The sequence below is a fragment of the Crocodylus siamensis genome, chromosome 4 (assembly GCF_052110815.1).
Source record: "Crocodylus siamensis isolate JL-2025a chromosome 4, ASM5211081v1, whole genome shotgun sequence".
NCBI lineage: Eukaryota > Metazoa > Chordata > Crocodylia > Crocodylidae > Crocodylus > Crocodylus siamensis.
In genome coordinates, this window is record NC_143398.1 from 53,156,594 (window position 1) to 53,228,682 (window position 72,089).

General features: G+C 44.6%; 1 pseudogene; it reads left to right on the forward strand.

The window, feature by feature from the left end:
- The first annotated feature begins 6,149 nt into the window (after positions 1-6,149).
- Positions 6,150-49,063, forward strand: LOC149865726 (uncharacterized; annotated as a pseudogene).
- The last annotated feature ends 23,026 nt before the right edge of the window (positions 49,064-72,089 follow it).

Consider the following 72,089-nt stretch of genomic DNA (forward strand, 5'->3'; position numbering starts at 1 on the left):
TTAAAAACTACCCTTGCCTGGAACACAACAGTAAAATAAGTGCACAACCAGTAGTCAGTGTGGTAGAGGTGGTATCTTTTATTAAACCAACTAGACAGTTGCAAACATAATTTTCTTTATTTGCAAGCTTTCGGGCACATTCACCCTTACTCAGGCACAGGAGAATAAAATGATTGTAAAATTTCTCCCTAGAAGAAATGAAAATTCATATTGTACAGGAGAGCAGGAGGGTGGTATAAGTTCTCCGAGCTGGAAAAGTTCATACTGTGTAAATTAGGCTTGGATAAAAGTTGGAGCAGTCTATTTACCTCAAAGGTGTCTGATGGCAAACCGGATGTTGAATTATGAATAAGCAGTATTCATTCAAGCTTACAATATAAATTGTTATGAACTAAGTTCCTATTGGAGAAGAAATAATGTTCTTCTACTTTAATTCTATTGTTATTTATTCCTTTTCAGATATGAAGAATTGTCCAAAACATACTCATTTTAATTGAAGTGTTTGCAAATGTCACCATTCACTAAGGGTATACCATGAGCTAAAGGTGAATGCATGGCAGATGAGCTAATATAAAAGGTATTTAATTTCATGTCAAACTACATCAGAAAGTTTGGATAAGTTTCTTCCACCCACTTACCACCATCTCTGAACTTACAGCACTGATGGTTTAAAAGTCTATTTCCCTATTCAAAAAATGTGACTACCCACCTTAACCTCTTCTTCCTATGTATACCTCTCATTTTAAATATTCACTAACCTCCAAACTGACATACTATGTCAAGATCTTCTCATGAGTCAAAAGATGTTAAAAAATGGAAAGCATTCATCCATGTTAGAAGCAAGCTAATTTATTTGAGCTTTATTGCAGGCAACAAAGAAAGCTTATTCTATACCAAGTTAACAAGTATAACCTCTGAGTATTTTCCTCAGAATCCTGTGTACTTAATCTGCAAATAGTGTGACAGTAAAAACCAGTAATAATTTAACCAGATACCTTGGTACTTGAAATAGTCAACTAGTTACTAAACAAAAATGATGGGGGAGGAGGGGAAGGAGACATGCCTATATTAATAGAAAAACCATGGAAGATATTCAAGCAGTTTCACTAATATTAAATATTATCAGAAAGGTTTACAGTTTTCAAAGAGTAATATACTGTACTTCACAAAATATTGCATTCTATTGTTCACAGGCAGCCTGTTTATTTTTTCCTGAAAATTATCCACAGCATTTCTGCAATGATTTTTCATCTATATCTCTATTATACTTTTTCATATTCCAATAGTATCTTAAGTTACCAGTTAAAGCTGGACAGAAATTTTCTGCTCTTAGAGCATCTTCACCATTTCATTTCTGGGTCTACAAGTAGAAGCAAATGGGTATAAGAGCACCGCAGACACTGTGTACCTGAGAAAGAAAGACCTTAAGGTTTTATAGACTGAAGTATGCCTCCTGTATACCTTCTTTCCCTGCCAGAGGAAAAGGATTAAAATGTGAAAAAAGTTCCAGAGTTTAAGTTAAAATTTTTGATTATTTGGAAAAAGGCCATTCACATTACACTACAGCCAAGTGAATACCTGTTTTTTTTTGGAGGGGAAAGCATTGGCTTCCCTACCTCAATCAGCAACATTAAGTCCAACCCTGAATTTGTTTCATTGATCTGAACATAGTGTTTAACTCTAAGAATTTCATTTCTTTATTATTTGTAAATTTATAACCTTAACATTGCAGCCACAGGTTTATGCTGAGTTTTGGGGTTTTTTTACATTTAATATATGTATGAAGCAAGTTAAGCATTACTGACTGTGTCTACATGAGACACTTTACTGTGCAGTAGATTAATTAATTAATTGAGTTGATTAGTCTACTGCACAGTAAAGCATCACCATATACATGTGCACTATTTTTTGCCCAGTAAATTAGCCTACTGTGTAGTTAGCTAACTACCTGTAAATACAGGTAGTAAACTAACTGCATAGTAGATACTGCACAGTAACAATAGATACTGCACAGTGTAGACACTGACGAGGAGCAAATTTGGGCAGGAGGGGGCTGCGGGGGATAGGGAGCATTCTGTCTCCTATTCTGACTCTGCTTAGCTCCCTGGATCCCCCCAGGGGCAGGGAGCCGATCAGCGCCAGGACTGGGAAGCTCTCTGCCTCCAGTTTCAGGTCCTGGCATGGATTTGGCAGCTCTGAAGGGTGAGCAGGGGCTAGGGATCCAGCCCCTACCTCTCACTTGGAGCAGCTCCACATGGCATGGAGCTGACTGCTCCAGGGAGCAGGTGGGGACTGGGAATCCAGCTCTCACCTGTCTCCTGGAGCGGCTCCACACAGTGCATAGCTGGCTGCTCTGGGGAGTGATTGGGTGCTGGAAATCCCATGCCTCCCTGCCCTGAAGGATGCTCACCAGGAGCTGCCACACACCCAGGATAGCTCCCAGAAACCCCCTGCCAAGCAGGAAAGCCCTGACCAGCAGGGCCTTACTGATGTCTGCATGTCCCAATGGGCACAGGGACAGCAGAGCTCTGCCCACTTCAGGGGCAACTCTCTCCTGGCTCCTTACACATCAGGGCCCTTCCCAATGTGTACAGGGCCAGAAGGCAGCTGCCTCTGCAGCTGACAGAAAACTCCTGGCCCTGTGCCCATTGGGACCATCCCCTGCCCCTTCCCAGCCCCTGGGTTAGCAGCCAGGGGGGAGCATGGAGCTTCCCCTGGCTACTACAAGGGGGCAGAACAGAATGGGAGCAGCCCTTTACTGGACTGCTTCCATTGGGAGGGAATCTGCTCCCAGGAGAGATCATGTGTAGATGTGCTCCCAGGAAGGCTTACTGCGCAATAAGCCTACTACAAATTTATAGCATGTATAGACATGCCCAGTCTTGTTTAAATAAGATAACATGGGAACCAATTTATCCTAATATATTTCTGTGGCTCTTCTTTGATGCATTCATTGCAAATATTAAGATTAGTTCAAAGATTTGCCGAATATGAATTTTACATCTAAATTTATTGGTGTGCATTGTGAATAATTATCTAAATCCCCCATTGCTTGCTGATCACTGCTTGCTGCTTGTGATAGCTTTAAAATGAAGTACTATAACATGAGTGGAAAAATATAGTCACTTTTTTATTCATGATTAAGTGCAGCTACCTTTAGGGTGAAAAGCAGCAACAGTTAAGCACTGCAGAACTACTTGATACCAAAAATGACAATTTAGGTCAAAATGTGGAAGGAAAAGCATTGAACACAGTTGACACTGTGGGGAAATTCAGGTAGGTATGTTACCTAAATTGGAATTTGATTAAGGTGCCAGCAGTTCTATTTAAAATCCAACAGAAAATGTCATGGGATTTTAAGTATCATTGGATTAATGTTTTGGCTGTGATGGTCCAGGAAGTATGCTAGAGGCAATGATATTCCAACCATGCAGTCAGTCCAATAGAAAATATCACCACCACAAATATTAGGCAGCTAAAATCACTACATCACATTATCTTTGCAAGAGTAGGCAGATTAAATCAACAAAAACAAACCTAAAAAAAAATCAGGCCAAAATCAAACCAAAGCAAACCAAGCCAAACCCTTCCCACCCCCAAGCAAACAATGGAATGATTTGAGGAGATACTGGAGTTATTTTCTACTTATATATTTTCCTTAATGCAGTACTGAATGAAAAATGTTGAGAAGTCAGTGAAGGTATTCACTTGGTCACAAAATCTTTTAAAACCTGTAGTAGATGTAATGTTTTGCATCTTCAGCAATATCCTTCATGCCTATCTCAATCACATACTCATGCATCTCCTCTTGTAGCTTACAGTTGAAAACATGCATTGATGTACGTAGTTTAAGATAATTTTGAAAGTGTAAATGGAGTGCTTTAAATGCTTAAATTTGCTTCCAGCTCTTTGTGATAGCCTTAAAGATGTGTGGCCTGCTTCTGTCATCTCACTATTGGTCCACTGGACCCTGATTCTATAGCTGTGGTATTTGATGTTTTTCCATGATACCACAGAATTCAAGATATTTGCTGCACAATTCATTGTTTTGTTGCAAACCAGGCACCCAATCTTGTTTTCTGACTTCCTGCCTTCCAGGAATGTGCCTGTTTTTCCTTTTGTCCCTGTAACAGGGAACCCTAGTGCTGTCACTAGGAAGCAGAAAGGAGCAGATGATACCCGCCAGATGATAGCTGGGGTAGCCAATCAACTACCATATTGCATGATCCTACAATGTAACTGGCCAGAATTGTTAACAGAGACAGCCTGAAAGACAGAAAGTTGAATCAGAGAGGCATAACTTAAGAAGGGCAAAAAAGACCAGAGAGTCTCCCTGCTTCAGACTGAGGTGGAAGCCTCCGAAGATGAATCAGAGGCTGGAGAGATATGCAGTGTCGCGGGGCACTCCCGCGCCCCGCTCCTAAGGAGATGCCCCAGGAAGGGGAGAGGTGTAACAGGGCACCAGGGTGCCTGCTACTAGCAGGAGGAATAGGGCTGCTGAAGCACCCTGGAGCAACACAGATGGGGGTTGCTAGGGCAACCAGGCAGGTCATGTGGCCAGGAGGGGGCAGGGCCAGGCCCTTATAAACAGCTAGGCCAAAGCCTGGCTAGCAGTACCCTTCTAGATGCCACAGGAGCAGGAGCTCTGTGGCTGAGCTGAGCAGCCGGAGTCGGGGGTTGCAGCCTTACCTTACTGACCGGCTGCAATGATGCTAGGGACGAGGACACCCTGATAAGAGGTAGGGCTGAGAGCCCGAGAGGGGCTGAGAGTTTGCATTACGAGCGGGTAGGCTCTTTGTTGGTTTTGTTACAGCTGTTCGGGCTTGGCTTGAGTTATGGTTAACCGGAGGACCGGGTGAGGCTGTAGGGGAGCGAGGAGGCCTCAGCGGGGCTCCCCAGCAGCTTGGGGGCTCCGGGTGCCCAGTAGGGGCACAGTGCCAGGGGGGCACAACTGCTTGTGCCGGAGTGGCACGGAGCACGGGGTTGGACCCCGGCCCGTGAGGACGGCACTTTGCCCAGTGGGGCAAAAGACCCAGGAAAGGGTCAAGGGGGCCAGGCACGGCTAAGGCCACCTGAGCCCCAAGCCCAGAGAGGGCGCGGCGCTGAGAGAGCGCGGTACACAGGCCCGAGAGAGGGCGCGGCGCTGAGAGAGCGCGGTACACAGGCCCGAGAGAGGGCGCGGCGCTGAGAGAGCGCGGTACACAGGCCCGAGAGAGGGCGCGGCGCTGAGAGAGCGCGGTACACAGGCCCGAGAGAGGGCGCGGCGCTGAGAGAGCGCGGTACACAGGCCCGAGAGAGGGCGCGGCGCTGAGAGAGCGCGGTACACAGGCCCCAGAGAGGGCGCGGCGCTGAGAGAGCGCGGTACACAGGCCCCAGAGAGGGCGCGGCGCTGAGAGAGCGCGGTACACAGGCCCCAGAGAGGGCGCGGCGCTGAGAGAGCACGGTACACAGGCCCCAGAGAGGGCGAGGCCCCGAGAGAGGGCGCAGCGCCGAGAGCGCGGTACAAGCCCAGAGAGGGCGAGGCCCGGAGAGGGCGCAGAGCAGAAACGACCCAGGAAAGGGTCAAGGGGGCCAGGCACAGCTACGGCCACCTGAGCCCCAAGCACGGGAAACCCGCAAGCGCGGAGGGCGCGGCGGAGACCCCGAGTGGGGCCGCAAGCACGGAGGGCGCGGCGGAGACCCCGGGAGGGGTGAGAGGAGCTAGGGAGACCCAAGGGCAGCAGTAATAGGCCGGTGGGTGAGAGCCTGGCCCAGGGGCGCCAGGCGGGTGATGATGCCAGGGTGCCAGAGGGAGAGCACCAGAGGGGCAGGGGACCAGACAACGTCCCCCGGGACAGCTGCGAGGCTTGGGGCGTGCTAAAGGGGAGGTTTGGAGGCACGCATTTGCCCATAAGGCTGAGGTAAGAGTACCCCCACTTTGGAACGGAGGGGATACCATCAAGGTGCCGTTAGGTGTAAGTAGGCAGCCTCCCATTCTGAACCTCAACAGCAAAGACATGGCGGGCGAGTAGAGGGTGTCAGACCACCCTAATTGGCACAGCAAGGGGGCGCTCGCGAGCTCACGGCCGCTCGCGGGGCCATCCGTGACATGCAGCTAGAGACAAAGAGAGGTAGAAACCCAAAGCTTTGAGCAAATGGGGTCCGGAACTATGCTCCTCCCTATGGTTGAAGAGTTAGCCAGCAGCCCTGACCAGCCTCTGTCAGGGGAGGAGGCAGAGCAGAAGATGGATGTTGGCAACCTTAAGGATGGGCATTTTCCATTAGAGAAGAGCTGGGAGGTAGGATTTTAATATGCATTTCAGGAACAACTAGCTCAGTGTAATGGAGCGGTACTATGACCAGAACTGATGAGGACAACGCTGAGATTTGAGGTCAGGAGTGATCTCTTCTGTAGAGTTGAGCATGGGAGATCTGAAGGAGAAGAGATAGTACAACTGCTTGTACCGTGATGATACAGGAAGGCCTTATTGAGGGTAGCCCATGAACTGCCTACGGACAGCCATTTGGGGAGGGACAAAGTGGAAGCCCACATTCAGGAAAGATTGTTTTTGGCTGGGCTTACTTCAGGAAATACAGCACTACTGTACTTACTTCCCTGTGAGTCTAAAGGTGTCCCCTAGCTGGCCCCCAAGAGCCCCTTTGGTCCCGTTGCCTCTGGTGGAGGTTCCCTTTGAGCAGGCTGCTATGGACATTGTGGGACCATTGCTGAAAAGTAGTGCAGAACATCAATATATTTTGGTCCTACTCGACTATGCAATTAGGTAAGCTAAGGCCATGCCTATGCAGGCCATGTGTGCTCCGAAGGTGGTGAAGGAGCTACTGAAAATATTCTCTTGAGTTGGGCTTCCCAAGGAACTGTTGATGGACCAAGGGACAAATTGTACATCACAGGTCTTTGAGGGAGTGAGTGAAACCTGGGGAATTAAGCACCTAAAGACCTCAGTATATCATTCACAAACTGACAGACTAGTGGAGTGATTTAGAATCATAGAATCAATGAGTTGGAAGGGACCTAGACAGATCATTGAGTCCAACCCCCTGCCATGGGCAGGAAGGAGCACTGGAGGTGGGAGGGGTCATAAGACCCCAGCCAGATGCCTATCCAGTTTCCTCTTGAAAATGTCCAGGGAAGGTGAGAGCACCACCTCTCTGGGTAGCCTATTCCAGGTTCTGGCCACCCTTACCATGAAGTAGTTCTTCCTAATATCTAACCTAAACCTATCCTCCCTCAACTTGTGGCCATTGTTCCTGGTGACTCCAAGGGGGGCCCTGGTGAACAGACTTTCCCTGAGTCCCTGCTGCTGGCCCCTGATAAGGTTGTAGGCAGCCACAAGATCCCCCCCAGTCTCCTCTTGCAGAGACTGAAGAGATTCAGGTCCCTCAGCCTCTTCTCATAGGGCTGGCCATGGAGGCCCCCAACCATATGAGTGGCCCTGCTCTGGACCCTCTTCAGGTTCCCCACGTCCTTCTTGAAGTGCGGCGCCCAGAACTGGACATAGTACTCCAGCTGTGGCCTGATCAGCACCGCGTAGAGGGGGAGCAAGACCTCTCTGGACCTGTTAGTGATGCCCCTGTTGATGCATGACAGGGTGTGGTTGGCTCTGCCTATTGCTTCATTGCATTGACGACTCATATTCATCCTGGAGTCAATCATGACTCCAAGATCTTTCTCTGCCTCTGTGTTGCTGAGAGGGTCAGTCCCTAACCTATAACCATAATGCTGATGAGGGTTTCCCCCCTTTGAACTCTCACATGGACATCAACCACAGGGGATCCTAGATTTGATTTAAGGAAGGTTAGGAGGAACAGCAAAGCAAGGACAATTTAATTCAATATGTGATCCAGCTGAGGGAATGACTAGAGAGTATTTGGAAAGAGGCTTTGGAGATTCTTCGAGTAGCCCAAAGGCAACAAGTAACTCATTACAAGCAAAGTATGTGGAAACTGTATTTAGAGTTGGGAGATTGGGTGTTAGTTTTGCTGCCCAGTAGAAACCAAGTTACTCATTTGATAGCAAGGGCCATACGAGATTATATGCCAAGTGGGGCCTGTTGATTATGAAGTGCACCAGCCAGACAGGAAAAAGAGGAAACAAGTATACTACATGAAAATTTTGAAACTGTAGCAAGTGCAAAAGGGCCTATATCTCCACTTCACCCTGAAGAACCCAAATTGGGACCTTTCCTGGGAGAGGAGGACAAGGAAAGTGACACGGAACTGGCCCCTCAACTATCAGAAAAGCAGTGACAACAAGCAGCAGAGCTGGTGGAGGAGTACAGGGCTGTGTTCTGAGAAATGCCAGGGGAAGCTCAAGGTGTGGTACACCAAATAGAAACACCTCCTAGCCAGGTGATCCATGAGAGTTAGAGGCGGATTCTACAAAGGCTGCAGGGTCAAATTAAAGAAGAAATTGAGATAATATTGCCATGGGGCATAATACAAAAATCTCTCAGCAACTGGTAAAGTCTCATTGTATTAATGCCAAAGACTGATGGGAAGATCTGCCTCTGTACTGATTTTCAAAAAGTGAATACAGTGGCTAAGTTTGATGCTTATCCAATGCCAAGAGTGGATGAGATGGAGGAGAACATCAGGGAAGCTGGCCATATCTCCATGTTGGATCTAATGAAAGGCAGGTCCCATTAGCACTAGAAGACCAAGTGAAGACCCCCATAGGGCTTATTTCAGTTCCAGCACATGCCATTTGGATTACATGGGGCCACTGCTACGTTTCAATGGTTAACAGATAGTCTTGGCCCCTTGCTGTGGCTATGTGGCGGCTTACATTGACGATATTATCGTATACACCTCAGACTGGGACGGACATCTAACAGCACTTCGAGCTGTACTGCAATACCTAAGAACAGTAGGGGTAACAGCCAATCCAAAAAAGTGCACAACTGGGGAGGGGGAAACATGATACCTTGAGTTTCAAGTAGGAAGCGGCAAGGTGCAACCGTTGATGGACAAAGTGGAAGCACTATGAATGTACGAAGCACCTTGAACAAAGAAGCAGGTGAGGGCTTTTGTGGGACTAGCAAATTACTCTAAAAAGTTTGTACCTCACTTTGCAGAATGAGTGGTGCCCTTGACAGAACTAATATGGTCTGGGGCCCCAACCAAGGTGCTTTGGACACCTGAGGCAGAAAAAGCATTTCAGGAGGTGAAAGAAGCACTCTGCTTGCACCCACTGTTATATATACTGGATTTCAATAAGCCCTTCATGGCACAGACAGATGCATTCAAACACAGCTATTGGTGTGGTGGTAGTTCAAAAAGATTGAGATGAACAATGCCTGCTAGCTTATATACGTAGCACCCCATAGAGAAGTGTCTGGCAATCAAATGGGCTGTAGAAGCACTCTTTGTTCTGGTGGAAATTCACCTTGATTACAGATCACTCCCTGCTGTGATGGCTGCAGAGCATGAAGACGGACAATGCCAGGCTAGTGAGAAGGGCTCTCAGCCTTCAACTGTACTGTTTTGCAGTGGAACATCATCCAGGGACCAAAAAGATGAGTGAAGACTTCTTGTGACAATATGAGAAAGAAGAAAGTTTGGAGAGGGAGGAAAAACCCCAGACAAAAGAGAAGAGAGTGGGGTGTGTAACAGGGAACCCTAGCCCTGTTCCCAGGAAGCAGAGTGGCCCTTTTGAGGCCAGAGTTTTCAGAGCATAGCTTGCCAGCAGAGCAGGGCTTAAAGGGTATCCTTGTAGGCCAGTCAGATGACTGGGGCCATCACATGACTGCTTTAAAGCTCAGGTCAGAGCTATATAAACCCTGGGCCGAGCCAGCAGAGGGGGCAGCTCAGGCTGTGGCAGAGTGTGGACTCCTGAAGGCTCCAAGAAACTGTGAAGCTGCCCTGCCACTGAGTGACCCAGAGATGTGGAGCCATGGGTAAGCAGGCTCCTAGCCTCTATTATTTTTGCTTTGTTATAGCCCAGGGGCTTAGTGTTTATGTTATAATTTAATCCGGTGGTTTGTGGATGAGGCTGTAGAGGAGGTAGAGGCCTCATTAGCACCCACAAGGGCATAGCTACAGGGGCCAGAGAGCTGAGCACCACAGGGGGCGCAGCTATACAGGGCCAGGGGCACAGAGCAGATTGAGTGAAGCTAGTGCCTCAAAGCTGGGCCCAATACAGTGGGTCTGAGCTGAACAGCTTAGCTAGATAAAAAGGGGCAGAAGCCGTGTTGACTGGGATCCAGCAGAGTGGATAAAAGATGCAGATAACACTTGTGAGGCATGGGGCACAGTAAAGGGCTGGTATGGAGCTGTGCAAATAGTCCTTAGGGGCAGAAGCACCTCACCTCCAGGTGTTTGAGAGCAAAGATGGGATCTGGGAAGCCCTGGGGGCAGCCTCCCTTTTGAGAACGCAAAGAAACATCAAGACGTTGCAGGAGAGTGAAGGGGAGTCTGTTTCCAGAAGCTACTTCAAATAAAATGGGATTTTGGGGGCTTCCAGGCCTTCATGAATGACTCTGGAGATGGTATCCAGTTACAATCCCCCTCCCATGTTTTTTTTTCAGTAGAGGCAATTAATTGGATTATTGTACATGTTCTTGTCAATTCTTGGCACATCTACCTGTGCAATTAATGCACAGCAATAAACTCCGGCGTATATCGCACCTGAGTTCTTGCTCCCAGGCTCCATGTTTGAACTTGTACCTGGGACCACAGCATGTTGAGCTGGGTTAGAGTAGCCTTGCTTGGCAGGAGGCTCAGTGTGTCAGCCTACCAGCCCAAGGCTGCTCCAGCCTGGCTCAACATCCTGTCGAGGGGCTAGTTGGGGCAAGAGGGTGCTTCAGTGTGGGGCTAGCCAGCAGCAGCCCCCACACCGAATCACCCTCATGTGCCAGCCAGCTGGGTCAGAGTCTACATGTGCAGTGTTGTGGAGTAAAAATTTCCAGAGTAGGATAGTCCTTCTATTTACAAATACCCACCCACTGCAGAGGCAATTAGTTTACTCCATCCTAATGGTATTGCACGTGTAGACGCCGAGACATTTACTGCTGAACAATTAGGCAACCCTGCAGTAAACATCTCATGTAGATGTTCTCACTGAGTAGAATCACACAGAACAGAAAGCCAGTCACTAGCTTTAAACCAGAAACAAGAGAGTAGAGGGGGCTGATGTTCTAGATAGGCTCCCTAGGGATTACACCAGTAACTGAAACCTAGGATGGTTATATACATACATTTTTCTCCCACATGCCAGAGATCTGCTGCTTCAGAGTAGACTCGATTAATTAAGTTTGCTCTGTAAATGAGCTGCACAGAAAATGGTGATGGTGCACTTTTGAACTAAAGCGCCTCCAATGTATTTTAGTTCAAAAGTGCACCGCCGCCATTTTCTCAACACTGATGCTCATTTCACTGCTTACACAACTGCAGGTGTTGCAGCGCCAGGCACTTTTCAAAGCTCCCAGCTCTGTGGTGCTTGCATGTGTAAAAAATGCCCCTAGAAATTAAAGCATTAGTCCACTTAAGTGTTTCAAGCTCCTCCCACTTTCCTACAGTGAATTATGTGGTAGAAAGATGCTGAGTTGGCCTTTCCAAACAAAATGTAATTGCAGGATATAGCCAAGATAGATAGACCATCTTCAGGAAAGAAAAGAAGAAAAAAACGTTGAAAATAATAATTCACAATCTTCTGTTGTTGAGTTGTGTTTTTTTTTTTTTAACAAAGCTGGATGTTCTATTGCCACAAAATTGTGGCCCAGTCCAAGAATATACAGGGACCTGTCTGTAATGGATCTTATTGTAATTCTCTTGTGACTTAAATGCAATATTGAGTTCATTATTTCAGTGAGGCACATGCTGATCCATTTTAAAGTATGTTTATAATGTGGCGTAACCTGGAAAAGCAGTCAGGACTCTGGATCAATCAGGGAGAGGTTTCACATAAGCAAGATAATTTGTGCTAAGACTGCCTTTCTGGACTGCACAAATTTGGCTAAAAGTACCAGAAAGAAAGGAGAATACGGCAGTATCTTCCAAGTTTAAAATAAATAAATCGTATCTACTGACAATTTATACCCCCAAATCCTAAATAATCTACCCAAGGAACTCTGAACTACTAACCTTAATACTGAACCACTCTATAAAAATTAAAGAAAAACTAAAGGACTGCAAGACTGCAGGTGTTGTTCCAAAATTTAAAGAGGATAATAGATTTACCCAGGGAACTATTGTATAGTGTGCTGATGTCTGTTCCAGTGAAAGTGCTGTGGCACATATGCAGAGTGAAAGAATAGCTTAAGAGGTATTTCATATTAATATACAATGTCATATTAATATACAATGTGACAAAACCAGTATTCAGGCATAAACATATTCATTATGAATGCAAATAAAGCTCTAATTTGGTTATTCTGAAATACAGCAAGGTTAACAAAATTATGCTGAACAAATTACTGCTGAAATACAAGTATGAGGCCTTTAACATGTTGCTGTTTTACAGCATTAGCATCAACGACATTCAGACCGTTTTACAACTGAATTCATTTTGCAAGTGTATTCAAAGAAACAGTACACATATAAAATATGTTCTCTTAGATTTCATACATCTGCTTTATGGTTCACTCTAATAACAAACATTTCTATTGTTGATGCATATAATAAATATCATAGACCTCATTCAATAGTTTTTGAGCTCTAAGGAAGAACAGGCCATACATTAACAGGATGGGCTCATCTACACCAGATGATAACTGTGGAGCTGTTTAATTAGATCCATAGTAAAGTCTCCACGTGTGGTCCTATTAGGTTGCAGTAAGTTCCACTGTAAGATAGTACTTAAATACAAGTATTATCCTGTGGCAGAGTTATACTTGTGTTGCTGCACAGTAAGACACTGATGGATCTGGCTGGGGAATAAGGGTGCTTTAGTGTGAGGGCTGCCTGCCAGCTAAGAGCACACTGGAGCACCCTCATGTACCAGCTAGCTGCTCCACAGCATGCTGAGCCAGGTTGAAGCAGCCTCAGGCTGGCATGCTGATCTCTTCTACTGTCTGCCAGCCAGGGCTGTTCCAACCCAGCCTAACATGCTGCAATCCCAGCACACGTTCGAATGCAATGCCCAGGAGCAATAAACTCCAGCATGACGTGTGCTGGAGTTTATTGTTTTGAATTAATTGCACATTTTGATGTGTCCTGTAAGTACTGGTATGTTAAAGATTATTACACCATGGCTCATTTATCTTCAGATATGGCTTTGCTCCTTATGATAATCAACAGATACTTGCTGCAGACAAAACTATTTCTTTATGAACAGAAAATCCAACTTCGTATCTTAGAACTGATCTCTCTTATTCATTGATTCAATATTTTTTTGCCCATGATAAAAAACCCTATTACTGCTTGTGTGTTTGAACACATTTGTTGCCTGTGTTCTGCCTAAAAAACAGCACTGTGAACCTAGTGGCATCTAGAGCAGACTTTTCAAAATTTGGTATCTTAAGGCTAGATTCATAGAGGACTTATACAACCTAAGCCTCTGCCTCACTACCACAGTGGGATCTACAGCTCTATGTCAAGGAGTCAGGCTGCAATTTTGGACCTTAGCAACTTAAACAAAAACAAAACCCAGATATTTTCAGTTTCTGGCTAGCCCTGGAAGTGCCTAAGCTCCATGACTAAATTTCTGTACAAGCCCAGGATTAGGTTTCTGTGGATGCCAGAACTGTCCCAGTCTGAGTAGCCTAGTGATTAGGTCGCTCACATCCTCTCAGTGTGCTAGGCTCAATTCCCACCTTACTCCCCCTGCCTCTCAGACCACAAGACAACTGCCTGAGTCTCCCAGAATGATCTAGAATGGCTGTGTTCATTGTCCTATTGAAGCTGTGCTACTGTACATACAAGGCATTCAAAATTCATTTGGGTCAGAATGCTTCTATAGTCCAATGATTTGGGTACTCGCCTGCAAGAAAGAAGCCTGGTTTCTGATCTTTGTTCCATGGTCTGTTGGCTGTTTAAAGTAAAAACACACTATTTGGTTAAAATGCATATACATGACATAATGCTAGAACCCAGGGTTCCCTCGCACCCTTTTGGACCCTTTATACACTTGACTGATCTATCTATCTATCTATCTATCTATCCATCCAACAAAAACAGTCCCCTTTATTTTCTTTTTGGCTCAATATAGCTTTAGTGCTGGATATGGTGAAATAAGTAAGAAGAACAGAGCTTAAGATGGCAGATATGTTCACCATAAATACAACATTTAGAAAAAAATACCAAGAAGGAACACCTAGTGGCCTAAAAGAACAGGCAGAATGCCTGAAAAGTTTCTGAAAAGAAAGGAAGAGTACAGGAATCAGTAGCTTAGAATGGCATGTTGGACAGGAAATATTGATAGATCACACTGAAATGTACTAAAGAACAAACACTGGCAGGAGATGGGATAAGGAAAACAAGGTAGTCTAATGGCTAAATGTAGGCATCTATCCAAGCAAAGAAAGAGGCAGAAGAAGAGATGAATGCAGTCAGGATGGATACAAAGAGGGGAAGGAAGAGGTTTAAAAAGGGATTAAAGCCAAGAGTGATGTATAAAATGAATACTACAAAAAGCTGGGAAACCAGAAAGAGAAGATCATGTACAAAGTAGGTAAAAACAGAACAAAAGTAAGGGAGGATATCAGGGTGTGTTCAGGGACCAATGCCTCCCCAACCTGTAACAATGTTCTTGGGGTCCACCCCAGTCAGGGCCTCACTTCCATGTTCCCACCTGGCTTACCTACCATAACATGTTGTTTCTTTGATGGTCCTTATCCTTGGGGAGGGCCTTGGTCTTCAGGATCAGGTATACCTTGATCTTTCTAGGCCCATGCAGTCTGAGCTATGTTCCTTCCAGATCTGACCTTTCCATAAACCTATTTGAAGTCTCATACCTCTTTTCTCTCCCTCTGTACTCAGGGCCAAGCCTTCTCTAGCCACAACTCCTCTCTCCTTTTACTGCTAAATTCAATCTCCCCCTTTACATTCCTTCCCGTCTGAGTTATCCCTCCTAGAGGGCCCTTCATCTTTTGATTGTGGCTGGATCCAATGGAGTACAATGGTGCAAGTGCCACAGAGCTGCTCCTGCCAGCCTCAAGATGCAGCTGTGTAAGGTGCCAGGCCTCTTGGTAGTACTTGGTCTCTACCTGCCACTTCCCTATACATGTCCCCCACTGGCTGGGAGTAGGCACTGACAGAAGGAACCTGCGTGCCACCATCACAGCTGTCCCCAGATCCCAGCCACAGGTAAGACCCTGCTACATGTGCAAATTAAAGTTCTATAACAACCAGCTATAAAGTTAGTACACATTTTCAAGGTCTAACTTCATAGCTGGTTGGAGGTTTTATGGCATGTAAACTTTGCATGTGTAGCTGGTTTTAATGTGACTGCACAGTTAATTGCATGGTACCTGTAATGTGTAGAGGCCTTATTGCATGTCTTTTCCAGGTCCACAAAGTGCCATGGCACATTGTGAACTGCTGCCTACAGAGGAACAATGTGACCAGGATACAGCTTTTCCAAGAAATATCCAGAGTAGCCAATATGATTGTTAAATAGCAGTTTGAATGAACAGCTTTTCCCAGAAAAGTAGGACTGCATATGAGATCAGCCCAAAGTCTTCTTGTTCATCATGTGGGACATAACCAGTGAAACAGCATGCAGGAGAACACCATGGAAGCTGCTGTATGGTGATGATCTGGTCATCATGGCAGGGAGACTGAAAAACTCCAACAAGCACAGGCAAGGTAGCAGGAAAGTCTCAGATCTAGATGGCTGAAATAAATACTCAGAAGAAAATGCTGACACTGGGAGATGCTTTACTGCAGAGTAGAATTAATTCCTGCACAGTAAGCATCCATGTCTAGGTGTGCAGACACTTACTGTGCAGTAATTGACTCTAATTGTGTAAATCTGCTACCTGCAAATGCAAGTAGCAAATTTACTCATGATTAGTAACTGCACAGTAGCACACGTGTTGACACCTTACTGAGAGCAAAAGTGCTCCCTATCAGCCAGGCAGCAGGGGAAGTGAGGTTCCAGTGGTGGAGCCTGCCCTAGCAGCAGGCAGCTCCTGGGGGCAGGGAGCAATGTCCCCCTGGCCTGGCAGCAGGGAGCTCCCAGCCCCTACTCCATGGTCATGGGTCTGGGGCTGGGACATCCTTCTCTTTCAGCCCAAGCCCCACTGTCATGGGACCTGGGCTGGAAGATTCTTATCTCCCAACCTAAGTCCCACAGTTGTGGGGCTGGCACTGGGGGGATCCTTATTTCTCAGCATCAGCTACACAGTTGTGGGGCTGGTGCTGGGAAATCCTTCTCTCACAGCCTGAGTCCCATGGTTGTGGGGCTGGGAGATTCTTATCTCCCACCACAAGTTCCATGGTCCTTATCTGCCAACACCAGCTCCACAGTCCTTATCTCCAAGCACCAGGTCTGCAGAGAAAAGGATCTCTCAGCCCCTGCCCCACAGCCATGGGACTTGGGCTGAGATAGGATAGCCTAGCGCCAGCCTCATGACTGCAGAGCTGGTGCTGGGAGAGAAGGATCTCTCAGCCTAAGTCCTACAACTGCAGGATTCAGGCTGGGAGAAAAGGATCTCCCAGCACCAGGCCTGCAACTGTGGAGTAGGGGCTAGGAGCTCACTGCTGCCAGGGCAGGGGGACATATTTCCCACCCGGGCTCTGGTGGTGTAGTCTGTCCTGGCAGCAGGCAACTCCCAGGGGCAGGGAACAATGTCTCAGCCCCACCAGGAGACAGCTATTCCCTGGCCCCTGGGCTAGCACCTAGGGGGATCCTGGCTGCTGCAGGGGCCCATTGCAAGGCCGCAGGGAGTGGGAGCTGTCTGGTGCTAGGAGCAGCAAATCTGTTCCCGCATCCCTGTATGTGTAGACACATACCAGGGAGAGTTTACTTTTGAGTAGTTTACTCAGGAATAAACTGCTCCTGGATTATTTGCGCATGCAGATGTGCCCACTGAGTAATAGGAATAGAAAGGGGTGTTCCAAAGATGGATAGCAGCAACCAACACCTTATGAAAGTATAAAAATTCAAGCACCTGGGTACCCTCATAAACAAAGCAGATGGCTGAAAAGGGCCTATCGGAGAATAACTATGACATGGAAAAAGGGAAGAGCGAGATACTAAGCAGACAAAAAGTCAATTTGTACAAAACCATGGACATAATCCTGGACCATGAGAAAAGTAAAAGAGACTAGAAGGCAGCAGGCAGAGAAGATTGATGTGGATTCTGGATGTCAGCCTAATGGGCAACAAGAAAAGTTACCACAGTAGGAAATCGAAAGTTAAAAATAAAAATAGAGGAGGAACAGTACCACCAGAAGGAATGTGGCCTCGCTCACCCCATCCATGTGCATTTAGGTCTATTTTGAGCACACATGCTGAAAGACACATCACGGATTTAGACATAGGAATGCATAATTTGGGGAACATAGCTGAGTTTAAGAATGACAGGGATATGCTGCTTAGCCCTTTGAAAATGATAGTTTGGGGCATATTAGTCACTTGGGAAATATTACTAAGTTTCCACTCCTAAGGACTTAAGCAGGGGCTTTAAGGAGCATGAACTTTAGTACCAACATTTCACCTGTGTGATACTTTGCAAACCAAAGGTCTTTTTGTGATATGCACCTAAGTCCACATTTAGGAATCTAAATAGGCCAACTGAATTTGACTGTGTTATGCATCTCTCTGGTGTTCAGGTCTGAAAGTTAGACTTCTAGTAGAAAGTCAGGATTTCTTGTTTCCTTCTTAACTAGAACCACTGATTTGCATTGCCCAAGTAATATTTTGGATTTGACCAGGCATTCATAAAGTGTGGAACAGTACAAACAGAAATACATTAAACGCAGCTCTTTAGTTATTTTAAGGTTGGACAGACCCCGCCCCCCCCCAAAAGATCATACAGAGTACTTCAGTTAATTAATTGTTTGTGGCAGAAGGCAGACTTTTTGGCCTAACAAATCTTTTATAGCTCTAATTTCTATTATTGTCTTCACAATAATATATGACTTGCATCATTTTCTGTTTTAAATACTTCTTACTAGCGCTGAAAGTTTATAAATAACCAGAATTATGCATCTTGCTCTAAGAATTAGATTTGAGTTTCCAACACAGTTGCTAAAGTCACAGCTATGTTTTATATTATAGTTGTCTTTGAAAGTTGGGAGGTGTTAATCAACTGAAGAATGCTAGGTTAGCAGAGATTAGATAATAAAAGGACAGGATGATAACCACCATTAGATTAGAACTAATAAAATCTGCTGTGTCTAATTTACCGATAACAGTTAAGGCTGACTGTAATTGGTCTGTCATTTTTTATCACTGCAAAATATACTCCATTCTCATTATAAGACTTGTTGTTACAAGCCAGTTTCTAGCTGCCTTACCTTGATTCATTACTTCACTGAATTCTATTAAAACCATAACCTTCATCTCCAGTAGCAGAAAAACAGAATGGGCCAAATTCATCCCTGGTATTATCTTCTCTGATAATAACAGTTATACCATGGGTGAATGTGCCTTGATGCTTCTTACCTATTGAATGGATTCAGATGACTCAAATGCATCTCATTAAAGTTTAAGATGAATTATTAAATGCTTACATACTGAAGTCACCTACCCATGCTCTAAAACTTGTTTTGGCAGTGTGTGTATGGGTGGGAGAGCATTCTGTACAGACTTTTGATGACATACTAGGATGAAAGAAATATTTTGAGAGCTTTTGTTCCCATTCTTTGGCTATGTTTGAATGTCAGCCACCACTTACTTGAACCACCACCTTCAACTCAATTTTTCTTACACATCCATGCTTTTTGAAACTTGGCTTCTCTTACTTGTAGTCACATGCCAGCTAGAGAGAAGGAAGAACACACAGTTTCACACATCACAAGTGGAGGAAGAAGATTCTCTGGAGGAAGAGCATCAAAATACTCAAACAGAGAAACAAGGTGAATATTCATGTTAACAGCTATGATTTTACCTCAGATAAAAATAAAGACAGCTTTATTATTAGTCAGGCAAGGTTTTTTCGGTCGATGTGATATCTTTTATTAGACCAACTGAGTCATTGAGCAAGTCACATTGTACTAAATATTCAGTGTTGCAGGCAGTTAGAAAATCACCATGTAGTAGGGAAGTCCAGAAATCATTGTAGCACCAATTAAAATAGTGCTAGACATATGCAAGACACAAAACAGATTGCCCTATATTTACATAGTTACATAAACTTTGTAACTGAGGTCTTTGTCATTGTAAAATTCCATGAGGTACACTTAGATTTTGAATTGCTTTTTCATAAGAAAAAGTTGAAAGTCCAAATTATTTTTTGCAAGAATGAATGACAAATAGAGAAGGTAATGGGATGCAGTAGCAGTGTATGGGTAAATATCTCAAACTCTTGTGCTTAAAAGCTTGCACTCTACACCTATATATAGAATCAACTGTTAGCTAATGACTATGTTTTAATTTTGTTAACATTAGAATGAAATGGAAATAAGTCATATTTTGCATGACTTGTTACTACTCAGAAAATAATTAGTTGCCATGAACATTTAGTCATCTTGCTACATGAGAAAGGAGGCAATCATGGGATTCAAGAATATTTGAGGCTTCACTGAATTCATTTACACATTGAATTACACTGTTTTACTTATAAAATGCTTTCTGGTAGTATGGAAAATACGTCTAAAATAGTTGTCAAGACAGTAATTCATAAGCAACGTCTACAAAAACTTACATTAAACATTAGGGTTTTAATTTATCAGTTTAGTCTGAAGCCATCCCAAAATAATATGAGAATTCTTGCTTTGCATAATGGTTGTGAGCAGTTCATTGCAAATATTCAGTATTTAAAGTAACTTTCTAGAATGGCCAAATATAATTATTTTCAGTACAAAACCAATAACAAATGAATGTATTCCCTCCTCTTCCTGTGGAAAGGAAGAAAAAGAAATAAAATAATAGCTCCTTCCTTTTTGCCTCAGTTCATAACAACTAGAAAACTTCTACTGATGGACAGTTAGGACATCCAGACAAGGAATTCCATGTAGGTCTACGGTGAGTTGACTGCCAACTGCTGACGGCCCTTTCCCTTCACATGGCCCGATGTTTCAGACTAAGCCTACCTTAAAATTTGCCTAGGCCTGGTTTAAGTCCAGGCACAGTACAAAAAAAGAGAAACAGTAGCTTAAAATCCCATCCTACGATCCTCAGATAACTGACACAAGCTATGGTAGGGAGCTAGTCCTAAGCGGTTATTAAATTGTACACAGAAATGTATCCAGAAGAATACTCAAAGTCTGCAGGAGATAAGTTTCTGTTTTCCCCAAACAAACACAAAAGCCAGTTGTGTGTACAAAATAAGGTTAGTATGCCAACAGGGCCTTTATGATAAACTTGATAGAAACAGATTGTCAAGAAAAAAAAACTTATTTGCTGTTTTGAACTTGACACCTTCAGTGAACATAAAAGACAGTGTCATTTTGGCTTCAAGCACACGCTAGCACACATTTGATATTAAAACTTCATCACAATATAAACTGAAATAGAATATCATGCGTCGGTACTTCAATCAGAAATGAATTATTCAGTCTGAAATTGATCTAACTGGGAGAAACAGTGATGCACAAAATCACTCGGGAAGCTTTCTATTCAATTATTACATTTTGTGGTTACAAATAGCAATGAAGGATGAGTAGCATTTTTCTCTATGAAATGCTGAGTAAATATATATTACTAACGTAGGAGTAATCACACCTAATGTTACACACTAGAACCACATTAAAAAACATGTTAATGCTGCACAGTCCAGTACTCAATAAATTAGGAAATTCTAAACTAAAGTTTACCTTTGTAACCTTCATTCAGCTCCCCCACCACTATCTTTCCTTGCAAGGACTCATTGAGGTAAAATTTTGCCATTGTGTGATTGCAACATCATAGGTTGTTCACATTCCTTAATTCTGGTGTTTCCTGATACATGACTTCAGGGCCTTAAAAGGCTGTTCCTTTTAACTTGCTATAATGTTTGAGATTTTTCAGATACTTAAAAAAGGAAATCTGAACAGAAATTCTACCAAATGGAAGTGTGTTGATAACCACGTGGATCCTAAGGAAAATTTAAAACTTCAGATGCATAGCATGGACCACTGCTACCTGAAGTACAGGAGGTGCTTATACAGTACTAGGCTGTCATCCTCAATAGCACATCACTTGGAAGGGAGACACTTTGCTAATTAGTTTTATAATCATTTGCTGACAATAGAAGAATGTACAGATTCAAGAAAGGTTGGCTATAATGATTAGACCATGTTGCTCCTGTTTTATTTTTCTGAAGCCTAATGCCTTCTATTACTCCCAGATTTTTTTCCAATCCTACCTATTTATGAAACTTTGTTAATTATCTGAAGTGTATCATGCTTCAATTAAAATGTTGACAAACTGGAAAGAGTCTGGTAGAAAATAAAATGTACCCAGAGGTCTAAAATGACATGACATGTAAGGAAAAATTGGAAGAACTAGGGTTATTTAGCCTGGAGAAGAGGCTGGGTGGAGATTTGACAACAGTTTTCAAATAGGAAAAAGGTTGTTAAGGTAGAGGATGGGGACAGACTATGGCTATAAACAGACATTGTCTTTGGAGCAGGAACACTTGTGCCAGGATGTGTCCTGACAGCCAATCCAGTTTATTGGTGTCTATAAATGTCACTGGGGTCTTTGTCCCGTGAAGTCAGAGCCCTGCCACTCCTGGGGCTTCAGGAGCCTGATCCTATGGAACGACAGCTCCAGGTGCCCATGAGGGATCTCCACTTGCAGACATGTACCCCAAGTCAGGGGAGCTCAGCCACACTATGAAAATCCCCTGCAGGGGGATTCCCATGGCACACAATAAGCAAACAGACATCCTCCCATTTAAGGTGTCACAAACCGTGACTACATCTGGGTGTGGTGAAATTTTGGGGCACCCGGAGTGTGACAAGGGGCTAAGAAATTTGTTTGCTCACAAGTTGTGCCGCCGAGAACATTTTTTAGTCTGCATGAGGGTGACATCTGCTTGTACCCTCTCTGTCCATAGGAGCCAGCATGAGCAGTAATGGTCTTAAACTGCAACATAGGGTTTTAAATTGGATATTGGGAAGAATTTCCTAACTATGAAGGCAGTCGAATACTGGCATAGATTGCTGAGAGAGGTTTTGCAATGTCTACTATTAGAAGTACAACCTATACAAAACACCTGGGTAGGATGGATTAAATGAGAATGCTTCTGCTTTGAACAGGGAGATTAGACTAGATGATCTCCTAAGGTCCCTTCCAGTTTGTTTTCCTTCCAGGCCATTTCCTATGACACTAGGATTGTCTGGATCCCATTTTCTGGTGTATTTTGGCTCTTTTATGTTATGTCAGTCAGCAGCATCTCATCCTAAAAATACTTATCAGCCATGGAAGTATGATCATTTGGCAAAAAGACCTGAGGTGTACATTTTCTACTCATCTTGCAGCTAGCTAGCAGAAAGAAGGTATTTGGGTTTTTTTTTTTTGGTTTTCGGTTTCTGTTAAATAAATCTAACACATACACTAATATCCCAATACTTCCTTCTTAGCATTTGAGCAACACTCAAAGGAAGGGGGGAAAAACCAACCAATTAAACAAAAAAAGAACCCCCCCTCACCTAATTAATTTTATTTTAATTAATCACTTCCTTCAGAATGCAGGGCAGGTGGCACCTTAAAGACTAACTAATTCAGAAATGTGCAAGTTTTCACAGACAGCATCTTACTTCAACAGATGTTATTACTGAAAATGTATCTAGCATTTGATGAAGAAGGTCAGAGGTTCCCAATGCAGTGCCTGCAGGCACCATGCTATCCCCTGAGGTTTATTCAGGTGCCCGGGCACATTTTCATGATCAGTAAAAATAATGATTTTTATAACAAAAAATGCTGTCATACTGGTACCCACTACTTTTTCTTTTAAATTTGACTACGCCCTTCGGCACATAAACGTTGGGAACCCTTGAAGTAGGCTGTTGCCTACAAAAAATTATGCATTTCTGAATAAGTTAATCTCTATGGGCACATTCCCACCAATAGGGAAGTGCATTCCTTGGGGACAACTAGTAGAGGTACATATTTGTGTTGCTGCTAGTTGTCCCCAGGGAATGCCCCTACACTCACACTCTGGCATGCAGCAAGTTACACCAGATGGGGTAGGGGAGACTGTGGCCAGCGCCCTGGCTGGTCCCAGCAGCCTTACCTGGTGTCCTGGGGGCTTCACAGGGCTACAGCGGCAGCAGTCTGGGCACGTGGAGCCTAAGTGGCAGCTGGAATATGACTCTGGCTGGCTAGGCTACAGTTTTGGGCAGAACATGCTCTTGCCACATGTGCTACCCTGCTTTTTTCTGACACAAGTTTTTTTGACACTGGGATCTTCTGGTGTCCAAAGATATGCTTGTCTGGATGCACCCTAAGGTATCACCCTCCCTGCTTTCTGTCTGCCTTCAGGTAAATACAGCTAACTAGCTCTCTTCATTCCCTTAGTTACTGATGTTTATCAATAGCCTGAACTCAATTTTAGGGATTTTGAATAAATAACATGATCCAAACTCTAAATTTTGAGAAAACTTTGAGCATGCCATCTATATAGAATAGATTTTTTCTTCTATAAGTGTTAGATTATAGCCTCAAAAGATAACCATGATTACTAACCTATATTTTCCTCTTCTTCCTAGAATTATTCCAAAAGAGCTGCGAAGCAAAATCTGCAGATTTCTTAGTATTCTTTAGCTTATCCAGTTTTCTCATTAAGAGCTCTGTAGCCCCTGCACTTGTCTTGGCCCTTATGCACCTGTGAACATTTTTTAAGTCAAGTATTTTAAGTATAGCAAGTCATTTCAAAATTAAACATTCAATGTCAAGCATTGCTTCTTGAGTGGAAGTAAGTAGTTGTTGGTTAAAGTTTCCAACATAAGTCACTTTAGAATGCTTTCCTCAAAATGTCCTTCATTTTTTAAAAAAGAAAAAAAACCCTCTTAGATTAACATTTAATTTATTCTTTGAAAAAAAGCGTTCAATTAGCTTGATTTTGGGCCTGACTATTTATCATGCCAAAAAAACTATGTTTCAGGTGAAATTCTTAATTTGAAAAGATTGCTAACTTTGTGGAAGAGAAAGAGTGGCCAGAAGTCCGTCTTTTACGTTAGAATTATTTAATTGTTTGGCTTTTGAAGCTTTTCTGTGCCTTAAATGCTGAAACAATACTGACACAGGGACTTAAGGAAGCTGACAGACGCGTCTTATTGAATTTGTTTATTACAAGTAAATAATAAATTTGAGAAGAAAATATAGGTTTTATTTCCAAAATATTGTGAGACTGCTTTATTTAAAATATGTCAATGGTCTCCAGTTCCAGTAAGCAAGCTGTAGCTATGTTTGTCCAGTTCAAACAATTGTGTAGATGTAAAACCGACTATTTCCCCCAGCAATAATTATTTCCATGAGGCAATAGATAATGTTGCTTGAGAGAAACTTCCCTTACTTTTTTGTGTCCTTGTGACAAGGTATTTAGCAGAATTTGTAGATTTGTTGAAATCTGACAGCCTGTACCATGAACACTTCTGCTATGGCCTCAAATTTGTGACCTCTGCACTGTCAACCATGTGCTTTAATGCCCACACTACCCGAAGCCCCTTTATGGAAACTGTTCCGCCATATGATCTGCTTCGCATTCACAGAGCAAGCAATTCAGAGGTGGAGGTGCCCTGAAAACTTGCTTTGCCAGCACTCTCCAATAGGTGGAGCTGGAGAGCTGCTGGCAGAGGTGGTCAGTAGGACTGTGAGAAACAGCTGTTTCAATTCAGAGTCAGCCCCGGTTCGATTCCCCAGCTCTCTGATCATTCCCCCAGCTCTTCCCAGGGGGCATGGGTCCCTGGATCTGCACCCCGGGTTTCAACCAGCTTCCGCTGCAGGCTGGGGCCAACGGCAGCAGTGCAGTCTTCCCAGAACTTGGCATGGGCTGTGCCAACCAGCTGCTGCTGGCCCCAGCCTGCAGCAGCAGTCCAATGAAACTCTGTGTGCAGATCAGAGGCCCTTACCCTCTCCCCCCCATCCCCCTGGAAGAGCTGGGGAAATGATTAGGGATCTGGGGGAAGTGATCAGAAAGCTGGGGAATCAAACCAGGAGCTAGATGTCAATACCAAAGCAGCCCTTCCCCCCTCTTTTCCCTCCCTCTTCTTAGTTTTTGTTTCCTTGTAAACCTGGGTCTAAAACTCTGAAATTCTCTGAAACATTTCCAAAACATTTTGGAGCCTTCTGATTCATCTTAGAGCTGTTTAGGAGCCTTCCGTTTCAATTTGGATTCAGTGTGTCAGGTGCCGTAATGACCCAAAACACCTCTGAAACAAAACAGCTGTTGAAGTTTTGCACAGCCCTAGCAGTCAGTACTCTTCCCAGTCCTTCATCTGAGCAGCTGAGATACTGAGATCCCCCTGGGTGAAGGTGATGCTCCCCTAACCCTTGTGTAGAACAGGAGAGAGCCATGCAAAAAGGAAGCAGGTTGGAATGGAGTTCACACTGTCCAGGAACACTTTATGATGTGCTTTTCTTCTCTCCTATCTTGTCCCTACCCAGCTTTCCAAACAATTTTCCTCCCCCTCAGATTACTATTGTGTGTAAGTAAAGCATTTCCTATTGAATGTCTGCTTACATTCTTCTCCTCAAAGAGCTAATGGCTCCTTAAAGAAGCAGCCTTCAGGTCTCCTTGCAGGTAGGGTTGGTGGTGGGGGGTGGAGAGAGACAGCTGTCCACCCTGGCATTCTGGAGGACCTGGCCAAATACTATTCAACCTATGTTCAAATGTTCAAATTAAAGCTTGATATAAACCAGCTACAAAAATATTCTATATCTTGGTGGGTGTTTAGCCATATTTAACGTGCAATGATTGCTTTGCAAATGTAGCATGTCTAAATATATTCTGAAATCAATCAATTAATTGCACAGTAAATGTAACATCATGGCTCTCTAAGAAGTGGTTTTATAAATGTTTCATGAAAAAAAGAAACATTAAACACTTATCTCCTGTTACTTCAGAATAACATCATCTTGTATCAGTTTCTTATATCAAATTGTTCCTCTGATAACAAAATGCTCCCTAAGAATTTTAAATCACAATCTTCAAAGTTTATAAAGAGAACCTTATGTAGCAAGTCTGTTGATTTATCAGAAGATTCTTGTTGTTTGCCGTTACTTAGCAAATTTTTTGCTACAGATTTAGTATGTTTTAAGGCATAACACAGAAGGAATTAAAAGTTGAAGATGAGACCATTTACTTATAGAAAACAACAAAAAAGTCAAGCTGGTTGATTTGTTCTGAGTCATACCAGTGCTAGTGTTGCAGCCATTTTAATGAAACTCACATTTGCCAGTGAGGGACTTCTGGTTCAACCACTTAAAATATATATTAGATACAATAGATATGATCTGCCTTTAAATAGAATTCAGTTCTGAAGAGCAGCTTTCTCCCCATGTGGAGAAACAAAGTAAAACAAAACAAAAAAACACAGCACATTTACCTGAAAAAATGGTCCTATGACCCAATAGCTATAGCTTTATATTACAGCAAGTTACAAAAATACTACATACATTTCCAAAAAGTATATAAAATGTAGGCATTCCCTTTTTTCAGTAATATTTTTTCTCACAAATGGCAAAATATCATCATCACATATGAGATGCTTACTGTGCAGTAGCTTGTTTGTACTGCACAGTAGAATAATGGGGCACAAACCGTGACATGACGCTACTGTGCAGCAGTAACAAGCTACCAAGCAGAGTTACCCGGAAGCTGTGCGGGGAGATTAGTGCAATAATGCCAGTTACTGCACAGTCATTTAGTACTTGGTTATGCAAGTACTAAATGACTGTGCAGTAACAGCTGTGCAGTCAGCATTGCATGTAAACATGTAGACACAGCCCCTGCAGAAGGTTTATAACAGGGTATGTGTGGATTTTTTAGAAGCACCATCATTAATTAACATACGTGAAAAAGTCAGAAGAGATGTTGACCATTTCATGTACATATATTCTACTGTGCATTAAAGCATCATGTCCAAAACTGATAATATGCTATTGCACAGTAGAAATAGGCTATTGTGCTTTAAGTCTCACTAAAAAGGCATGCACTTTTGCTACTGTGCATTAGAGCAGTCTAATGGGCATTTTCATAATACCTCATATTAGAGGCACTAAACTTGAACAGAGGTAATAAAGTTCATTAGAGGTACTAAAGAAAGATGCATTAATGCACATGTAGGTGGACCCAATAGCAGCCACACTTTGGCCAGAAAGGTTCTGCAAAATGGTTACGCTTTTCAAGTCTAACCTAGTTGTTCATGTTTATATAGATATATGATCTTGTCAAAGTTAGAGCAATTTACTTAATCGTTCCTAAATGTTTTAAGATTTCTGGCATAGACTATGTTTTTAACTTTAAGATGACAGTTAAAGACATAAAGATAGAAAATGCAACTAAATGGGCAGAGAAAATGAAAAGCCAGTGCTTATCTTTAGAGGTGTTACCAGGTAGAGACTCCCGATATATCAAAAAAAAAGCTGATTCCTTTTGAAAATGAAGGACTGTAAATCCAGAAAGCAAACTGTCAAAACGGTCTTAGTTAAATGTCACCTCTGCCGGACCTGATTATGCTGCTGTAATCTATATGATGAAAGTATTGCACAAGGGAAAGAGGAAATTCCTTTTAGGTAGTATAATTTGGAATAATGTCTGGTGCTGTAGAATGATAAATATTGCTGCTTGTTAACCTCAAAATGAACAAAGTGAGCTGATGCATCAACTTGTGCTCAGGTTATAAATGAATGCTTCATATTCTAAATATCCCATGATAAGGGAATACAGTGAGTTATATTATTCAGACTTATCAATAGATTCTTTGCCAAGTTGAATATCAAACAGACCTTAAAAATAATGGCTATACTGCACAGGGGATTATGTTTCATTTCCCTGCTTTGATGCTATAACCTACATCAGTATGTCTTAGGGTGCTTAATGCAAAAAGATAGATGTCAGGACTATAAAGGTAGGTTTGCAAAACAATGCCCACAGTTACATACACTTTGATTATCTTTGGGTGCCTTTACATAAACTAAATAAGTGCGCGGTAACCACTGTGCAGTAGTGTTTCATGTAGAGGCGCTGAGAAGGAGTGAGACAAAACTCACAGCATGGAGGGCCAGCAGGGCTGCAGCTGGAAGGAAAATACCCACCACACTTCCTGAGCAGCACCTCACTCAGGATTGGAGGAGGGAGGCTGCCCAAAGGTGTTTCTGGCCAAGGACAGGGGCAGAGAGGGGCCAGTTCCCTGCAGACCACAGGGAAAGAGGAGCGGCTGAGCATCCCAGCAGGCAAGGGCTGCAGAACATGCCTGAGAAACGCCGGGGGAGTGACCCTGAGCAGGAGGCAGGAGGAGGTCTGCACACAGGCGGCTGGTGGTAATCTCCAGAGCCGAGCTGCAGCTGAGGATCTGGAGTGAGGGAATCCGCAAAACCTGTGATAATCTCTGGAGCAGAGTTTTCAACAGAGGATCTGGAGGAGGGCCTGAGGGAAACTACAGTCACAGGTAGAGCCTTCTTGCACATGGGGGAGACCCCAAGGAGACTGTGAATGCTTATAGGGGTGCAGGGCAGGCATAGCAAAGACTGGACTAAGGGATTTGTTTGGATGATTGTGACTGGGATTTTGAGAACCTGACCCTGGATAAAGGGGACATAGACGGAGCCCGACAAGGCTGAGAGCAGCCGGGGTTTTCTTTGTTTGTTTGGGGTTTCTTTTGATTTTGAGAACGGGCCAAGACCAGCCCTGGAAGGGTGTACCTAATAGAGACCAAAGGTCACCCTGGGGTAGAGGGCCAAAATAAGACCACAACATGCAGCACTGCAACCTGGCTGCAGAAGACTTTTGTGAGCACCATCTGGAGAGGCTAGGCTGGGGTAAAGGGGAGCTTTGAAGCCCCACAGAAGAAACGGGGATCGAGACCAGACTGGATCATCGTGGGCAGTGCCTGGAAATATACTTCATCAAGGTCGTGGCAGACGAGAAAACATAAGATCAACTTCCTGGCAGACCAGGTGATCCAAAGCCAAGGTCCACCCTGTTGCCACCTGTAGGCAGGAAAGCTCAGGGCACTGGTAGCAAGCCCTACAATACCTACTGCCGTCACAGGCACCCAGAGATGATCAAAGCTGAGTGTATCTAACTGTAAGTGTTGTTTTGTAAACCTAGGTTTATGGTCGTGTCATCTGTGTTTTTGCATTAAGCATCCTAAGACATGTTAGTGTAGGTTATAGCATCAAAATATAAACAAGTACTAAATAAATGCACAGTAACTGGAATTAATGTTACAGTAGTGCCAGCAAACACATTTTTTGTGATGCTACTGCACAAAAGCCTAATGCTACTGTGCAGTAGCATCCCAACATGATTTTTTGCCATGAGACACTATTGCACAGTAATATTTAGCTACTGAACAGTCAGAGTCTTGTATAGACTTGCCCTCTCTCTTAACAGCTCAAGAAGTCATAGTGTGTGAGATTGGCTTTGGCCATAGGAAATACTAATATTGCATTCCTTATAGAAACATTAAAAACAAAGTGCCTGCTTTTTCCTTTGCTTTACTTAAGAAAGAGAACGAAGCTTGTCTGAACGATTAAACAGAAACACTTTAAATGTTGTGTAAATTTGACAAAGCTGTGGGTATGGGCAGGAAGGCTGGGGGAAGTTGCACACTTTGGAGAAAGCATAGTACATTGCCTTCCTAAGCACATCCAGATGGGATAGGCATTACATTACCCGGAGGCTGAAAGCTGATGTTAGAAGAGTTTGGACTGAAGTAAAAAATAAACTGTATTCTAACAAAGTATAGAACAGTTCACCAAAAGGTGTGGTATGTTCTCCATCACTTCATTCTTTACAGAGTCAAGTTTGGATTACTTTCTAGGAGATGGGCAGCAAATCAGACTAGATGATCATAATGTTCTATTCTGTCTTTAAAAAAAGAAGCCTATCAGCTTGGACACCATCTGCTAATGCCATCCTAGGACAACAGGAAGGTTTCAGTTTAAAAAAAAAGAAAGAAAATGAAATCCCCTTCCCTGCCCCCAGCATACAGGTATGAATGTTGTACCACATTTATGTCAGATTCAGAAATAAGTTTCCTGTCTCAAAAATGTGGGCTTTGACTCCTAACCTTCCCAGTATAAATCTGATGATTCATTTTACTCCACCTGAAATATCCAGGAGACTTACTAGCATAAGGTGTAAGAGTTTGAGAAATGTTTTAGTTTACATATGCTTTGAATTTGACTACAATATATTGCTTTCCTACCCACTGTATAAAGTGAAAGTAGGCAATACAATACTATAATGGTCAATTCATTTCTTTCATCAGAAACTTGGAAGGATGAGGGGGCGGGGGATGAGAAAGGGGCAAAGGATAAGTGCTGTTCTTCCCTAAGGATTTCCTCCTATGCCAACTTATGGGAATACAACACATTTTCCTCTTTTCAAAGGAGACAGGGAGATCTCTTTAAGAAACCACAAAACTTCATTTACTTATTATTGATAGTAGAGAATATGATCTTGAATGTCTCAAATTCTATGGATCAAACCATACTACTGGGACACAGTTGAAGAAATCTGGCTGTAAAACAAGCTTGAAATAGATCAGGATCTGACCAGCTTTGTCAGATGATCCAAGACCTTCATCTCTGAGAGAGATTTTCCTTCTTAAAAATTAACATAATTAACTGCAACCTACCAAGTGCCCTTGCTAGAGAAACACAATAAGAACTTCTTATAAGCAGGGAAAGGAAAAGAGCAGAAGACCACAAAGTCTTCCAAAGACCTTATCATATCAGTGGATAAATTCACACTCTGATATGCCTATAAAATTCAGTGATTTTCACACAGCCTAAATGTCAGAGGTGTTGTATTCAATTGGAGCTGGTGTTCAAAGTATGCCCAGTGCTTCTGAAAGAATCAGACCTATAAAGTATGGTTTTAACTACTACTTCTTAATGAAACCATAAAAGTATTACAGATTAGCTTATTTTTTTAGCCTTCAAAATACTATTAGGACCACATACTAGTTTATTGACACTCATGAATAGAAACTGACATTTCAAAATTAAACTTAAATCTTGAGATTGTACTTTGCTAGATTTTTGTATTACTGAAAGCACCACAAGTTGTCTTTTAATGAAAATATTTTATAGTGTTTGAATGTCGATAAGCAATATGTTGAAGTTCATTAGTGTGCTGAGCATACTAGGAAATACATCAATTTATAATGTTTGTGACTGATAATGCCATCAGAACAAATTCCATTTATTGTCACAAAACACACCAAATGAAAGCTGACATCCCTAAATAAAATTAACTTTTCTTCTATTTTTTCTTAGTACTATTTTAGCATAGCAGAGAGCAGAAACACTTGCCGATACAGGTATAAATCATAAGGTGTCAGCATTCAATATAATACTGATGTAAAAAGTAAATGTTGTAATTCACAGTGTATCTTGACTTCAAGCTGCCCATGCAGTGTGCACAGCTGGAGAATTTTCATGGTGTCTGGCTTTGTTTGCTTAAAACCATTTCAGATTACAATAAATTCCAACATTTTAAAATTAATGGATGCTACCCCTACCTGTAATTTTAAATTACATTTTGGAGAGTCAGGGTTTGCAGATGGTGAGGGAGATATCTTTTCTGACAACTGCTCAGGAAAGCATTAGACAACCCACCAACACACTGAAAGGCAAGAAGCTGCCACAACTGGATTGTATTCAGGAGAGGAAATGAAAAACACTCCATCTGCTATAAAAATCGTTAGTTGCAGTTAATGGGACAGAACCAAGGCTCAAAACTGCTTTGCATATTCTACATAAATGGTATCCACTATAGCCACATCTGTACATGCTACTTACTACAAAAACTCCATCTCAGTAGATCAATACTATGTCAAAGATGCTCTGTATTCGTGAATTCCATAACTTGATATTCTAAATCCCATTTACAGTAGTGAATTAGGCACTTATTGATTTCCTTCTGTGCTTCCCAACGGCAGTGGCACAAATTATGGCCAGCACTTCAGGCCTGAAGGCCACAGGACAAATTCACCATCCTTCATGGGGATGCCTACAAAAGCCCTACCACAGAAGTTCACGTGGTGGAGGGTGGAAGGATTTAATCCACTGAAGTCATTAGTATCTTTCTTTCTCTGGTGAAAATATGAATTCTGAACTATGACAGCACATGAGGGCCAGAGTTGTTCACATGCTCTGGTGACCAGTGCTGTGACCAGGGAGGTGAGAGATTATTCTAGCAAACTGGAGATCAGAAGTAGCCACATAGGCAAATCAGTTGACCTTAAGTGTCTACTGTATGGTGCTCCAAGGAACACCCAGAATAGTTATGCTATTATGCATGCAATTTTAACAAAACTGAGCCTTTTTAAGTACAAGTTTCCCTTGCTTCATGTTGTACATGCATTTGTGTTCCTGGAAAATGGCACATAAGTTGAATTCACATGAAGGGAACCCACTTTATAATGTAACAAATAGTGATACGTTCCAAGACCTGGACTGTACTGACCCCCAGACCCTTTTCTACCACTTCTACAAGACAATTTTGGCACTCACCAACAGCAGACGGTACACACAAGCACAGGGCACTATCATAATGGGGATGGCAACTACAGAAACACGTGTCACAGACAGAAACACGTGTCACAGACAGCAAGCAAGGAGCACAGATCCACACAGGAGACTATATTTTGATGCATGTCACTCCCACAATGCACTGCACAAAGCAGCTGACTATAGGCTTCCACCACACCAATTGCATAAAAGTGAATTTACCTCGCATATAATGAATTTTTGGCAGGAAAACTGTGATCTCATAAGAGTGAATTTGCACATACAAAACCCGCATAAAGCAAGGGAAACCTGTAAATATGCTTGTATCTCCAGTAGTGATGTGTGAACAGTAAACTGCAGTAGCCACCACGTCCACTATTTCTTATTCAGAATTATCCAGGCACATTTTTCATTACCATAGCCTAATATGTACAGACCCTTCTTCACTTCAAAGTTACTTAAATACAACCCATCTCCCCCCAGCTCAGTTGTTTTTAAAAGGAAAAATAATTCTTAATTATATTATATTAATGACTGCAACAATTCCTATTTAAGACTTTCTTTTCTTCAGATGGAGACTAGACAGTTGTGCTGGAGGCTTAATTGGTTAATAATTGTACAATATTGATTTTTTTCATGACACTAATAGAAACAAATCAAGATTGTGTATCATTTAGAACATCAAACCAAACCAACTGCTATATTAATTTAATCTGATTTCAATAATTCATTGCTTTGAAACTAGATTAGCCCAACAAATTCTATATTATTTCCACAAAGCTACATCTTAAAGAGTTAAAAGGACCCAGGCATAGGACCTGATTTTACTTGGTTCTGGAACTTGTGAGCTGTTTTGATGGCAAAAAAACCGCAAAACACAGTCTATGGCAGTGCTTCCACTAATGCAAGCACAGTTCAAACTACACCAGTGCTACAATTTATGGTAAAAGTTTCCCTAAAAGTCTCAAGACACTCAATATGTCTTGATGTTTACATATCCCTGTTGGCTTCAGTGTGTGTCTACCATTTAGGCTCAATGGAGCACATGTACAATCAAGGAAAGCTCAAAGTGTAAATATTTAGTTTGGATTAGCATAGACCAGCTTGTTTTGTCAAGAAGCAGTGGATAAAGACATGTTTAAAATTAACATTGAAGAAGATCTCCCTAATGTAATTGAGGGCTGTAGTTTTCCTTAAGTAACACAAGCCATACTCAGATATGAAATATTTGGTCAATTTCCTTCTAGTGTCTAAGCCCCATGGATTCTAATGTCTACAGTATCAATAAGTATTGCTGCTTTCTTGTGTTGTAAATCATTCAAATAAAGATGGGGAAAAACCTGTGAATTTCATGATATTGTAGATAGGGATGTTTGGTCAAAGACACTTTGACATGTTAAATTTGTTATGTACATGGAACAAAACCCAAAAACTGCAGATGGCACAAAAGGATATAAAAAGTAGACTAAAAGTTAAATGAAGAATTGAATTAAAGGTAAGTTAAGAACATATTCCTCAGAAAAAAAAGATGCCTTTATAATTTTTCCTATTTCATGAGAATAAATAAAATATAAGATAACGTTTGAATTTGTCACACTAGCAGTCAATTCTATCTCAAACTTTAAATCATTATCCATGTTTATGAAAATGATTACTATTGCATCCATCAGAAAAAAGCAATTTACATTTAGAGTAGATGGCACTTCTGAAAGATCCCCACCAGACACAGGTACATCATAATTGATCTGAGGCTAGTCTGTCATGCAGTGTTTGATGGAAACACAGATTCTGGAATTTGAACTTCAGCTCATAAGTCAGACTCTCATAGGGAAAGCCAGTGGCATCTCCATGCAGTTATAACTCCATCCATTTGAGACAGTCATCTCAAATCTGGCAGCAGATGCTCATATACCACGGAGAAGACCTGGTATATCATTCAGTCTCAAGGCCCACATAAAATTCTTAACCCTTTCAAAATCCTATGCTAGACAGAATGTTATGACCCCTGATTTACTGCCAGTAACCATTTTTTGCAGTTCTACCACCAATGTCCCAAAAGTGGCCACAAAGTGCCTCAAGAATGTTCAACTGATAAATCACATGATGCTGAGATAAATGCATCTCAAACAAATAAAATGCTTAATAAAGGAAAATAAAATATCAAGAACAATTTTCAGTTTTAAAGAAGAACTAATGCGCTTGTACCTGAAGGCAAGCATCCAGTTAAAGCAGGGGTGTCCAACCTTTTTGAATGTGGGACCAGATCATGAACTTTTTATCACCCAGTAGGCTGGGAGCCATATTCAAAGACCTCACAGGAAGCGGTATCACATCACACCCTGACCCTCCAAAATGAAAGTACAGTGCTTACTTTTGTTTCCTGTCACAACACCTCAGGGCTCAGAAAACAGCTTGGAGGGCCACGTGGCAGCCCATGGGCCACATGTTGGACAAGCCTGATTTAAACCTTCCTAATTGTTGTATCATCTTAAGATACCACTGAAATAGTAAAGCATGTAAAGGTTTACATTAGATCATGTAAAGTTTCAATATTGCTTTGAGTTCTGCAGCAGCAGGACTGCAAATGGGTGCAGTCACAGATCCAAGCTAAATTCATTCCAGAATTGTGGTGTTTGATAACTTTAGGTCAATAAGCCTGAATTCTGCAGCAGAGGCAGAAGCAGATCCCAATGACTTCCTCATTGGTGCCTATCTATACATAGCTCAATGGCAATCAGGGTTTAAGGCAGAGTTCACTAGCTCTACAAAAAAAAAAAAAAAATCAGAACAATACATACAGTTAGATTTTACCAGCTCCACCAACAGACATATCTTAAGAATATTCCAGTTTGCTTACGGGCAATGGCAGCAGTAGGACCACTTTGGATAAATGAATTCTGTCAATATTAGTTTAATGCTAAGTTATGGTATACTTCAAATAACCTTCTCCCTCCAGGACTAAGGAGGACTCTGAGACCTCCCGCTCTGCCCAGTCAGGGGCATGGACCAAGGTGGTCAAGGGCCCTAAGGCCCACCGCAGCAAGGCCCCTCCCTCGCCGGAGCTTAGCTAAAGGTTCACACCTCTTGCAGCCCCAGCAGAGCCTGCTCAGTTGCCAGCTCCCGCAGGCAAGACAGGCTCAACCACAGCTACTGCCCCCGCTCTCCCCAAGTCAAAGCGAAAGGTGTTTGTTGTGGGAGACTCCATCCTGCGGGGGACTGAGGGGCCAATCTGTCGCCCCGACCCCTTAGCCCAGGAAGTCTGCTGCTTCCCAGGGGCCCGCATCCGAGACATTGCGGAGAGGCTCCCACAGCTCCTCCGGCCCACAGACCACTACCCCATGCTCCTTATTCACATGGGCACCAATGACACAGCTCGGAGCACCCCCAGCCAGGTCATGAGGCACTACAGGGATTTGGGAGCAGGGCTTAGGGGTCTGGGAGCTCAGGTGGTGTTTTCGTCGATCCTCCCAGTCTCGGGCTATGGGCTGAAGAGGTAGAGGAGGATCCACGCAGGGAACCAAAGACTGCAGAGCTGGTGTCATTGGGAAGGCTTTCGCTTCCATGACCACAGCCCAGTCTTTGGTGAGAGAGGAAGCGAGCTGCTGGGAAAAGATGGCCTCCACCTCTCTCCCCTGGGGAGGAGGCTCTTCTCAGCCAGGCTGGCTGACCTGCTCCACCGGGCTTTAAACTAAGCCTGCTGGGGGCTGGTGGGACTACTGCCACTGCTGGCTCGCTGAGTGACTCTTGCAAAGCCAGCAGACCAAGGCACTTAAGGGAGCTCACCCCTGCCCCAGCCCTGGCACAATCTGTGGGCAAGGCAAGAGCCCCTAAGGGCACACTTGCCTGCCTGTACACTAATGCCAGGAGCCTGGGCAACAAGCAGGAGGAGCTTGTCCTCCTGCTCAGTGCAAAGAATTATGACGTCATTGGGATAACGGAGACCTGGTGGGACTCCACCCATGACTAGACCACGGGTATAGAGGGCTATACGCTGTACAGTAGAGATCATGTAGACAAAAGGGGCGGGGGTGTAGCTCTCTATGTGAAGGAAAGCTACATATCCCTGCAAGCTGATGTTGGTGACTGGCATGGACAGCTAGAGAGCCTCTGGGTAGATATTCATGGGAAAAATGGCACAGGGGACACAACGGTGGGAGTCTACTACAGACCTCCCACTCAAAGTCCTGAGCTTGACCAGGAGTTCGCCTGGGAACTGACTGAGGCGGCTTGCTCCAGGACCTTGGTTGTCATGGGTGACTTCAATTACCCGGACATCTCGTGGGAAGATCACTCAGCAAAATCCAAGCAGTCTCAAAGCTTTTCTCAGTCTACCTGACTCAAGAAGTCTATGGGCCAACGAGAGGCAAAGCGCTGCTCAACCTGGTACTGGCTATGGGGGACAACCTAATCAGCGAACCAGTGATTGATGGGAAGCTGGGTGACAGCGACCACGAGCTGATCACCTTCACCATCCGCCGTAAAGCTGGCAAGTCAGTCAGCAACACAGAAGTCCTTGACTTCAGAAAAGCCGACTTTGACAAGCTCAAGAGGCTTGTTGGTCAGGCCCTCAGGGACCATGACCCCAGGGAGATGGGAGTTCAAGAAGAGTGGTTGCTTCTCAAGGAAGCGATCCTCAATGCACAAGCTAAATCTATTCCAACACAGAGGAAAGGCAGCAAGAAGGCACAGCAGCCCTCCTGGCTCTCCAGGGACCTAGCGGACCTCCTGCGGCTAAAAAGGAAAGCCTACAAAGGATGGAGGACGAGATTCACCTCCAAGGAGGATTATTCTGCACTGGTCCGGTCCTGCAGGGAGCAAACCAGGAAAGCCAAGGCTGCAACTGAACTCCAACTAGCTTCAAGCATCAAGGACAACAAAAAGTCCTTTTTCAGATATGTGGGGAGCCGGAGGAAAAGCAAGGGCAATGTTGGACCCCTGCTAAACCAGATGGGGCAACTGACAACTGACGCCCAGGAAAAAGCCAACCTATTAAATAGGTACTTTGCGTCAGTCTTTCATCAGTCCCATGGGGCGCCCATGCCTGCTATGGGACAGGGAGATCCGGGTGATGGGGATCCCCTACCCTCCATAAATGCTGACCTCATTAAGGAACAGCTTGAGAAGCTGGATACCTTCAAGTTCAGCCGGCCCTGCCAATCTGCACCCCAGGGTGCAGGGTACTCAAGGAGCTGGCGAGCGTCATAGCCCAGCCCCTGGCACGGATCTTTCAAAACTCCTGGCGCTGTGGTATAGTGCTCGAAGACTGGAAGAAGGCCAATGTGGTGTCGATCTTCAAGAGAGGGAGGAGAGTGGATCCGGCTAACTGCAGGCCCATTAGCCTGACTTTTAACCTGGGGAAGATCTTAGAAAAGTTTATTAAGGACGCCATCCTTGATGGACTGGCCCAGGCTAACATTCTAAGGGATAGCCAGCACGGGTTTGTTGTGGGTAGGTCTTGTTTGACCAATCTCATTTCCTTCTATGACCGGGTGACCTATCACCTGGATGAGGGAGAAGAGATTGATGTCATATATCTTGACTTCAAAAAAGCTTTTGATCTGATATCCCATGATCACTTCTTGGCCAAACTGGCCAGGTGTGGCCTTGGCTCCACCACGATCTGCTGGCTGGGAAACTGGCTCCGTGGTTGGACCCAGAGGGTTGTTATTGATGGCAGTCACTCATCGTGGTGCCCTGTGACCAGTGGGGTCCCTCAAGGCTCTGTCCTGGGACCCATCCTGTTCAACATCTTCATTAATGATGTGGACATTGGAGTCAGGAGTGGACTGGCCAAGTTCACCGATGACACCAAACTTTGGGGCAAAGCATCCACCCCAGAAGATAGGCGGGTGATCCAGGCTGACCTGGACAAGCTCAGCAAATGGGCAGACGAGAACCTCATGGTGTTTAACACCAAAAAATGCAAGGTTCTCCACCTTGGGAGGAAAAATCTGCAGCACCCTTATAGGCTCGGCAGTGCTACGTTGGATAGCACTACAGAAGAAATAGACTTAGGGGTCATGATTGACCACAAGATGAACATGAGCCTGCAATGCGATGCTGTGGCTAGTAAAGCGACCAAAACGCTGGCTTGCATCCATAGATGCTTCTCGAGCAAATCCCGGGACGTCATTCTCCCCTTGTACTCGGCCTTGGTGAGGCCACAGATGGAGTACTGTGTCCAGTTTTGGGCTCCACAATTCAAAAAGGATGTGGAGAAGCTTGAGAGAGTCCAGAGGAGAGCCACGCGCATGATCAGAGGTCAGGAAAACAGATCTTACGATGACAGGCTGAGAGCCATAGGACTCTTTAGCCTGGAAAAGTGTAGGCTCAGGGGTGATCTGATGACCACCTATAAGTTTATCAGGGGTGACCACCAGGATCTGGGGGAACGTTTGTTCACCAGAGCACCCCAAGGGATGACGCGGTCGAACGGTCACAAACTCCTGCAAGACCGTTTCAGGCTGGACATAAGGAAGAATTTCTTTACTGTCCGAGCCCCCAAGGTCTGGAACAGTCTGCCAGCGGAGGTGGTTCAAGCACCTACATTGAACACCTTCAAGAGTAAATTGGATGCTTATCTTGCTGAGATCCTATGACCCCAGCTGACTTCCTGCCCTTTGGGCAGGGGGCTGGACTCGATGATCTCCCGAGGTCCCTTCCAGCCCTAATGTCTATGAAATCTATGAAATCTATGAAACCTGTGTAGTTTTCAGGACTCTGTTTTGCAGACCCATTGAAGCTCATGTTCAGAACCAGTAGCAACGCATAGGGGTACGCAGGAGTGCACCCCCTGAGAGCACTGGTGCACCCCTTGGCAAACAGCATTCCCAGTTGGGGGTCAGCTGACAGCACTGGTGCCACCCCTGAGAGCACTGGCTGGGGAGTGGGGGCTCACCCAGAAGTGCCAGCACTGTCCTGGAAGTGTCAACCACATGCCCAGACGTGCCAGTGGCATGCTGCTATCACTTGTAGGTCAGAGGATCAGCTGTGGTTGATGCCCCCCTTGGTTGACAGGATCGGCCATGGGGATACCCTCACCCCGCTTGTTCAGCAGGATCAGTTGTGGGGGGACTGCTTGATGACTGGCCACTCGGGGGGCAAGTGCCCTCCCTTACTTGAGAGGTACCAGTCACCCATGTTAGGAACCATATATAAGCCAAGGCACTATAGTAGCTGTACACAAATGCATGGAGCCTGGGAAACAAGCAGGAAGAACTGGATCTGTCTGCAGTCCTTGAACAGTCACAGAATTATGATGTGATTGGAATAATAAAGACTTGGTGGGAGCTTGCATGACTGGGGCATTGCCATGGATGGGTACAAACTGTTCAGGAAGGACAGGCAGGGGAGAAGAGTTGCACATAAAAGAGCCATATGATTGCTCAGAGCTCCAGTATGAAACTGGAGAGAGGCCTGTCAAAAGTCTCTAGGTTAAGGTTAGAGGGGAGAACAACAAGGGTGATGTTGTAGTAGGTGTCTGCTATAGACCACCAGACCAGGAGGAAGTGGTAGATGAGGTTTTCTTCAAACAGCTAGTGGAAGTTTCCCAATCACAGGCCCTGGTTCTCATGGGGGACTTCAGTCATACTGACATCTGCTGGGAGGGCAATACATCAGTGCACAGGCAATCCAGGAAGTTTTTGGAGAGTGTTGGGGACAACTTCCTGGTGCAAGTGGTGGAGCAGCCAACTAGGGGCCATGTTTTTCTTGACCTGCTGCTCACAAACAGGGAAGAATTGGTGGGGAATGTAGTAGTAGATGGCAACTTGGGCAGCAGTGACCACAAGATAATTGACTTCAAGGATCCTGCAGGAAAGGAAGGATGGAGAGCAGCAGAGTAAGGACCCTGGACTTCAGAAAAGCAGACTTCAACTCACTCAGGGAACTCATCGGCAGGATCCCCTGGGAAGCCAGTCTGAGGAGGAGAGGAGTCCAGGAGAGCTGGCTGTACTTTAAAGAAGCCTTACTGAGAGTGCAGGAACAAACCATCCTGATGTGCAGGAAGACTAGCAAGTATGGCAGAAGACCAGCTTGGCTTAGCAGGGAACTCTTCAGTAAACTAAATCACAAAAAGGAAGCTTATAAGAAGTGGAAACTTGGACAAATAAATAGGGAGGAGTATAAGACATTGCTTGGGCATGCAGGGATGAAGTCAGGAAGGCCAAAGTGCAGTTGGAGTTGCAGCTAGCAAGGGACGTGAAGGGTAACAGGAAGGGTTTCTACAAAGGCTATGTCAGTAGCAGGAGGAGGATCAGGGAAATGGGTCCCTTACTGAATGGGGGAGGCAATCTTGTGACAGAGGATGCAGAAAAGGCTGAAGTGCTCAATGCTTTCTTGCGTTTCAGTCTTCACAGGCAAGGTCAAGCTCCCAGACTACTGCACCAGGCAGCACAGTTTGGGGAGGAGGTGAGCAGCCAACAGTGGTGAAAGAACAGGTTAGGGACTATTTAGAAAAGCTGGACATATACAAGTCCATGGGACCAGATGGGATGCACCTGAGGGTGCTGAGGGAGTTGACTGATGAGATTCCAGAGCCACTGGCCATCATCTTTGAAAACTCATGGCTAGTACAAGAGAGGTCCTGGATGATTGGAAAGGGCAAACATAGTGCCCATATTTAAGAAAGGGAAAAAGGAGGATCCAGGGAACTACAGACCAGTCAGCCTCACCTCAGTCCTTGGAAAAATCATGGAGCAGATCCTCAAGGAATCCATTTCTAAGCACTTGGAGGAAGAAGGTGATTAGGCAGTCAGCATGGATTCACCAAGGGCAAGTCATGCGTGACCACCTGATTGTGTTCTATTGACCTTCTATGGATGTGGGGAGACTGGTGTGAATGTGGTATACCTTGATTTTAGCAAGGCTTTTGATACCAGTTCCCACAACATTCTCACAGGCAAGCTAAGGAAGTATGGGCTGGATGAATGGACTCTAAGGTGGATAGAAAACTGGCTGGAGCATCAGGCTCAGAGGGTAATAATCAATGGCTCAGTGTTTAGTTGGCAGCCAGTATCAGTGGAGTGCCCCAGGGGTTGGTCCTGGGCCAGTTTTATTCAATGTCTTCATCAACAACTTGGAAGATGGCATAGAGTGCACCCTCAGCAAGTTTGCAGATGACACCAAGCCTGGGGAGTAGTAGATATGCTGGAGGGTAGGGCTAGGATTCAGAGTGACCTAGACAAATTGGAGGATTGGGCCAAAAGAAATCTCATGAGGTTCAACAAGGACAAGTGCAAAGTCCTGCACTTAGGATGGAACAATCCCATGCACCAGTACAGGCTGGGGGCTGACTGGCTGGGCAGCAGCTCTGCAGAAAAGAACCGGGGGTTACAGTGGACAATAAGCTGAATATGAGCCAGCAGTGTGCCCTTGTTGTAGAAGGCTACAGAATGGCATACTGGGCTGCATTGGTAGGTGTGTTGCCAATAGGTCAAGGGAAGTGATTATTCCCCTTTATTCAGCACTGGTGAGGCCACATCTGGAGTACTGTGTTCAGTTTTGGGTCCCCCCACTAAAGAAAGGATGTGGACAAATTGGAGAGAGTCCAGCAGAGGCAACAAAAATGGTGAGGGGGCTGGGGCACATGACTTACGAGGAGAGGCTGAGGGAACTGGGCTTATTTAGTCTAGAGAAGAGAAGACTGAGAGGGGATTTAATAGCAGCCTTCAACTACCTGAAGGGGGTTCAAAAGAGGACAGAGCTAGACTGTTCTCAGTGGTGGCAAATGACAGAACAAGGAGCAACAGTCTCAAGTTGCAGCAAGGGAAGTTTAGGTTAGATATTAGGAAGAATTTTCTCACTAGGAGGGTAGTAAAACACTGGAACAGGTTACCCAGAGAGGTGGTGAAATCTCCATCCTTGGAGGTTTTTAAGACCTCGGCTAGACAAAGCCTTGGCTGGGATGATCTAGTTGGGAATGGTCCTGCTTTGAGCTGGGGGTTGGACTAGATGAACTCCAGAGGTCCCTTCCAACCCTAATTTTCTAGGATTCCTTTCAATTCTAACTTTTTAAGAAGAGTGGTTGCTCCTCAATGGAGCAATCCTCAATGCACAAGCTAATTCTATTCCATCTTGGAGGAAAGGAAGCAAGAGGGCACAGCAGCCTCCCGGCCGTCCAGGAATCTAGCAGACCTCCTGAGGCTAAAAAGAAAGGCCTACAAAGGATGGAGGACGGGATTCACCTCCAAGGAGGATTATTCTGCACTGGTCCGGTCCTGCAGGGAGCAAACCAGGAAAGCCAAGGCTGCAATGGAACTCCAACTAGCTTCGAGCATCAAGGACAATAAAAAATCCTTTTTCAGATATGTGGGGAGCTGGAGGAAAAGCAAGGGCAACATTGGACTTCTGCTGAACCAGATGGGGCAACTGACAACTGACGCCCAGGAAAAAGCCAACCTATTAAATGGGTACTTTGCGTCAGTCTTTCATCAGTCCCATGGGACGCCCATGACTACCACAGGACAGGGCGGAGAGGGAGATCCTCTGCCCTCCATTAATGTTGACCTCGTGAAGGAACACCTTGAGAAGCTGGATACCTTCAAGTCAGCTGGCACTGACAGTCTACACCCCAGAGTACTCAGTGAGCTGGCAAGCATCATAGCCCAGCCTCTGGCACAGATCTTTCAAAACTCCTGGCACTCTGGTGTAGTGCCTGAAGACTGTAAGAAGGCCAATGTAGTGCCTATCTTCAAGAAAGGGAGGAGAGTGGATCTACATAACCATAGTCCCATCAGCCTGACTTCTATCCCAGGGAAGATATTAGAAAAGTTTATTAAAGATGCCATCCTTAGTGGACTGGCTGATGCCAACATCCTAAGGGGTAGCCAGCATGGGTTTGTTGCGGGTAGGTCTTGCTTGAACAATTTCATTTCCTTCTATGACCAGGTGACCTTTCACCTGGACTTGGGAGAAGAGATTGATGTCATATATCTTGACTTCAAAAAAGCCTTTGATCTGGTATCCCATGATCACCTCTTGGTGAAACTGGCCAATTGTGGCCTTGGGTCCACCACAATCTGCTGACTGGGAAATTGGCTCCGTGGTCGGACCCAGAGGGGATTGATGGAAGTCAATCATCTTGGTGTCCTGGGACCAGTGGGGTCCCGCAGGGCTCTGTCCTTGGACCCATACTGTTCAACATCTTCATTAATGACGTGGACATTGGAGTCAGAAGCAGACTGGCCAAGTTTGCCGATAACACCAAGCTTTGGGGCAAAGCATCCACACCAGAAGACAGGCGGGTGATCCAGGCTGACCTGGACAAGCTCAGCAAATGGGCAGATGAGAACCTCATGGTGTTTAACACCGAAAAATGCAAGGTTCTCCACCTTGGGAAGAAAAACCTGCAGCATCTTTATAGGCTCAGTAGTGCTATGCTGGCTAGCACTACAGAAGAAAGAGACTTAGGGGTCATGATTGATAACAAGATGAACATGAGCCTGCAATGTGATGCTGCAATTAGTAAAGCAACCAAAACGCTGGCTTGCATCCATACATGCTTCTCAAGGAAATTCTGGGACGTCCTTCTCCCCTTGTACTCGGCCTTGGTGAGGTCACAGCTGGAGTACTGCATCCAGTTTTGGGCTCCACAATTCAAAAAGGATGTGGAGAAGCTTGAGATAGTCTAGAGAAGAGCCATGCGCATGGTTGGAGGTCAGGAAAACAGACCTTACGATGACAGGCTGAGAGCCATGGGGCTCTTTAGCCTGGAAAAGTGCAGGCTCAGCCATGATCTGATGGCCACCTATAAGTTTATTATGGCTGACCACCAGTATCTGGGGGAATGTTTGTTCACCAGAGCGCCCCAAGGGATGCCCAGTTTTGGCCTTGGCTCCACCACGATCCGCTGGCTGGGAAATTGGCTTCGTGGTCCGACCCAGAGGGTTGTGATTGATGGCAGTCACTCATCATGGTGCCCTGTGACCAGTGGGGTCCCTCAAGGCTCTGTCCTGGGACCCATCCTGTTCAACATCTTCATTAATGATGTGGACATTGGAGTCAGGAGTGGCCTGGCCAAGTTCGCCAATGACACCAAAATTTGGGGCAAAGCATCCACGCCAGAAGATAGGCGGGTGATCCAGGCTGACCTGGACAAGCTCAGCAAATGGGCAGATGAGAACCTCATGGTGTTTAACACCGAAAAATGCAAGGTTCTCCACCTTGGGAGGAAAAACCTGCAGCATCTTTATAGGCTCAGTAGTTCTATGCTGGCTAGCACTACAGAAGAAAAAGACTTGGGGGTCATGATTGACCACAAGATGAACATGAGCCTGCAATGCGATGCTGCGGCTAGTAAAGTGACCAAAATGCTGGCGTGCATCCATAGATGCTTCTCGAGCAAATCCCGGGACGTCATTCTCCCCTTGTACTCAGCCTTGGTGAGGCCCCAGCTGGAGTACTGCATCCAGTTTTGGGCTCCACAATTCAAAAAGGATGTGGAGAAGCTTGAGAGAGTCCAGAGGAGAGCCACACGCATGATCAGAGGTCAGGAAAACAGATCTTACGATGACAGGCTGAGAGCCATAGGACTCTTTAGCCTGGAAAAGCGCAGGCTCAGGGGTGATCTGATGGCCACCTATAAGTTTATCAGGGGTGACCACCAGGATCTGGGGGAACGTTTGTTCACCAGAGTGCCCCAAGGGATGATGAGGTCAAATGGTGACAAACTCCTGCAAGACCGTTTCAGGCTGGACATAAGGAAGAATTTCTTTACTGTCCGAGCCCCCAAGGTCTGGAACAGTCTGCCAGCGGAGGTGGTTCAAGCACCTACATTGAACACCTTCAAGAGCAAATTGGATGCTTATCTTGCTGGGATCCTATGACCCCAGCTGACTTCCTGCCCTTTGGGCAGGGGGCTGGACTCGATGATCTCCCGAGGTCCCTTCCAGCCCTAATGTCTATGAAATCTATGAAATGACGATTTCAAATGGTCATAAACTACTACAAGACCATTTCAGGCTGGACATAAGGAAGAATTTCTTTACTGTCTGAGTGTCCAAGGTCTGGAACAGCCTGCCATCAGAGGTGGTTCAAGCACCTACATTGAACACCTTCAAGAGTAATTTGGAGGCTTGGCTTGCTGGGATCCTATAAGCCCAGCTGACTTCCTGCCCTTCGGGTGGGGGGCTGAACTTGATGATCTTCTGAGGTCCCTTCCAGCCTTAATGTCTATGAAATCTATGAAACCTTGACAGACCCATCATATCGAACTATGATACCCTCACTGAAAAGCTATCAGGATTCACAGAAACTATCTTGGAATCACTTGTATCTTTTAAAAAAGATTCAGATTTGCAACATGTAGCACAAATCACCCACTTTATCCTTACATATAACTTCACTTTTAACAATCAATACTTCCTCCAAACCATGGGCACAGCTACAAAGATGGTCTCCCAATATGACAACCTCTTCATAAGCCACTTAGAGAAAATTTCTAGAAAACTACACACTCAAACCTGCACTCTGCTTGAATTACATCAATGATATTTTCATCATTTGGACCTTGGGGCTGTGTGTGGTCAAGTGTGTTCTGGTTTTATTTTGCTGTATATTTTGTTTCCTCTAGGACTGGAAAGACCCACCTCCCATTCCCGCTTATTGTGTCCAGACCCTTTGTCTTAAGATTCCTCAACAGAACCTGTAAAACCACTTGAGTGACTGGCCAAATCCTGGACTGCTGCCCCACTTTCATTTGATTGGTCTACATTTGCAGTGTTCCAATGAGGCTGCTTTTTGATTGGGACCTTGTGATGAAGGTCAGAAAAGTTATTTAAGGTTGAGGCCACCTGGTCTGGCTCTCTATTTCTTCTTCCTCCTGGGGCAGCTGAAGCCTGAATGCTGGGAGCCAGAGGGGCCTGCTTCCTATGTCACCCCACACTCTTCACCCCATACCCCACACTCTTCACTAATGAGGCAGACAGAAACTATGTGATGGGAAAGCCTCAGGTACAGGGAGAGAAAGTCAGTCCCAGAGTTTGAGACCTCTGCTCTCTCCCACTCCTTTCCCCTTTTGTTTTCTGGGGTTTTGATGCTATGTGGGGGACATCAATCCCTGTGGCAAACTGGCCAAGGTTGAAGTCTGGCACTTTTGCTGGCACACTCTGGCATGCTGAGAGCCTGGCATGTTTTAGTTGCTATTGCAACCACTTTTGGGTTCAGCATAGCAATGTCATTGAACCCCTGCTATGTGTCTTGCTGGCTGTTTTGGCCATGCAGGCCCTGAGTGGGACAATGCCATGAGTGTATCTTCCCCTAGTGCAGGCTGCCTGGGAACGGGGTCCTGGCAGCTACTGGTCATGCAGGTCTCGAGTGGGATGATGCCATGAGAGTATCATTCCCTAATGGAGACTGACAGTTTGGGTCCTGACAGTCCCTGTGTTGGGAATTGTAGTGTCTCAGTGTGGTGGTATAGCTGAGACTACACGTCCAGTCTACAGCCATAAGCCTAGGCCCTTTTTGCTGTTTTACAGCTACTGCATTTCAGTTCCATATGTTGGCTGGCAGGGTGAAACCATGGCACTTCTTGTTGCTTATTCAGGCCTCAGTGGGGTATAGGCCTGGTTAGCTTTTTGCTGCCCAGTCTAGGCCCAGTGAAATAGGCCTGGGCCTTCTTTTGTCCCTTTTGCAGTTTATGCCAGAACCAAGTGCTATAGTTGGGTAGTTCGAATTCAGACGCAAACCAAAGTAGGCCTGGTTCCCCTTTTGTTGTTTCATAGCTGTTACATCTCAGCCTAGCAGTGTAGCTAGACTACTTGTCCAGGCCGCAGCCAAGTAGGCCTGGCAGTCTTTTGTTGTATGTTCAGTCCTGGGTGCAGGACAAGCCTGAGTCCCTTTTTATTGTTTTACAGCGGTTTTGTCTCAGCATTGCTGTATTGTGGAGCTCCAATTGTACTTTTTTTTTTTTGCTGTATGTCAGGGCCTGGCACATTTTGAGCCTGGCACATGCTGCTTCTGCGGCTCTGTGTCCTGACCAATGTAATGTGCTTAGCACTGGTTGCTGACTAGACCCTTTTCTCTGAGTTCTCTTGCAGTTTTCTGCCCCAGCAGAACTGGGATTCAGACTAAAAACTTTGGGGTGCAATATGCTGATGAAAGCAGCCAAGCACCCCTTAAATCTACCTTGCAGAAGTGAGAAACAGTACTATAGTTTCATAGGGAGCAATGAGGGGCCCTTTGCAATGCAGAAGGACCTGTGCTTTTCAGCAGCTTCCTGTGGCTCAGTGGACACATGGAGCAGCTCATTGAACTCTCCAGTGTGGGCCCCCCTTTTCCAGTCCATTGCTAAAGGGCAGGTATAGGTGTGCAGGGTCCCAGAACTACCCTCTGGGGAGTCCCAAGTCCCAGACTACTTAGGCATGGGTAAAAACCACCCTCCTCCCCCATGGAGGGTGCCACCTATAGACTTCTTTTTGTAGTTTGTAGTGTTTTAAAACTATAGTTAGTGGTTACTTTTGTTTTTTCTTTACGCTTTGTAATAAATCTGGGTCTTGTGTTTACACTGCTTTGTGAAAAAGGGGTCATTGGTTTCATTGGATACCCTAGTAATTAATTTAGTGTTTCCCACATAGACTGGGTAGGGGCTTGAGCCAAGGTAAAATATATTTAATATCCCCAAAATTGAATCTGAACATTGTTGCTGCTGACAGGTGCTCAGCAGAAGGGAAAAGTGAAGGCCTTTACCCAACCCTTCTTCCCGGAGACTCTGAGCCGTCACCACCCATGACTGCTTACCCATGACTGCTTTAAGCAAGTTAAGCAAGTGGCTGACGGGCAGGGTGTGACTGATACCATCACCACGTACTGCACCCACACTCGAGCGGAGATGTAGGAATTAGACAAAGAGTCGAAGATTAAATTCAACGAAACATTAATGATTTGGCTGGGTCACCTCGGAGCAAGTAGATTTAGATGAGTCCTCCTACCTAACCTGTCAAGCTGCATGGAGTGGAGGATGCATTACTGATCTAACGGCCATAATGAATAACGTACATTGGAACATCCCTTCCATCCCTCGTCGCAGGACAAGTCGATCATAAATCCCATCTATGGCACGAAGGACGCCCGGTCAACCCTACCGCCAAACAGCTACTACTAGGTATCATAGGGACATCATATGGTCCCTAGAATCCCAGAGCATACCAACTGGGATTAACCGCAGCTCAGCGAAATGGACCATGGCCTCATTGGTTCCTAAGAAATCCGGGAGTTGTACCAACAACCATCGAGGCAGTAGAGGCCTGCGTAGAAGTTTACGGAGGAGACCATGCCATCACCCTCCGCCTCCTTTTAGCCCCACTAGTCGGCCAGCCTGGAGGAAACATCCTAAGCCAACTACCGTAACTCCAAGCACTCCCAAAATCTACAGCTACTACCCAAGCACACCCCACCATTGCCACGAATGCAGGGAACTGGAGTGTAATGATGGTCGGTACCCCAGCCCAAGGTAACGATAGTGAATGGACAGGGCCCTGGGGGGCATTTCATGAGCGGGCCATGCAGTTCAAGAGAACTCCATGAGAACGGGCCATGTTTGGATTTCTACTTGTGAAATCCAGACTCAGCAAGTCGCAGCTCCGAGCACTTGGGGATGCCGGACAAGAGAACCTGGCCGAAGCATTAGGATTCCGAGATAAGGCAAAAAACGAGTACCCACTACCGGTCACCCCGGCGGCAATGAAGATCAACGACCCTATTGCAGCATCAATGTACGACACCCAGATAGCCAAAGACAACCAGTTACAGTGTGATTCCCATTAGATACCGGAGCCCAAATTAATGTTATACAATCCATTGTCCCTCATATACTAATCTCTGGAAAAATCCTCATACAAGGCCTTAACTTGATCGATCAAGTGCAGCGAGTCAAATTCTTTCCAAGTCACTACCCAAAAGGCGTGACAGCAGTACTTGGGACAATCAACTTACTTGGAATCCTGGGAATATGAGCCCTGCAACTGAAAGAACAAGTCCTTCAGGCACTACCCATTCAAATGTTGCAGATACACATGCCCAGACTTACCCGTCTTAGTTGTTGGCATTACAAACCAATTCCAACAAAAGAAACCTATAGAGCTGCTCTAGAAATACTACTTCAATGCCTCCTAGATGAGGGGAAGATACAACGGGTGACAACAAACACATACCTGTCAGCAGGATGGGGAATACCAAAACCAGGAAACAAAACAGCACTGTGTCTTGTCATTGATTATAGAGAAGTCAATAAAAGGTGCCACACCCTGGCCCAACCCCAGTCCAAAACCCTGTCACAAATCGTCCACAAAATGTCATGAGTACAAGCCAAAAATTGAGTGGGCTGTACGATCAACCTAAAGGATATGTTCTTCTCGATCCCCATCAATGACGAAGAAGGCCTCCTCAACATGTGTATTGAGGGAAGCATGTACAAATGGAATGTGTGTCCCCAAGGTTATAGCAACTCTCCAGCTCTAGCGTGTTCTGAAATGAATGCTACTCTCCGACGGTTTATGACAAAGGCAGGGGAGGAAGATCAAGATGTAAAGGTCTGGAACTACCTCGATGACCTCGCTATTATGGGCTTCGATCAAAATAAGGTCAAACAAAAGGCCAACCAATTAGTCACTCATTTACAACAAGGGTGAACAATTAACAACAAGAAGTCAAACCTTGAGCCAACAACATGCATTCACTTCCTGGGTACCACCTTCAACTGATCAACCCGCCAAGGGACGGCACATGATCTTCCCAACCAGTGGAACTGGAAGACTCACCCACCCCAGACACGCCAGGACTTCCAAACCCTACTAGGCCAACTAGTATGGCTTTGCTCCTATGTACTTCCTCAGCACTTGCCAGCCTTAGCCAGGATACAAACTCAACTGCAAAATAAATAACAGAAAAAACACCCTTGGACACCTCAGGACACAGAAAAGCTATCAGACCTACTCACAGCGGCATCTAAGACCTGCCTTGAAGCCTATAATCCGAGCGATCCAATACACATTATAGCGGGATACACCAGCACACGTTTATGCGGCCGAAAAAACACCGAAGGAAAATTGATCTATAATAAGACGATCCAGACTTGCCAATTCTGCTACAGGATTATAGGGAAAGTGCTACTCGCTCTTCAATTAGCACAACCCCTATACCAAGGACAAAGGTCAGTCACCCTGCCAGGAGGAACACTATTACCACTTCTAGACCCGAGCCGGCTGGACCCTACTTTTGGAGGAGAAGTGTCCATGTGGAGCACTTTAGTACTTGAACAAGACTACTGTTGCCATGAATGGAGCAACCATAATTTCCCGTCCCCACCAGAAGAAATACTGCAGAGAGTAACCCTTTATGGGACGACTCAAGCAGTGTGGATGGCATCTGACGGTACATCCAAAGATGGAGGAGCCTTTGGACTTTACTGCAGACCCTGCCATAAACTTGATTTACGTGATGCAGAGTCTGGCGACTCTCCACAACTATGTGAGTTATGAGGATTCGCCCTTATGTTACAACACTGTCTCTACAATCACGATAACACTTCACCTGTTCCAGTTATGGTCATTGACTCCCAATACATTTATCAAATAGTAACAGGGACAGCTGATCCTTCCAAGTACATAGACCTGTGGGAAGACATTTTTACAACACTTGAAAGATTTAAAAAACTACCACTAATTAAACACACCAAATCCCACCAACCTGAGACAGACCCCATTCACAAAGTCATTGACAAGATGCTCCAAAACCCACTTCACACAGACACCATTTACACTATATCCACAACACACTCTGAACCATATATCAGATGCTACACGAACACTGGGGCCACCCAGGAACCAAGGTCACGTACGATCACTGGCAACACATGGGAGGTAGTCAAGAATATGGTCCACGACGCCTCTAGAGACAAGTGGTGATGGGATGCGAGCAATGTGCAAAAGAAAAAGCACACCCCCAGAAAGCAGAACAAGGTGCTTATGACTCAAAATACTTTGCCCCAGGGAAGGTTTGGCAGGTCGACCTCACGGGACCCCTGCCCGGAGCAAAGGGGGCAACCAAGGGGCTTGTCGCTGTCCATCTAGGAACCCGGCAAATTGCAGTACTACCCCTTCATAAGACCTGCGGCAGCGATGTAATTAAAGCCCTCAAAAAATTCTTTGCATTTTGGCAGACCCCGAAAACAATCCACTGTGATGGAGGACCACCATTCACCAGAAAAACGATATCAACTTTCACCACATTACACAATATCGCCTGGCACCATCACCTCCCGTACCACCTTCAGTTCAGTGGAATCGTAGAACGCGCCATTGAGTTAATAAAAGAATGAATACGAGTCAAAGGGAATGGAACCTACAGAAACTGGACCGAACACCTAAGCGAAGTTGTTCTCAAACTAAACGTTGGAAAAGCCCTATGGGAACCATGAAACACAGAAACACCTCTCCCGTGGGCTCCAAAATTTCAACCTGGAGAACTTGTCTGGATCGCAGTACCACATCCTACACAAAAATGCCCACAAGTATCTCAAGGAGAAATCGTACGAAAAGGAGACCATCCGAACACCTATATAGTCAACATAAAAGACTCTAATAACTACCTGTTAGCTCACCACAACTGGCTCTCCAGGCACTCAAAATAGAGTGTTAACCTGTCCTGAACTCAGTTACTGTTCTTCCCGTTCTTATGTTATTTCCAGGTTCACTGCCAACATGAGACTACTCTTCACCTTACTCTCGCTCACCACCCTGCTGGTGATGAAACGCGCAAGCCCGAGTCCCACCGCTGACAACCTCATCCATACTGACAACACGGTTCTGTGCCTACTGTCACTGTGGGCCGACGCTTCGGGAGACGGTGGGACAGGAGAAGGCCTGACTGCATGCCTCAAGATACCTTTGTCGGTTACAGACCCCTTCTTGATCCCGTACCTTAAAGTTTTAAATGTTTCAGATTGCTTTTCCCAGGTCTCAAAGGGTTTGGTGACCTTGATCAATATCTCCGCACCTCTAGAGGGCGGAGGTTCTATCTTTAAGGATTTCACCTGGCCCCGCAACTTTACCCTTGCGAACCTCTCCAACACCACTTTGCCCCCTCGTAAGGACTGTTTTGAAAGGGAGGCCCCACATGCTTGCTCTGCCATCCCCTGGGAAATAAACCTACATGGCGTCGACTGGTCTCACCCTGACATGTCGCTCTCCTGGGACCCCCACTTTATTACCCCACCCTGGTACCTCTCACTTACACCCAGCGGTGCCAAATCCAAATCTGAGGTCACCCTTTCCCCCCTTACCAAGCCCACTCCTTTGGTCCACTGGAATGCTTCCTTAACCATTAATCTAACCCACCAAGGGCCCCTCGGAAATAACTCCTGGTTCGGGTTCTATTACCCAATTTTACAGGCAGCGCTAATAAGTGCCGCCTGCCACAATGTCATCTTCCCCTTCCGACAGTTTGGCCCACTGGAGCGAGCCTCCAAACTTTTCAAGTTTAGCAGTACATGTTCAGAATTGGCCACACTGGCACCATTTGGCCTCATCTGGGCATATACTGATGGCCAACTGTATACTGTTTTACCTGCCACACTATCAGGTCTCCAATGCTTTTTAGGCTCTGTCTCCTTTTGTCCCCCCTTGCAAGCTTCTACTGCTCATCCCATGAGTCCACTCCTCCACAGATGCATTCGCTCCAATAATCCTGTGTGGAGTTCATGTACATACGGCAAAAAGGTAGCCCAGGGTTTAAGTTGGGCCTTTGAGGGTTTCTTTGTTTGGGGCTTGGGCATTGCAAAAGCCCACGTGGCTATCGCCCAGCTCGTGGAACAAGTTGAACTCCTTGCCAACCGTACCGCAAGCGGCCTCGACTTACTCGACCACCAATTACAGGCGACATCCCGAATGACCATGCAGAACCGCCTCACCTTAGATGCTATGCTCATCCAACACGGAGGCCTTTGTCAATACTTAAACCTGTCCTGTGGCATGTGTTGCATCACCATCCCTAACATTTCCCTTCCCCTTCAAAACCAGATCACCAAGATTTGCCAGATTGCCAAAGACGTCAATGCTATCTCTGGCTTTGGCCAAGGATGGTTGTCGAGCATGTTTAAGTGGTTGGGTTGGGATGCCTCATCATGGCTGTTAAACTTACTCACCCCGCTGTTATCCCTCTTATTTCTGATTGTCGTTGTGACTTCTTGTGCCTGTTGTGTTTTTCAGTTTTTGAAACAAAAGTTAATAACGCTATCCGCTGTTGTGTACACCCACTTGCCGGCACAAGAACCGGAATCCGTAGGAAGCGGAAGTGAGATGTAACTTTGTACTGTACAGCAAGGGGGCATGTTTTGTACTTCACTTCAGTTAGAGTGCCACAAGCACAAAGTTTAACACCTAGCCCCTCCCACAAGCTTAGAAAAGGTGCAAAAAACAGCATACCATTCTGATGTCAGGGGAGCAGGGGGGAGGAGAAGGGGGAAGCCTTTAAAAGCTGCACCAAGTCCGCACCATGGCAGAAGTCATTTTGGGACCCAGCAGATCAGTCCCTTCTGCCGCAGTCTGGCCAATAGCGTCAGCGCTTCTCCACCACCAGCTGTCCCGGCGTACCCCTTCCCTGCGCACCGACCCAATTTGCGATCCATGAGTAGAGAGAGAGAGAGTCATTGATTTGTTTTGTAAACAGAAAGCGTTTAATCAAGCTGCTGTACCTACGCGTCTCATTCATTGGCGTGTAAGTAAACAAATAAAAGTTTCTTTATTACAATTTACAAAACTCATGCCCTGTTCTGCAATCAGAAGGCTCCATGATCCGCAAACAGTGAAAAAAATGCCTCTCCCTTAAAGGCAAAATGAACCACCTTAGTGTGCCTCAGGTCCTGACCCTGCAGAGCACACAACAGATTGAAAGACTCAAATTATACTCAACAAAGATCAGACATTGAGAGAAATATTTCTGGTCATCCTGCTCCTAGTTTTCAAATAACCCCCTAACATTGCCCAACTCATCATCTGAAGCAACAGACATCAAATTGGAAGTAGCTTTGCCTTAACAGTATAGGGAACTCTTGTCAACATATCTCCACTGCTACAACAATCAAAGCTCACAATCAACCCATGGATTCTACACATGCCTTTCCCAAAATGTGATGCATCTGACTCAGAGCTCTAGACAGTCTGTTAAATACATGGGTGACATGAAACAGAAACTATGCATCAGAATTAACTCTTACAGAAAAAATACAAAGGACAGAGACATAAAAATATGGGTAGGAGCAAAGTTTCACAGAAAAACAATTTCCTTTCTAACCTCACTATCCTTTTGCTGAGGATTTTTTACCTAACATCTTTACTGGTGAGTTTGGGAACAAAAAAAATCGTAAGATGGCTGGATGCTAAGCACAAAGGACTGAACATTGATACTGACTATTTATATCATACTGTAATCTACCTGCTTCCTGAAATTCTTCTTTTGTACTACAGGTGAAAATTTCCCCTATTGAGAAGTTTTGATCTCCTATTAATCAAGCATCTTTTCTACTGATAGTTGTTTATCTGCTACCCCTGGAAATTTCTCCCCTTTCCAGTTTCACAGCTCTACCCATTTTTGTTAATCATTGTTATGTTTGCTTTTTTCCTCAACCTACTGAAGAGTGACACATACTGGAAGCAAGCTTGTCTAACCATCGCAACCACACATTTGGTCCATTAAAGGTATGTCACCCACAAGAATTCTTGCTTCTTACCATGTAATACACATCAGGTATATATACCCTATTATAATATGGTAGTAGTACTAAACTCAAGGCACCCCTCATTAGACACTAGACACCTCTTGAAAAATGCTAGTTCTTAGTTTTGACTTTTTTTTTAACTGTGGAAAATGAACTGAGGAAAACCACAACAAGATAGAATGGTCTTAACACTTGTATTTACATATACTACCCTGCTGTGGAGTAAATTAATTTTCTCCAACCTAATAGGGGCACACGTGTACATGCCAAAGAGTTTACTGTGCAGCTGATTAGTCTATTGCAGAGCGAATGTCTCCTGTAGATATGTCCAATGACTCTCAGTTCCTAAAGATAAACTGTGCCTTAAGAATTAAACTGTTCTTAGAGACGAAAGAAGAAAGCAAACCCCTTTGTTCTTTACAATTGTTCCTTCCTGCATCCAACTAAATGACTAAATGTGATAAATATAAGCATGAATGATTATAAAAGAGTGAAAGTAAGTATTACAATAGAAAATATTTAGCAACTTCAACGAGTACCTGCTATAAAAAAATATACATTGTAAGACACAATCAGTTCATTTAAGTTACAAAAATGAAATACTATCAGTAGATCTGGGAAAATGGTATCAGTTCAAACCCCTAAATTGTCTTTGGCAGTATATAGCTGCTGGATCAATAACAGTTAGTCTGCATTCTTTCAAGGGCAGACTGAAAACTGAGTCATGTTTAATACATTAAAAACATTCTAAAAAGCACACAAAAGAAATGCTTTTAAAACCTACAAGTCATTAGAAAAAGGAAATAAAATTAAAACATTTCTTCCTTTTTAACCAATACAGAAAATTGACAAAATAAATATTTTTTTTATCTGAAACACCACTCCTCTGTCCTTACTGAGAGGTGATATCTATAACTTGAATAATGGCCCTGAGTGAAAACTAGATTATAATCATGTCTTGATCCCACAACTAAACTTCAGGTTTTGTGTATGCAAATATCACTGAAAGATCATGTCCTCTGTCAGTAGTACCCGACAGAAAATCTTCAGTGATAGGAGGTATTGCCAAGAGAAGACATTACTACATTGGATGCATTGATTTTTAAGATTTTTAATACTTAAAACTATCTCAGAGAATGCTTAATCATTTGTATGAATTTTGCAATTATGACAAAAAACAGGTGTTATATGCATATAGTGATAATCCTCCAAATGATAAAACAATAATTATTTCCATATTCAAGTGATTCCTCATTCTCTCTTCTTTACAAGCAGATGGCAAGGTAGATATGCACCTTTATAGACTAAATAAGATATAAATAGAACATAAGCTTTCGTGAACCTAAGTGCATTTCATCAAATGCTATACAATGACAAAAGCTTTCTTTACAAGAATCATTTATAGAAGCTGTTTTCCTGATTTTCCCCTATCAATAATAATACTGAATGTATTTTCAAATAACTTAAGATTTCAAACGTGCTCTTTGATCACAGTAGAGCAGAACTAAAACAGCATAATTTCTAGAGCTGTATGTTTAAGTAAAAGATTGCACTTACATGATAATGAATACAGTTTATTCATATTAAAATCAAATGTAATTTTATCACTGCTAAATATTATTTGCTAAAGCCTCATCAAGCTAACATGAAACACTTCTGAAAGGCATTCTAGTCATATTCTAATCTAAGTAGAGTCTAGTTACTATATTAGTACTATACCAATCTTTCTCTTCTATGTTCAACAGGGAAGGAAATATCTTTGTAATGTCTTCTCCATCCTGCAGATAGATGCCCTGGCACAGGATCTTTAATTGCTTTTTCAGTGTGGTAGCAAAACTGGAAGAAAAAAAAAAATCAAGCCAATTTTTGTTTCTAGTTGGCCTCCTATTTCTCACTCAAATAATATACAAAAACACAAAAGGCAGAGGAGGAGGAAGGAATAAATAGGGGTGTTAAGGACAAATATATTTTTTGCCAAACTATAACATTGTTCACTTTTGAAATGATTTTTACTATTTGTTAAAAGTAAATGCATCTAAGTTTCATATAAAAAATTGTCAATATGAAAAAAAAGTGGTGACGTTGGCATTTTCTCATTTTCAGATGACTACCTTCAGAAAATTAATGTCACCCTCTCACCAGACCTCCTCTTTCTCCTAAAGTGCATATTCACTAGAGAATTAATGTGGACTCTTTCTCGGGAGTTCTCCCATTCCACTCCCAACAACTCACAAAACCCTTTCCGTTGAGTTTAGTGGTAATTTCATGTTAGGTTAGCTGGCCTGTCTGGAGCTGTGAGCTAAAACCTAAATGCTGCTTCCCCTCAGGTGGAAAAAGTGCTTCCTTTGCAGGGACAATAAAGGTTAAACTACTTGAGTGTCAATAGCTCCAGTGCTTCCCAACAGTTCACCCTGTGAGCTCAGAAAGACAGGTAAGTTATCTTATAACTCATGGGAAAGAATCACAGAGAACCTCAATTTACTGCATCACAAAAAATCCTAGAATACAGTCCAGGTGCCCTAATGTGATATACACTGAATAAATAAATAATGCAACATGCAGGAGAGTGCAGTACTAATGAGGATACAGTAATTTAGGTCTCTGGGTAAAGTTAACTTAGAGGCTGGTCACCCAGTGAAGAGATACTCTTATCCTCATCACAAATTGTATGTCAAATCACCCATAGTAGCCAGGGCCAGATTAATGCATAGGGAAACTATGCACATGCCTAGTATGAAGAACGCCCAGTTGTGCATATTTTACATATTATAATTAGTAAGTGAAAAAAGTAATATAAACATACAGTATTAAGTAAGGGCTCATGAATTTGTCTGCCTAGGGCCCACTAAAGAGTTAATCTGGCCCTGATAGTAATAATCCTAGAGATCACGAGTGAAAAATAGTTTGGCTCAGATGACTTGCTCAGATTGCTAAATTTGCCCAGCAAGGAGGTATCTGTTTTCCCACAGTAGGGAGCCATTCATTCATAAATTAGTCCAAACAATTGCATTGCTACCAGACATGCTTTAGAATTCAGGTCACTGAGAACACCAAAAGTACAAATCTTCTCTATATAGTGGTTTCTTTTAATCTAAGATCGATTATGTACCATAAACAATGCTTCTGCAAGTTTGTGTATCATAGAAATTTCAAACTAGGCACTGCAGGAATTTCATTGCAGGACATACAGATTTCACATCTGAGTATTTGTTTCAGCACTCTGATATGAAAAATGGACATTTAGATATTAAAAAAATAATTGTAAAAAAGAGATTCCCTATGGTACCTATTGACTACAAATGTCAGTACCTAAATAGTAGCCTGATTCTCACAACTGCTGGAAATGTACTTTGTTTTCCTAAGTACAAGACAAGATTCTCCCCTCTCCCCGCAAATCAGCATGGGGCAAAAAGCCCCTCGTCTTATATTTGCACACAAGTAAACCTCATTAAAACATGGTCTATCATTAAAGTGCTGGCAAAATCAGCATGTGCTCAGTAATGGAAACCAACTATGCACTTGATTAAATGCAGCCAATACTAAACATGACTGTAACAGGAGGGGACATCCTAGGGTCACCGTGCTTTCCCCTAGTGCCCCTTACCGTGTCCAGTTTGTCTACAAAGCACCCTTCATTCTCGCCCACCATGTCTTTGATCTTAAATGTATATGACAGGGAGGCTGCCTCTTCATCTCCCTGGACACGGTTTTCCTCCTGTACATTAGTCCTGTTTCACTAATGGGTGTTCCTGTGCACCCCAGCCTTATGGACTATGCATGGCTCCAACTACCCCTGTACCATGCCCCAAGCCTCGCTGATGTACCGGACACTGTTCGGTCTTAGACTCTCTTTGACAATCAGGCTCTCTACAGCCCACATCTTGCAACCACGCCTCTCTGGGCACTCATAGAATCACAGCCCCCTTGTCTGGAGCTTCTCGCTGCTCCCTTGTCTGGAGCTGGGGTTCCCACTCTGCCATGGGTCTCCTTAGGAGGCCTCCTCCAACCCCTAATAGCCTCACCCAAACCTCCAGTCATAAACAGTAAACACAAAACTCAAGCCCCTAGGCTATAACATAAATTCCTGCCAATTGGCTACAACAGCACTTGCGCCACCCCCAAGGGTGCTCCGTCCTTCACCAGTACCAACTGCTTGTGCATTTTGGCCTCTTCTCTTGCTCTGGCAGAGTTCCTATCCCTTTGGCTGCCAGCAGGGAACTGCCTTCTGGCCTCCGGCCTGTGGTTTATATAGAAGCCAGGCTCTGCCCCTTCCAGCCAGCTGACCAGGCAGGTGTGGGTCTTCAGCTCCCTTTGGTTGCCCTGGAAACCTGCACCTGGGTGGTTATCCTGGCTCTCCAAGTAGCAGGCACCTTAGTGCCCTGCTACAATGACTGTAAAACAAATAGCCCAAATTAGGAAAATATACTGATGGGAACCTACCAGAAGTAGTACAGCCCATCTGAATGTTATGTGTGGTAGTGCATATTGGGGGTAGTTCCCCTCAGTCCCAGCTCTTTTTCAAATCATGGTAAGCCAATATATGGCATACATTTCAACTTCCTCTACACTCCCACAGTTGAGCCTCACCTTTCTTCCATGTTTCCAGCATTTGATTCCTGTTTCTTCATCAACCTTAAATGCCTGTGTGAAGTAGAAGGGAAAGAGAAAGGACATTACCGTAAGCAAGGATGAGCCAGCAGAGGAAGAAAAGATGCCATCAAAAGAGAGGAGAGGGTCCTAGGAGCTGAGGTTCCAGAACAGCTGCTCTGTGCAGCTAGAGCAACCCTGGAGTGGTGGAAGGACATGCATGAGACAGAGGAATGTGAGGAGCACAGAGAGCCAGGACCTGAGACATCAGGACTTCCCCAGGGCCAGGGAGCCAACAGGCAGCTGGCAAGTGAGCTCAGAGGACCTCAATTAGGCCAGGGGATGCCAGCAACAAAAATACCGCAGAGCAGAGTGGTGCAAGTAGTGGGGGAGCTATGCCAGAAATGGGCCAGTTAGCAAAAAAGCAGCTGGGCCCTATTTAAGGTTTCAAACCTTCAAATTCCTTTTTTGGTTATTGTACTGTGCTGTTTGTTGTGATCTCAAGGGGCTGGTACGGTGTGGAGGCCAAATTGATGGAACTCCCTTCCCTATAGATAGTAGAGGAAAAATTCCCCAGTCAAGCAGATTAACACCCAGGGAAGGGTGTATAAACCCTGGATGGGGGTCGGGTTGGACAGAAAGCCCTCTCAAAATGAACTACAGGACTTACCTGAGACTGAGAAGAAGGCCTGGTAGTTCATGTTAATTTAGTTCCATTGAGATGGCTGTTGACACACACAAACTTTTATGAGAAAAAAAAGAATACTCGTTAAGACTGGCATACATGAGCAGTGACATAACATCTGAGTGGCACTAGGACAGGGTGTAGAGGAAGTCAAAGCCCCAGAAGAAACACAAGCCAGGTTGCCATTGCCCAGTGGTGGTGAAAACTAGCACCTCCCAATCAACTTCATCCTAAGGACATCAAGACATGGCAGGGGAGAGTTGGGACCACCACTGCAGAGTACAGGCAAATGATCGTAGGACCAATGGTCAGGGGAGGAAAGGTACTGGGGTACCATCCATGTAGTTTTCACCAGGTCAAGCCCTGACAAAGTGGTGCATTGGCTAGGAATTTGACAATGGCTTCAGTGGATCTGGCAACATGGATCTCTCAGTGGGTACAATGGGAGGCCCCAAGCTGCTTCAGCAAACCTTACATTTAGTAGGCTAGGTGCTGCAAGAACAGCAAGCAGATTGACAGATAGCCATGGAGGAAAAATGGCTTCAGGTACAGGCCTGGGCACAGAGGAACTAGGTTGAACTGAAAGTCTCCAAGATGACACCCCAGGATGACCCAGAAGCTTTATTGGAAAGTTTCAAGTGGGTTTATTAGCCTTGGAGTTAGACTGGAGCTCCTGGGTGGGACAGTTCAGTGTGCTCTTGATTGGGCAGGCGCAAGGCACCTACCGGGCAATGTCATGTGGGGAAGCATTAGATTATGATAAAGTAAAGGAGGAAATTCTGTACCAGTTAGACATCAACCCAGAAAGATACTGCCAGACTTCTGAGTGAAGGAGAAGAAACAAGATAAATGTCATAGGATCTAGTTCCAACACCTGGCAGAACTGCTGGACAAGTGGTTGAGGCCACACGAGGTGTCCAAGGTTGACATCTGTGACCAGATTTTGTTAGACTGGTTTCTTCTCAACCTGGAAGAAAACACACAGTGCTAGATCTGGTGTCACTATCCAAAATCATTGCCAGAAGCTCTGTGGCTGAAGACTTTGATAGTGCCCAAGGGGAAAATGGCTGGGAGAGAGGTTCGAAAGGAGAGCTGAATAACACTCTGAGAGGCTGAACACAAAGAAACACGTGAAGCTCTCCAGGGCCCTGGGGCTAACATGGTATGCTTTCGGTGTGACAAGGTGGGGCATATGGCCAGGGAGTGTACTAGTATGCCTCAGCCAGGCCCTTGATCGGGAGACTTTGCAGCGCAGATGTACAGAAATGACCCAATGGCCTCATAAAGCTGATAGATTGCAGCTTGGGAAAAGCTAGCTGGGAAGAAAAGAAGAAACCCACATTGGAGGCAAGAAGGTACAAGCCATCATTGATATGGGTTGTGCCTATGGATTGTGCCCAGATGCTGATTTGGGCAGATCTAACTCCCGTTGCCTGGACTCCAGATGCAACAGCAGTCTGGGTGGTATGCCTGCATGGGCAACCCTCCACATATCCTTGAAGGTAGTACCAGGTGGAAGGACTTAATGTGGCCAGGGACATACCCATCAGCTTAGCAGAGGATCTACCTTACCTGATGGTATTGGGCCATGACTGTGAGGAAATTTACCCAGTGTTGGATGTGGTGAGAGGTCAGGATGAGAACCGACTAGGACTCATAGAGGAGGAATCGGAAGATGCAGATGACCCCAGTGGGTTTGACCTAGATAACTTATCCAGCAACAATGCACTTCTGAGAGGCACAAGCAGGAAAGGATACATTCTGAGCCATTATCCAGATGGAGCTGGCCAAGCACAATGAATGGGTAATCTGCCCCAAGTGGTGCCATTTGTTACCCTAGTATGAACTTAGAAAGGGCCTACTTTATAGAATGAAGTCAGGTCAGAAAGAAGGACAATGGGTACTGCAGCTCTTGATCCCTGAACCCTACTAAGTCCCACTGTTGAGGCTGGTGCTTGTGAATCCTTTGGAAGTACACCTGGGGAGGGCAAAAATGGAGGCTTAGTTGGCCAAATGGCATTCTTGGCCACACCTGTATGAACAAGTAGAGGACTTAGGTTGAGCCTGTCCCAATTGCCAACAAGTCAGTCTAAGAAAACTTCTGCAGTCCCACTAAAATCTATGCTAGTAGGGTCAGACCCTTTTTATGGATAGCATTAGACATAGGGGACTGCATGCTTAGGGGCAACCAACATGGGTTCATCAGTGGCAGGTCCTGTCAGACCAACCTGGTGGCCTTTTACGATCAGATCACCAGATCATTAGATGCAGGGGTAGCAGTGGATATAATCTTCCTGCACTTCCGGAAGGCTTTTGACACTGACTCTCACCCTGTTCTCATTAAGAAACTGGGGGGCTGTGGTGTAGACACCCACACAGTCAAATGGGTCACCAACTGGCTGGTGGGCCGCACCCAGAGGGTGGTAGTGGATGGGTCCTTCTCAACCTGGAAGGACGTGGGCAGTGGGGTTCCACAGGGCTCGGTCCTCAGGCCTGCACTGTTCAACATCTTCATCAGCGATTTGGATGAGGGGGTAAAAAGCACCCTGTTCAAATTTGCTGATGACACTAAGATGTGGGGGGACGTGGGCACATTGGAAGGATGCAACAGGCTACAATCAGACCTAGACAGATTACAAGGGTGGGCGGATGAGAATAGGATGGGTTTCAACACAGACAAGTGCAAGGTGATGCACCTCGGGAGAAACAACCGGCACCATACCTACAGGTTGGGGAACTCCCCTCTTGTCAGCACGGAGGCGGAAAGGGATCTGGGGGTCATCATTGACTCCAAGATGAACATGGGCCGGCAGTGTGGAGAGGCAGTCAGGAAGGCCAACCGCACCTTGGCATGCATCCGCAGATGCATCTCGAGCAGGTCCAAGGAGGTGATCCTCCCCCTCTATGTGGCACTGGTCAGGCCGCAGCTGGAGTAGCCACACTTCAAGAGGGATGTGGACAGCATGGAGAGGGTCCAGAGGAGGGCCACTCGTATGATCAGGGGACAACAGGGCAGGCCCTATGAGGAGAGGCTACAGGACCTGAACCTGTTCAGCCTCCAAAAGAGAAGGTTGAGGGGGGATCTTGTGACCTGTTATAAACTAGTCGGGGGGATCAGCAGGCATTGGGGGAGTCACTGTTCCCCTGAGCACTGCCAGGAGTGACCAGGAATAATGGTCACAAGCTGGCAGAGGGTAGGTTTAGGTTAGATATCAGGAGGCGCTACTTCACGGTCAGGGTGGCTAGGGTCTGGAACCAGCTTCCAAGAGAAGTGGTGCAGGCTCCTACCCTGGGGATGTTTAAGAGGAGGTTAGATGAACATCTTGCTGGGGTCATTTGACCCCAGTATTCTTTCCTGCCATGGCAGGGGGTCGGACTAGATGATCTGCTCAGGTCCCTTCCAACCCTAGAAACTATGAAACTATAGTTGGGCTACTACCAAAGTGTTCAGCAGGACATGAATTTATACTGGTCTTAACTGATTATGCAACTTGGTTCCCTGATGCCATCCTGCTATGCTCTGTTTTCAAGTTGATATAGATAAAATGTTGGCCCAGGGTGTGATCATCAAATCTCAAAGACCCAGGTGGAGCCCTTTAGTGGCTATATGCAAACAGGATGGGTCACTAAGGCTGTGTGTAGACTTTCAAAAGTTAAATGCCATTTCAAGATTTTCTTATTGTATTATTAGAGAGTGTACAACTCTCAGAGAGGGAGGGGAAAGAAAGCCCTCTGAAGACAAACAATGGGACTTACCTGAGATTGAGAAGAAGTCCTGTAGACTGAATTTAGTTCCATTGAGATGGCTGTTGAGATGCACATGAACCTACATGAGAAAAGACAGATCACCCGTTAAGACCACCATGCATGAGCAATAACATAACATCTGGAAGGCGCTAGCATGGGGTGTAGGGGAAGTTGGAACCCCAGAAGAAACACAAGCAAGGTTGCCATTTCCCAGTGGTGGTAGAAATTACCGGATTGTTAACATCCTAAGAACATCAAGATGTGGCAGATGAGAGTCGGGACCACCACTGTGGAGGTGTGGAGTATAGGCAAGGAATAGCAAGACCAACAGTTAGGGCAGGGAAGGTAGTGGGGTGTCATGCACATAGCTTTCACCAGTCCAAGCCCTGACAGTCTGTCAAACAATTTTAAGTGGGGAGCTAATTCGCACATGGAAACCTTGTGGGAGGGGAGGGCAGGGATTGATATCTGGAGCACATACACATACTGACCAGTGCTGAGCTGTGGGGTCACCATGGCTTGAAATTGCTGTTGTCTCTTCTGGGGTCTAGCCCAATGAACTATAATGGTAAATGGTGTGCCTTTTGGCTTTGGAATAATGTCACGCATAATTTTACTCTATATAAGTAGGTACAAAAGTGCTGCTGAGAAATGTGTGTATGGAATATTTGTGCTAAAATTTTCAGTAGTTCCAAAAAGAAGGTAAAAAGCATAATTCTGGGTGAACTAAGTATCTAGATATTATATGCATATTACTACAGGTATATTTATTTCAAGGTCAGTGCTTTCACTTCCACCTGCTCAGGGAGAACAGAGTCTAATAGCAAGGAGGAGTGGGGGGAAATGGGCAGGAGTGGGGGGAAATTATAAATTTTCCATATAGAAAATCTAATTATTGGAGGTCATCTTATATTCAAGGTTGCTGTATAGTCAAATAAATACAGTATCATATCCCACTGAAAAAAAATGAAAGATGCTTAGCATTCAGCATATTTACATCTCTGACCATCCATTTAATTGCTTAAATGTAGGGTAGAACCAAATTTGGGCACTTGTTTCATCCTTCCTATACATTCTAAAAAGCAACCAAATATAGGGTAGCTGCCGTGTTTTAAGGTGATTGCACTTGAAAACTGAGCGTTGTACCTGAGCAATTGCTAAAGCAGATTATCTAGTTCATAAAATTGCTTTGTCATAACTTATTTATTAGCTGTTCATCAGACCAACATTTTTTTTCTCAAAATAACATTTAAGCTTTATCCTTTCTATGTGAGTCTTGGCAAGATTCTAAGGCTAGGTACACACGTTTAAAAAGTCCAAGGCAGAATTGATCTAAGTTATGTGGCTTTCTCTAAGTGATGCAGTTTAGATTGGTAGCAACAAGAACACACATTTGCCCCTTGGTTTCGGGAGTGGGGGGGCAAACCTTAGACCAGGTTCCTTCATTTTCAAACCAATCTGTATGTACTGAATTTGTTTTCTGTTATGTGTATAGACCAGTTTCTGATCATTTATACCAGTAAAAGTATAATGTCTGTACCTGACCTAGGAGTAGCTATTTGAAGATTAAAGGTCTCCGCTTCTAAGGAAGTTGATGTTGATTTGTCCTTTTAAACACAAGTCTTTCTATAGAGATTGTAATTTCAAAAGCTTCTGTGACATGTCAAATAGTGAATGGGAAATGTTTCCCAACATGGTGTTTAACTTTTTCACACTTAGCATTTCAGTTGCACATGTAACTCCATGAAGAATCCAAAAGGAAATCCTATCTGTCTGTCTCAGGGTACACCCCGATTTAATAGAATTGATGTAATTCTGCTGCTAAAAGGTTAAGGTCTATACAGGGAGCCTACCTTACCTAAACACCATAGAGCTCCAGAATCAGTGGTGCTGGGAGAAAATATTATTTGGAGGTGGGGGGGGCAGCACAGGATGGTGAGGGGATGCTCATCCCTCCCGCAAGGCTGTTGAGGGGTTGACACTCAACAGGGGTGCTCGGCATGGTGCTGGTGGCAGGGCATGGTGGTGGTACTGGAGCATTGGAATTGTGTTTGGAGGGTTAAGCCTCATTATCCCTGGCCTTCTGCCACCTATGTTCAGAAAGGCTCATAACATCATAAGGTAGGAGAAGAGGAGAAAGTAGGATTAATTAGACAGGAGGAAGAGAGTAGGAAGAGTGTTCAGGGAAAAGGCTAATGAAGAAAACTATAGGAGACAATCTGTCAACCAGTGGGCACACCTACACATGAAATCAGCACAATAAACTCTGATGCAGTTCACACCAGACTTTATTGCTTCTGGGTGCAATGTTTATGTGTGTACTTGGGACTGCAGCATGTTGAGTCATGGTGGTGCAGCCCCAGCTGGCAGAGTGCCTGGAGAGCCAGCTGGGGCTATGCCTGGTTTAACATGCTGCAGAGGGGCTGGGAGAAAAGGGTGCTACAGTGTGGGGCTAGCTGCCAGGCATCCCCAAACTTTAGCACCATCATGACTCAGCCAGCACTGGTCACTGTCTGCATGTGCATTGTGGTGGAGCATATAACTCCACCATAGGATAGTACTTGTATTTGGCAGTAGAAACCTATAGTGGAGTTAATTTATTCTGATCTAATAGTTCTGCATGTGTAGACAGAAACACTTTACTGTGGAACTAATTAGAGAACTCTGCAGCAAGCATCTTGTGTAGATGCCCCCAGAGGCCAAATCCAGATGTGCAGGCACATGTGGTTTATAGCACCACAAACCTTTTTGTGGCACCACAGATCACATGCTCAACATGTTACAACATGCCCCACACTGCAAATTTGCACTGTGTAGGAAAAATTTGCTGCCAGGAAATATCAGTAGCAAAAAAAAAAAAAGCCAAAAAAAAAAGCAGTGCAGCGCAGCACATGCCACAGAAGCATGCACCAGCAAACATGGAGACTGGTCCATTCTCCCTTCCTCTAGTTCTGCCCTGGCTTCTCCAGCATGGGATCTGAGAGGAGCAGGGAAACAGCACCCAAGCACATGTGCAGGGGTATTAGCAGTGACAAAAAGTAGTAGCACAAATTTGTTGTGCTATTTTTTGTTGTTGCTGCAAGTGCATGCTGCTGCATGTGGGGACACTCCCAGTTTGTACAACATAACTGCCACTAAAGCAGTAGCTTCGGTCATGCTGCAGAGACTACAGACAAATGTTTGCCTGTGTCGTATTCTTTGCATATCCCACAAGCACAGAGTTTATTTACTCAACATCTTGACAGGAGGTGCCACAATAAACAGTACTGCAAATAGTTTCATAAAAGCTCCCTGACTTTGCCATGCTAACTGTGGAATGCTACTGAACACAGGTAGGCTAATACTTTTCTTTTGCTCAGTGTAACAGGGTGACTAGTGCCCTATTACTCCCAGAGGAAGAAGAGAAAGAAACTTACCACAGATAGGTAAAACTGTCTGCTGTAGATGATATCATCAGGTAGTGTCCGGTGACAGATGGAGGCCACCTGAAAAATGACTTAGAATTACTGGAAATGAAGAGGATTCCATAAAAAGGAAATGCTCCTAGTAATCAAACCTCGCAAGGGGATTGAAGAGTGGAGACTGTGAGACGCAGTTGAAGCAGCTCATGTGGAGGCATGGGAGTCATCAGAAAAACATCTGAGAATGGAGTGTATCAGCTCTACACTCAAGATACTTACCAGTTGGACTGTGAGAGGATAAAAGCCTCATTTTTGTTCTAAGGACTGGAGGATAGGGAGATTCCTTCAGTTTGTCTGTGTGTACTGTTGGCCTTGTTGTATAAGGTGGGAAAAATAATTATGAGGGGAGACCAGCTGGATGCCACTCACCAGACTGAGAAACTGTTCCAACAAATTTTGCTACCAAAAAAGACTCTAACAGAGTTACAAGTATTGCTTACATTAATTTTATTTCGCTTTGTTGTAAAAAGGGGGAAAGAACATCCAGTTAATATAGATCAAATTTGATCTCTGAGAATCTGTCTTCATTTGGTTCTCTATTTATTTCTCTCAAAGACATGGCAGGAGAGTGAGCAGTGAATGTTACTTAAGTTACTTGGTTCCCTGTAACACACTGCAACACTCAAGATGAGAAAGATTATGAAATTTAGAATGGCAACAATTTACGAAATCCCTTAAAACTTGTGAAATTAAAGAAGAAAGATTTTCATTGCAAAAGATACTGGGTGCAAAGACATACACGTGCACCAAATTTCATTTTCTGTACAACAGCAAACTCACAGGATTGGATTTTGCACAGTGTAGACTCGAAGTGTTACATTTTACCTTGTGCTTAAATGTGCGATGAGCCAGAACAAAGAGCTCAGGAAAGGATTTTTGCACTGAGAAGTCTTTTTATGAGTTGCCAGATTATTCAGGGCTAATCTCTAACTCCTTAAATCTGTGCAGGCCCATGTCCCAAGGTGGAGGCTTTCACCAGTAGAACACATGAATCTTCCTAGAAGGCATAACTTGCAGGATCAAAATATAATGCCATACAGCTGTGTGAAGTCAAGATAATGAAATACTCTTTAATCAGCCTTACAGAATGTTTTGGGCTCTACAAGCTTGAAAAAACACGGGCTAGTTTCTCCATTTTATAAATTCTGAATTAGGGACTAGAAATCACAAAGCTGTCAGATGTCTATGCTTCTTGAAAAGCAAGTAGGGACAGTTAAAAGCCTAGAAATGGTATTTAGAAAAGCTAGTACACTGGGCAGAGCTACTTAAGCCAGTCAATAGGAAGTGACAGAGAGGAAGTCTCATGTCTCTCCCAGAATTTGACACTTACCTGCAGGCCTGAGAGAGTAAATTCAGCCTGAATCTCAAGGAGCTGGCGAGCATCATAGCCCAGGCCCTGGCATGGATCTTTGAGAATTCCTGGTGCTCTGGTAAAGTACCTGAAGATTGGAAGAAGGCCAATGTGGTGCTTATTTTCAAGAAAGGGAAGAAAGTGGATCTGGCACACTACAGGCCCATCAGCAGGACCTCCATCCCGGGGAAGGTCTTAGAAAAGCTTATTGAAGAGGCCATCCTTAATGGACTGGCCGACGCCAACTTCCTGAGGGATAGCCAGCACGGGTTTGTTGTGGGCAGGTTTTACTTGACTAATCTCATTTCCTTCTACGACCAGGTGACCTAACACCCGGACAAGGGAGAAGAGATTGATGTCATATATCTTGACTTCAAAAAAGCTTTTGACCGGGTGTCCCATAATCACCTCTTGGCGAAACTGGCCAACTGTTGCCTTGGGTCGACCGTGATCCACTGGCTGGGAAATTGGCTCTGTGGTCAGACCCAGAGGGTGGTAATAGATGGAAGTCAATTGTCATGGTGCCCTGTGACTAGTGGGGTCCCCCAAGGCTCTGTCCTTGGACCCATATTGTTCAACATCTTCATTAATGATGTGGACATTGGAGTCAGAAGCGGACTGGCCAAGTTCTCTGATGACACCAAACTCTGGGGCAAAACATCCACACCTGAAGACAGGAGGGTGATCCAGGCTGACCTGGACAGGCTCAGCAAATGGATGGATGAGAACCTGATGGTGTTTAACACTGAAAAATGCAAGGTTCTCCACCTTGGGAGGAAAAACCTGCAGTATCCTTATAGGCTCGGCAGTGCTATGCTGGCTAGCACTATGGAAGAAAGAGACTTGGGGGTCATCACTGACCACAGGATGAACATAAGCCTGTTAGTAAAGCAAGCAAAATGCTGACTTGCATCCATAGGTGCTTCTCAAGCAAAGCCCGGGACGTCATTCTCCCCTTGTACCCAGCCTTGGTGAGGCTGCAGCTGGAGTACTGCGTCCAGTTTTGGGCTCCACAATTCAAAAAGGATGTGGAGAAGCTTGAGAAAGTCCAGAGAAGATCCATGTGCATGATCAGAGGTCAAGAAAACAGACTTTATGATGACAGACTGAGAGCCATGGGGCTCTTTAGCCTGGAAAAGCGTAGGCTCAGGGGTGATCTGATGGCCACCTATAAGTTTATTAGGAGTGACCACCAGTATCTGGGGAAACGTTTATTCACCAGAGTGCTCTAAGGGATGACGAGGCTGAACCATTATAAACTACTGCGAGAACATTTCAGGCTGGATACAAGGAAAAATTTCTTTACTGTCTGAGCCCCCAAGTTCTGGAATAACCTGCCATCAGAGGTGGTTCAAGCACCTACATTGAACACCTTCAAGAGAAATCTGGATGCCTATCTTGCTGGGATCCTATGACTCCAGCTGACTTCCTGACTCTTGGGCAGGGGGCTGGACTTGATGATCTTCTAAGGTCCCTTCCAGCCCTAATGTCTATGAAATCTATGAAAGATTTTTCTGCACTGAAGTGCGCTGATTGTTCCATAAGGTATTAGGGAGAACAGCTCCTTTCTTTTATTTAAAACATAACAATTTTCTCAGTGCTGATGTACATTTCACCATTTATACTAACGCATGCAATGTAGTGCCAGGCATGTCAGCTCATGTGTGGGGTAGACTTGATTAATCACAACTTGATTAACTGAGTCTGCTCTGACACACTGGATTTCTGGCATATTGGAGCAGAAAAATGTATATGTACAAGTGCTCATCAGTGCTATTTTGTATCTGACCCTTATTTTATCCTTGCTTGTAAAATTACACATCTGGGGATAATATTTAGTTGCTCAACTATTTGACAGGAATCCTTATAAAAATTAGCTAAACGAGCCTAGATTTATCTCTTTGACCCGAGATACACTCATCACACCAGAGGACTCATGCTACCTAGATAGTTATAGTCTTGAAAAAAAACCCAAACAAACTAGAATCATCTGAATTATCCAAAGTGGGCAGAATAGGAATAATCTGTTTATGGATATCTTGAGACTGCTTTGGAAATATTAGGCAAGACAGAAGGTTTAGAAGTCCTCTTTACAAGACAGGAGAAGAGAGTAGCACTTCAGAGGTAGAAGTAAATATCTAAACCTATATCCTATCTCCATGGCATTCCACTAGAAGCAGTACCCTAAAATTTTCAGTGCATGTCCTAAAAAGAAATAGAAGAGATTGTGACAGGGAAAGTGAAGGTCTGGCAGATGCCTTTGCTGCAGCAACAGAAGTTATTTTAAATAGAGAGAGGGTCCAAGGAGCATGACTGAAGTTTTAAGCTTTCCTACATTATGTGGATTTATGGTCTAAATATCAGATTTTAATAAGAGCTGATTTGGGTCACCTGGAAACATTTATGTAATTTGCTGTGTGGGTTTTCCTGGCAAAATCTTAAAACTGAGGGTGGAATCCCTGCTTCATTCAAGTCAATGGTAAGAGTCCCACTGACATCAAGCGAACCATGACTTCATCTCAAGTATCTCATTACTTTACATCAGTGATGCTCAGCCTCCCAACGGTGTTATGTTTAGGCAGTAGCATGGTAGAACAGAGAGATTTCTCCACCAATGGGATGTGACATTGTAGGGTTTCCAATCTGCTTGTGCCTACATCTCTTTCAGGTTTCTGATTTGCAGTCAGTAGAGTTGTGCTGATGATGCCAAAACATTTTCTGAAATTTGGAAATTGATCAGCATCCTAAAGTTACAGACAGATACCACTGAATCGAGTTCTTAAATCACGTTCCCTTAGTGACTACATTAGTTGCTCACGTGGTTCTGCATC